Below are 61,785 nucleotides of genomic sequence, written 5' to 3'. Positions count from 1 at the left end.
AAGATACACCCATTGATAACAGTGAGATATACCCATAGATATTATTCAGATACATCCATATAAATATTAGTCAGATATCACTCAACCATGCTTCAATATCAAGTCACATTACAAGGTTAAGCAGTATACACCCCCCAATCTACGGAATAAACCCCCCAATAATCAACAACAATAGCAGGAGAAGTTAGAACAACAACGTAGAACGACGTAGAACTTAGACGAACGACGTAGAACTTAGAACAGTGTAACAAAGAAGCAAGAATAATAGTAAACCCTAGAAGAACGATGTAGAAGAAAAGTAAAATATACAGGAATCTTAATGAACTTACGTTGAGTATTGTTGCTTTGTTTTCTCTTCAGATTCTTCACGGAGAGTTTGATGGAGGTTTCGAACAACGATTTGTATATTTTGAACTTTGATTTTCGCTCGAAAATGGGAGGGTTTCCTTGTTTTCGTGCTTTGAGAAGTGGAAGAAGTGGAAGAAGTGGAAGAGTCTGCCATACGTAACCGTTTGAGTGTTGAGCGCGTGATTTTGACGCGCCATGTTATCTCTCTTCATGCGCGTGAGTTCTATTTGGGCTGGGCCAACTTGTAAGCTTGTAAACTTGTATGTGTAGCAGGCCCGATTGTTAAATTAGACATTCATAATTGTAGGCTATGGAGAAACCAAAAATAAATCTTGACCCAAAATTTTAATAAAAAACAATGAACAATTTGAAGATGATGATGAAAAATAATAAAACAAGGGAGAAATACTTGATAAGAAAGAAAAAAAAGTTGTTTTAGAATAGAAAATGAAAAAGGTGTGGGTTTTAGAGAATTTAGTTTCAATCAAGTTTATTCTATAATTTTCTCAAAAGAATAGAGGGAGATGATGAAACACAAGGTGACAACAAAGAATGACGATAGCGTCTGATGATTAGAGAGAGGCGACGATGAGTCACGAGGCGAGGCTACCAATGAAGTGGAGGTCCTTTTGTAGAATCGACCATGTCAACAATAGATAAAGTGAAAGTCCTTTTGTAGTGGTTGTGGTTGGCTGTAGGAGAGAGAGAAAAAGGTCATGGCAGCTGCGATGGAAGAAACAAGTGTCAATATTAGGTTGTTGATAGAAACTGTTACAATAGTAATATGATGGGATAGTAATAAACTGAAAAGTGGAGAGAGAGAATAGTAAAAATTTTATAATAAATTAACTATTAACCAAACGTTTAGGTTATTTTATCAAATGAAATATATTTTTTGAAAAATGAATCTTCTCAATTGTTTTTTAACAATTGAAAAAGTGAAGTATAATCTTTTACTATTAATTATTATATGTGGAATTAAAAAAAATATAAGAGAGAATATATTAAAAAATTATAGATCATATTTTACTTTCTCAATCTTTTTCAACAATTGAGAGATCCATTCCCTATTTACTGGGAGTTATTCTATCATAAACAAATGTTAAAGTCTATTTTTTCAAAACTGAATTCAAATTGGCTATTTACTCTATAATTAAAAAAAAAAAGTTGTTGACGTCCGAAACAGCTAGGAAGCTGCTTCAGTCTTCAATCGGATGAGTACTTCTTGTTTTAGTCTTCACCCACTACCATCTTGCTTTCTGGAAACATTATAAGGTGGAACAATCATCAATTTCCTTCTTCCATAGTTTCCAGTATCCAACCACACAAAAAATGGCATCCCAAACACATAAGCAGCAGCTTCACTTTGTGGTGTTCCCACTCATGTCCCCAGGCCATATGCTCCCAATGATAGACATCGCCACAGTATTATCACACCAAGACAACGTTGTTGTAACCGTCGTAACAACCCCTCACAACGCTTCTCGCGTCTCGCAAACATTCTCTCGGGCTTCGGATTCTGGCCTCAATCTCCGCTTGGAACAGATCGAGTTCCCATCGGAAAAAGCTGGATTTCCACAAGGCTGTGAGAATTTCGACATGCTTCCTTCAATGGCCATGGCCTATAGCTTCTTCAGTGCTGCAAGTGACCTACTTCAAGAACCAGCAGAGAAGCTGTTCGGGGAATTGACACCAAAACCAAACTGCATAATCTCTGATGTAGGTTTGCCATATACTTCACACATAGCCGCCAAATTCAACGTCCCAAGAATCTCTTTCTACGGGGTTAGTTGCTTCTGTTTATCGTGGAACATAAATGTTCTAACCTCCAACATTCTAGATAGCGTAGCCAAGGATTCAGAGTACTTTCCCATACCTGGAATCCCTCACAAAATTATGGTCACCAAAGCTCAGCTTCCGGGAGCTACGACGAATTGGAAGTGGCAAGAGTTTGTTGATAAAATGGGAGTGGCTGAAATGGCGGCCTATGGAACGGTGGTAAATTCTTTCGAGGAGTTGGAGCCACCTTATGCAAGGGACTTCAAGAAGGCGAAAAACGGAAAAGTGTGGTGCATCGGACCGGTTTCGCTTAGGAACAAGGATCACTCGGACAAGGCTTGGAGAGGAAACAGGGCCTCTATCGACGAGGAACGTTTCATGAAGTGGCTTGATTCGCAAGAAACAAATTCTGTTATTTATGTCTGCCTTGGAAGCATGTGCAATTTAACTCCCTTGCAGTTCATAGAGCTTGCTATGGCCTTGGAAGAATCTAATAGGCCATTCATTTGGGCCATCAGGGAAAGGAACCAATCAGAAGAACTGAATGAATGGATTAAGCAATCGGGTTTTGACCATAGAATTAATGGTCGTGGCCTCTTGATCAGAGGTTGGGCTCCACAGGTACTAATACTGTCCCACCCTTCTGTGGGAGGGTTTTTAACACACTGTGGTTGGAATTCGACCTTAGAAGCAATATGTGACGGGGTGCCAATGCTAACATGGCCATTGTTCGGCGATCAATTCTTCAATCAGATATTTGTTGTGGAAATATTGAGAGTTGGTGTCAGTGTTGGAGTGGAGAGTCCTGTGAATTGGGGTGAAGAGGAAACAGGGGTTTTGGTGAAGAAGGAAGAAGTGAAGAATGCCATAAAAGAGTTAATGGAAGAGAACACGGAGACTGAAGAGAGAAGAAGAAGGGCAAAAGAGCTTGCGGAGATGGCTAAGAGTGCTGTGGAAGGAGGAGGTTCTTCACACCAAAACGTGAATCTTCTGATCCAAGATATCATGGAAATGGAACTGTCCAAGAAAGACTGAAGATTTATCTTCATTTATCAAATGCAGAGTGAAGTTTTTTCCCCTCATCTAATTTTCTTCCGTTATTACTACATAGATCAATTGCAAAGTACTATAATAAATGGTTGGAAGAAATTAATGCTTCATGGAGGCAGTGCTTTTTTTATTAGGTGAATGTTTTTATAATTTGATGAACATTATTTTAAAATCTTGTAGAAAATACTGTCTTTTGAATTATTCGCATTGGTGTTCCGGTGATGAAGAGAAAGCTGAAGTGATGATGAAAAGAGAGAGACTGGTTGAAGCTGTAGAGAAGTACATGATGAGTAGTGAATAGGGGAAGGAGGAAGAGGAAAAGACCAATGGAACTAGGGAACATGGCAAGCAGTGCTTGCTCAGGAGAAGGAAGGTGCTTCGCATTTCAAGGGAATGGCTACGGTTACTTTGAGCCGTCACCGCTCATTATCATTGTAGCGGTTAAAGGGTTACTGTAACTGTCGCCACTTATTAGTGGCTGGTTTTCTGTTCCCTCCATTATTATAAAAATTCAATCTTCATTGCTTGTTCTATTATAGGAAATCTCTAGAAGTGCTACATAGTGTTTAATTATTTTCCTTTTTATCATTTTTTTTGGAACTTTGATTGCTTGGTTTGTGATATGCATGAAACCAACCATTATTATGTTTCTTTGATGACTATAACTTTTGTTCTTCAAATGCTCTATATAATTGATTGAAATGTAGTTTTTCTTGTGAATGCACTACAAGATAACCAGGCTTTTGGCAAAAAGTTGAAAAAAGCGTAACAATAATTTTCACTACGCTTTTTGAGTTACAACACACTCTACTGCTACGTTTTTCTTAATCTATTAGCACGCTTTTTTGTTGACATACTTTTAGGAACGTGTGCATTGATTTTGGCTACGTTCGAAAGCGTACCAATAGGAGACATACAACCACCCTTCAAAACTGTGGCTTGTCAGCTAGAACCTTTTGCCACGCTTTCAAAGTGTTGCCTATTTCTTTGTCAAATTAAAAAAAAAGGAGAAAATTAGAAAATTTAAAAAGAATCGATTTTTTATTGATTTATATGAATTATTTACATGTTATAATTATAATTAAAAATTACAATTCTATAACAAAACTAATAATTTAATTCCTAGGGACTCTCATTGTACATAAAAACTTAATAGGGTTGCAATTGAAAGGATTGGCAAGCGCAGCATGTGCCAAAAATGGAAGTTTTCTCAAGGACCTCCCACTCATTCCCTGTGGACAAACCAAGCTAATTAGTTAAAAGTAAAGATCAACCAGAAAAGATTTTAACTTCAAGAAAACCTTGAACCGCTTCCTTATTGTTTCAATATTGTCATCTTCTCTACCCTTTAATATCAAAAGATAGTATTTGCTATTTAGTACTGAACCATAACCAATATATATATATATATATAAAGGAAAGGGAAAAAGAGCCCAAACCTGGTTCGTACTTAAAAGTCACCTCTTCATTTCCTCCTCTGGATAATAAAAAAATAGGACAATGATGGTTCCATTCCTGTTTGCAGACCACAGTTTATTCTCAAAGTTACAAGTTTTCACAACCATACTGGAAACAATCACAAATGAAAAGATATTTAATAGAATTAATAATTACCACTTTCTCAAATGCTGCTTGGTTTTCCTCATTACGAGGAAAACTTCCGATGGAACAATTTTTTCTTCTTTAATCGTATTTTGAATCATTGTACTATCAATTTTCAAATGTCAGAAAATAAATATGAAAACGATAAGAGATGTAGGCAACACAAACTCAACAAAAAGAGATGGCACTAGCATCAGAATTGACAAAAAGTCACAACTTTTAGTTGAATTATAAGATACCATTTCACTATAATTTCTCATTGCAAAAGTATAGGGTACCAACATATTATCTGCCAACTTATTACCAACAATGATTAATTATTATATTTTAAGCACATATACAAAGAGACACATTCAAAAAATATATCTATAAAGACACTTCTATTAAACACAGCTATAAAAAAGATATTTTTATTAGACACATCTACAAAGACACTTCCATTAAATACTCTTATAAATAAAAGTTGGCAGATGTTGGCAGAAATGTTGTTGGTAACGTAGCGGATTGGTTTCTCATTCTACACATTCTGTTCCAATTCTACCAAGATTTATTCAAATGCACAAAATTATAAAATAACAAGTGTATCCCAGGACTAGTAGCGCAATGAACTCATTTCCCGACACGATGAGGTCTTGGTTGTGTAGATATACAACCTTAACCCCAAAAGGAGACAAACTATCATTATGCCAAGGCTCAACCTACAGATCTAATCTCTTATTCTTGTAAAGAGACAAGAAGATTAAGTTCAAAACAATGTAACTATTAACCTAACGCTAATTCACTATCATATCAAACGGAGCAAAGGAACTATATCCATTTTCAGAACCAGATTTTATTTCTGCTTGTAGAAGATCACCAGCACTTAGGTGAGTATACCCATAGTGTTGCACAATGTTAGCACATTGGGTGCCCTTTCCACTTCCTGGCCCACCTGTATCAGGTCAAAAATCAACTTAGAAGTCAGAAAATGTCAATCATAAATGAGCACGAGATCATAAACTGGTGATAAGTAATTCTCTATATATGGTTATCGATAAATAGACACAGTTGGGACTTCGTAACTTGTAGAAAATAATACTTATTATAACTTGCTCAATCACATGGGAAGCAATGTCAAACTAAGATCGAAGGCTGTAATTTTTTTTTCTTCTTAAATTCTATTATTTTGGATACAAAGCCGCTTTTCATAAACAAAACAAAGCAACAATAAAAGCAGTTTTTCAAAGGATCAAAAGACCTACTCTAGTTGAAGTTCATAACAACCACAGAGTAATAAATGTGTGAATTTGAAGTAACCAAAAAAGGCCATTGAAAGGTTTGGCAACAACAAACATGAAAGACAGGTATTGAAAAGACAATCCAAATCCCACAGTACAACATGTTATGTAGGTTATAATAATTCGAATAAAGAATGGATAATCTTATTATCCATTAGAATCTTACTGATGTTAAGTTAAACATAGAGAAGATCTGACACACATGGTTACAAAGAGCCAGCATCATAATGATGTTGGTATGTTGGAAGTGACAAATAAATTAATAGGGTAGTACCTGTTTCACAAATACAAATTCTGTGGACATTATCGGCGAGAAAGGGTTCGTCCATGGGGAGAGGAATGGGGCCATCACAATAGCTCAAACTCCTCTTCTCAAGCATCCTGAAATTGAAAAAAAAGTTGCGAACAGCATGAATGAATACGTGAATAAACAAGAAGGTTTATGTCGCAATATAGAATAATTGTTATTACGTTGTATGAGCATTAATTAGAACAGTACATAATGATTTAAAAGAAAAAAAAAACAACACAAGGAAGGGGAAAAAGTAGGGCTACACACGGATCGGATCAAATATAGCCTATAATTCTATCTGATCCGCATTGCATTCATCGGATAGGATCGGATATGATATTCACATTATTTCAAGTTGGATCTGATCCGATCCGATCGGATATTAGGTATATCCGCATAATTCAAAAACATTGTTTTAAGGCCCTTTTTGGCTTTAGAAAATCTATTTTTTCACATGTTTAAGCCTATTTACTCCTAAAATATTATCAATAAAAGTTCTCTTAAATTACAAAAGAAAAATAATAACACAAGATCTAAGTTTAATTATTCTAAATTAAAGTATAACATAAAAATTAAAAACAAGATATTATAAAATTCATAAAACAACACACTTAAAATTCATATCACATTAGGGTTTACTTTCTTAAACTATGAGAGTATGATATTTATATGAGACGTGCGGATATGCGGATTGGATCTGCGGATATCACTGCCAAATTCGCAATTCGATCCAACCATAGTACAGATCAGATACGATCCGATCCGATGGCTCTGCGAATCGGATAATATCCTTAAATTTTGGATCGGATACAGATAATTACCATGGATATGCGGGTATTATTCGATCCATGTGCAGCCCTAGGAAAAGGTAGAAAAGAATCGGATGCTGGCTTTAACGAAAGTCAATAATAGTGCAATCAACTAATTAATACCTCCATTATTTGGGACAGCTGAAGATCGGTACATTTTCATATTACTGGTTTAATACTTTTCAGTTGCTCATTTGTTGCTCATAGCATTCTAGATGCAGAGATTCAGAGAACCAACTGAGAACAAAGAAGGAGTCAAGCAGTGATGTACCGAAAAAAATTTAGGAATAAAGACAAAAATATGTATATTAAAATAAAGGAAAAAGGATAAATTAGTTCCTGAGCTTTTATTTCGTGGACAGATTCGTCCCTGAAGATCTAAAAATATAAAATCGCCCCTTACTATTCAAAAGGCATGACGGATCGATCTTTCCGTGCAAAATGCTCCCCCAAACGTAACGGAGACAGGTGATGTGTCGCTTAGTTGGCGCTGATAGGTGACCTCCACCGTAATGGTATATAGGTGTAAAGGTGGATTGATGTTAGGGACAAATGCATCCCTGGAGGGAAAGACGACGTCATTTTGCTTATGTGCCCTATGTCTTCAAATGGAACCTAGTCGCCATTGCTGTTGTCATTTCTGTGAGAGGTTGAGAGTGGTGGTATTGTGCAGTGTTCAATGGTCAGCGATGGAGCTTCATCTAGCACACGACCCATTCCACTGCCGTCAAATGTTAAATGCGTGGAAGCTGCAGAGGAGAAAGACGAGATTGCTCCGACATGTAAATGTGGAGTGTACACCATATTGTACAAATCGAGGATGACGACGAACCCTAATAGATTGTTCTTTGGATGTTCATTCTTTAAGGTAAGTTGATGATTTTGTTTTAGTGAGTTTGATTATACGGGCTTTGTTTATATGATTTTTGTTTTGGAATGATGAACATGCAGTTGAAAAATTCCAGTCATTGCAAGTTCTTCTTATGGCTGGATGACCATGTTTCAACAATAAGAATCCTTGACAAGTTTATAACTGAGAAATAGGTTGATGATCTGAAAGTGTATTTGGGGAAGAAGGTAGTAGAACAGAGACTAATGGATTTGGAGAAGAAGCTATTGCATCTAGAGAGGAAGAAAAATGTTAATGTGTATTTAGTTATTCTTGTAGTGGTTAGTATAATTTTTGCTTCCGTTATTGCCAAAATTGGCTGACAAGTAGAAAAGTCAGAAAAAATGCTGTAATGAGGTATGGGATGAGTTCCCAAGAGTTGTATGCTTTTCGAACAAAAGTATTGTATTAAACGATGCTATATCCAATAAAGTGAAGAAAAAATGTGTATGAAGCTATTGCCCTAAGAAAGTTAATGGCATAATCTATAGAGATATGATTAGATAAGTAAAGCATATATTAATCTCATGAAAGAGATGTTAATGTCTGAAGAACTGAAGATTGATGTTTTAGAAGTTATAGTAAACTCTCGTTGTAAGTATAGTTACTAAACCAAGCAATCAACCTTTCTTACAAATATTTTGGTTGTCACAAGTAACAAACCCCTAAATAAATTGATAACCGAAGTATTTAAACCTCGGGTCGTCTTCTCAAGGAATTACAGGGAGGTGTTCTTATTATTGGTTATGAGTTTGTAATTTGGGGGTTTTGAGAATGAGGAACAAATAAAATAAATGACAAGTAAAATAAATAAATGACTGTAAAATAAACTCTTGGCAAGGTATGAGAAATTGGAAGGCCTATCCTAGTTATCCTTATCAATGATGACGAAAATTGAATCTTGACTCCACTTAGTTAACCTCTGCTGTTGCAAAGGAAGGTCAAGTGGCTAATTAGTTTGATCTTCAAATCCTAGTTAATTCCTAGGAAAAGATTGGGATTATAGAAGTTCAAGCTAATTAGTAAAGATAGCGGTTATCGATCACGTTGAGTTTAATAACTCAAGAGTTACTGATTTCCTAACCAAAGCCAAGAATGTGGAAAGCTAAATTGAAATCATAAATATCTGGAATACCTCAAGTAATATTAATTAAGAAAATCATAACATGAATGTCATTAAGCCAAATTGGCAACATATATAATTAAAAATAAGAGAAGTCAAAATAAAGGAATATTAAACCTGGAGCTCAGAAGAATTGTAAGTTGAAATAATAATAAATCCTAAATCCTTTAAGAGAAATCCTAATCCTAAATCCTAAAAGAGAGGAGAGAACATCTCTCTCTAAAAACTACATCTAAAACTTAAAATTGTGAATTATGAAAGCCTCTTGAGTCTCTGCAAGTTCCCTGACTTTAATCTGTGTTTCTGGGCCGAAAACTGGGTTGAAATGCGGCCCAGAATCTTTGCCAGTGACTTTTGTAATTCTGCAGATCGCGCACGTCACGCGTCCGCGTCGTCTACGCGATCGCGTCACTCAGCGTTTTTCGTATCACGCGTGCGCGTCATCCACGCATTCGCGTCATTCGTGCAGCTTCCAATCCCCACGGTCGTGTCAGGCACGCGATCGCGTCACTCTGATTTCTTCCATTTCACGCGGTCGTGTGAGCCATGCGACCGCGTGACTTCTCGCTGGTCATCTCCTCAATTCCTTATGTTCCTTCCATTTTTGCACGCTTCCTCTTTATTCTCTAAGCCATTCCTGCCCTATGAAGCCTGAAACACTTAACACACAGATCAAGGCATCGAACGGTAATAGGAGAGGATTAAGATTAGCTAAATTAAGACCAAAGAAGCATGTTTTCAATCATAGAACTAAACTAGGAAGGAATTGTAAAATCATGCAAATCTTATGAATAAGTGGATGAAAAGCTTGATAAAACCACTCAATTAAATACAATATAAACCATGAAATAGTGGTTTATCAATGTCATCAAAGAAGTCTAAACATGTCTATTGCCAAAATAAGGCATAACTTAAGCCTGCAAGCTATACAATCACATTGTTTCCAAAAAGAGTGTTGTAAATCACAGTATTTCCAAAAAGGATGTTGATGTACTTAAACATGTAGTGTTAACTACTAGGCTTGCTTAGTCCTAGAGTAGGGATGAACTTAAAAAGCCGTTGAGTTGCTTTACTTACAGTTGCCAAAGTCTGTGGAGAGGCTCCTGATGTAGTTGGTTGTTGTGGAGAAGGCAGCAGTTGTTCAGGCTAGGGAGGTGGTACAAGTTGAGAGGGTTTGTTTGCCACAGGCTTTCTCTTTATGGTTTGCTTAGGTCTAAATGGCCTAGGAGCAGGGCATGATGAAGACTAGGTTAGAGGCCTAAATGGTGCTTGGAGAGGCCTTGATGGTGTCGTAACCACTGCTACTGAGGGTCCAGATTCTTGTTCAGACATCGGGGCAGCATTTGTATTCGAATTACCCTACAAAAAGGTCGAAAGAATTATGAATGCATCAAAAACAATAAGCAAAAGTCACCAAAGTCCATGAGAGGATACCTCATCAGCAAATGAACGGTTAGTAGAATTCTGTTCAACATGAGGAGGGTTAGTTGCAGCAGGGTCACTCTGCTCCACAGTCTGGAATGGCATTTAGTATTAACAGTCTCAATGAAGCATATTATAAAATAAGACGTTTAAAACCCTAATGAATTAATGTAAAGTCAGATAAAACCCTAAGTAATTTTGAAATAGACAACTAAACCCCTGAATTTATTATCGCGGGGACAGTTACATCCCTGAGTAACTAAGTACTACCTCTTTCTGAGGGGCTGACTGTGACAATGGAAGCACCACAAGTGAGAGGCATTCATTGGGCTTTTTCCTTGGCTTTTTCATTTTTGGCTTCCAGTTTGGGTTGGATGGTGCCCCTTTGCACATCTTGTAGTTATGTCCCCTCTTACCACACTTGCTACACGTGACATAGAAAGTCATCTTTAACTTGTCATCATCAATAACAGTCTCAGCTGGGTCTTTCTGTCTATTATACACCTTGGGACGTCCAATTAGTCTTTTTAACACGGATGGAGCAGGTTTAGTATACTCAGACCTTGTCCAGTATTCCTTACTAGTTACTGGCTGGATGAAGCGTTCGTATGTCTTTTTAATAGACTCCATACATAGCCATGGATTCATATAATCATCAGGGTTATCATGTCTTTTTCTTACTGCAGCTATAGCATGAATGCACGGCATCCCTTTATAGCAAGACAACAGTATCACAACAATAAAATGGCATAATCATTATTAAAATTCACAGCATGTTTAAAATTGAAATTCACAACATCATTAAAATTGAAATTTACAGTATGATTAAAATTGAAATTCACAGCATGATTAAAACTTCAGGCTTTGACTGACCAGTGAGTTGCCATTTGTTACACCAGCAGCTATGCTTAATCAAATCCATATCAACTTTAGAGCCCATGTACGTGACTTCAAAACGTTTGCGATCGTTATCACCAATCCACTCCACTGTCCATTTGTTGCTTGGTTTGATAAGCCTCTTCAGCCTTTTCTCTTGTACTGGCGCGAGTTTCCCTTCATGAGTCCCCAGCAGTTTCTGGTGTTGAACCGTTCGCCGCATCATATAGCACCGTAATACCTCTCACATTGTAAGTATCAGCTTGCATCTATACTTCAACACCTTTGCGTTAAATGACTCGCATATGTTGTTTGTTAGGTTGTCGACCTTGGGACCATGGCTAAAGTATGCTCTAATCCAGGTAGCAGGATAAAATTTCATGTGGTAGGCCCAAGTATCCTTGTTCACTTATTTCAGTCTTTCCATGGTTGACTTGAATTCAGAGATGGTTGTGCATCTTGCACAGTCCCACACTATTTCTCTTATATACAAATCCTTGAATCGGTTTATAAAATTCATCCACATATTGGTGCACGAAATTGTGATACACAATGGCACCAACAACTTGGTCGCACAATTGTAATCTCACTTCTTTGTCACAACTTCGCACAACTAACCAGCAAGTGCACTGGGTCGTCCAAGTAATACCTTACGTGAGTAAGGGTCGATCCCACGGAGATTGTCGGTTTGAAGCAAGCTATGGTCACCTTATAAATCTTAGTCAGGCGGATAAAAATAGTTATGGAGTTTTAATAAGTGAAAAGATAAATAACACATAAAATAAAGATAGATATACTTGTGTAATTCATTGGTGAGAATTTCAGATAAGTGTATGGAGATGCTTTGCTCCTTTTGAATCTCTACTTTCCTACTGCCTTCATCCAATCCTTCATACTCCTTTCTATGGCAAGCTGTATGTTCGGGTTTCACCAGCGTCAATGGCTACCTCCCGTCCTCTCAGTGAAAATGGTCCAAATGCGCTGTCATTGCACGACTAATCATCTGTCGGTTCTCGATCGTGTTGGAATAGAATCCAGTGATTCTTTTGCGTCTGTCACTACGCCCAACACTCGCGAGTTTGAAGCTCTTTAGAGTCATCCCTTCCCAGATCCTACTCAAAATACCACAGACAAGGTTTAGACTTTCCGGATCTCAGGAATGACCACCAATAATTCTAGCTTATACCACGAAGACTCCGATCTTTCAGAATGGAGGCTAAGAGATACACGCTCAATCTTAAGTAGAACGGAAGTAGTTGTCAGTCACGCGTTCATAGGTGAGAATGATGATGAGTGTCACGGATCATCACATTCATCAGGTTGAAGTGCAAGTGAATATCTTAGAACAAGAATAAGCATGAATTTGAATAGAAGAACAATGGTACTTTGCATTAATACTCGAGGAACAGCAGAGCTCCACACCTTAATCTATGGTGTGTAGAAACTCCACCGTTAAAAATACATAAGTGATAATGGTCCAGGCATGGCCTTGAGGCCAGCCCCCAAAATGTGATCAAGAGATCAAAAGATGATCCAAAGATGAAAATACAATAGTAAAAGGTCCTATTTATAATGAAACTAGCTACTAGGGTTTACAGAAATAGGTAAATGATGCAGAAATCCACTTCCGGGCCCACTTGGTATGTTCTTGGGCTGAGCATTGAGCTTTACATGTGTAGAGACCTCTCTTGGAGTTAAATGCCAGTTTTGGTGCCAGTTTGGGCGTTTAACTCCAACTTTTATGCCAGTTCTGGTGTTTTGACTTCAGAATAGGGCAGAGAAGGGGCGTTTAAACGCTAGTTTGCGTCGTCAAAACTCGAGCAAAGTATAGACTATTATATATTGCTGGAAATCTCTGGATGTCTACTTTCCAACGCAATCAAGTACGCACCATTTGAAGTTCTGTAGCTCCATAAAATCCACTTTGAGTGCAGGGAGGTCAGAATCCAACATCATCAGCAGTCCTTTGTCATCCTCTGAATCCGATTTTTGTTCAGGTCCCTCAATTTCAGCCAGAAAATATCTGAAATCATAGAAAAACACAAAAAACTCATAGTAAGGTCCAGAAATATAAATTTTGCATAAAAACTAATAAAAACATCTCAAAAAGTAGCTAGATCCTACTAAGAATTACCTAAAAATAATGCCAAAAAGCGTATAAATTATCCGCTCATCACATATGCATGACACAATTTCTGACATGTGCATTAGGCATTACCTCTTTCAGTGCAGGTAGCAGGCCCTAATAACAATGAATGAATTAATCCAAGTTTACAAACAAATTTAATCTACTAAATCACTAACACAACAAATAAGGATTGACAAAAAGGGAACTAACCTTATGTTGGTCCGACATAAAATTCCAACCGTGGTTGTTCACATCACCAATATCCTCTTGCAATAGTGTTAGGAACCACCTCCATGATTCTTTGTTTTCATATCTTGCAACTACATATGCAACTACGTAGAACTGGTTGTTAGCATCTTGTGCAATGGCCGAAAGTAGTTGCCCCCCATGGTAGGTTTTAAGAAATGCTCCATCTAGGTAGATCAATGTTTTGCAGCCACTTTTAAATTCCAGCTTGCAGGCCTCGAAACAAACATACAACTTGTCAAATGTAGGGGGTGCTTGAGGTTGAGGAGTTAGGTCTAGCAATGAAGAAGACACATGATTACTTCTTTGTATCTCCAATAAGTAGTCTTGCAATTTTTCGTACTGTTCCCTTTCATTATCCATCATCCTCTCTCTTGCCTCCTTCACAGCTCTATACACCATCTTTGAATGTGCAGTAAGGTCAAAGTCTTCTCTCAGAAAATCAATAGTTTCATGAGTGGTCATATGCGGGTGTGTTAGCATCCTTTTCTCCACCTTCATGTTGATCCAGTGTTGATCAGCTATATTACTTTCAAGGTCCCTGGCACAAGTGTGCTCATTTCTATAAGTCTTGACTTGGAAGCATTGTAATTGCCTATTGTAAGATAAGTGGAAAATCCAAGGACACTCTTCATCCTTGCACCCAACCCTAACTTTTTCTCTCTCATTCTTGATCCAAATCAACTCCCTGCCTTCAACAATAAAGGTATCCTCACAACCTCTTTGAACCTCTCAACTGTAGAAAATCTTGTTCCAAGCTTCAATCTTCCTTCTCCGAAACTATATTGGTCATTGAACTCAGGCCAACGATGTTTGCTTCCCTCATCCTCAGAAGAAATGGGTGTATGCAGCTCCTCAGACTCATACTCCCATACAATATCATCATCATCTGTGTCTATATCACGGATATAGTCCACTAGTACTGGCCTTGCCCCTCTAGTTCTATTGGGCTCCCTTGCAGGATTAGACCTATTGGACTGTCTTGCAGGCCTACCTGTCTCGGGCTCAGACGCAAGCCCACTCTTTCTTGCATTAGACCTTATTCTCTAAGACACACGTCTTGCTTGTTTTTTGGGTTGCTTCTTGGGCTGATTGGTTCTCTTAGAGGAACCAGGCACTTGTTTCCTCTTTCCTTTGCCAGATATAGTCCTACTGACACCATATTCCCCACTATCACTGTTTCTTTCATAATCGGGAGGTGGAGATGCATACAATTCATCCTCTGCACTCTCGTAACTATCATGCTCAGTCAACGACGGATCCAATTCCTCCATTTCAACACGAACGACATCTTTCACTACCTCATCATTTTCCTTACCAGCACCATCTGCAAGCTTTGGGTCATCAATAGGGTGATAAAAAATACATAGAATTCATCAGTGTATTTGTTTTTCATCTTAGCTTGACGCATATGGATGATTCCTGCATCTCCCCTCAATACATGCGGCCATGACTCTATATCCTTACTCTTTGGATCATACCAGTATGCCTCCTTGTAAGTTTGATATCTTAGTCCTCTGAACAATGTTATCAAATCACCGAAATTTACAAAATCCAAGTCCATCAGTGGGAACCTCTCAACTTTACCATGTAGGTAAACTAACTCACTAGTAGGGACCCTTGAAAAATAGCCCCCCGTGATAAAAAAATAGGAACCACAAAAATATCGTCCATCTGCAACATTGTTCGGCAGAAAATACTCAGATATGGACCACTTTACCAAACTTGTCTACCATGATCAGCACTAAGCATTAGCAAATCAGAGAAATACCTAAGCCCTAAAACCCAAACAACCCATCTTCCATGTCCCTCACTAACTACATTACACAGAAACCATAACCCACGACATGCATAGCAAATAAAGTTTGAAAGCACAAACCCAATGACTTTCATTATAAAGGTACTTACCGGTATAGACGACACAGTTAACTCCACCAACGAAGCTTCACTGATGCAACCTTAACAAAAAATGAAGAACCGGAGAAGATCAAATATTGTTTTTCTTTTTTGAGGGAAAAGATCATACATATGTGTGCTAGGGTATCAAGTAATTGTGTGAGATTTATATGGGCTTCTTTGGAATTACGTTTAAACGCAATGTTCTCAAACGTTGCCGTTTTAAGCCACAGGGACCTATTTGTCCAAGACTTTTTTCCCAATGGACACATAAACCTTCTTCAACCATCCCGCCTCGCCACATAGACAAATACAACGCCAACTAATTACCACATCACCTGTCTCCGAAGGATCGATCCGTCATGCGCTTTGAATAGTAGGGCATTTTTGTATTTTAAGATCTGTAGGGACGAATTTGTCCATGAAATAAAAGCTCAGGGACTAATTTGTCTTTTTTCCTAAAATAAATTTTGTTGAACATTATTAATTATACTAAAAATATAATTAAAATATGAAAATTAAAAAGAGTTATAAACACTTTTATTCTTAAAATACTATTTATCATATATAATTTATAAAAAATATTTTTTATTTCTAAAAGTTAAACTTAAAATATTTTAATTAAATTATAGATAACGTATTGATAATAAAAGACTAAATTAATTAGCGCGTTAGTACATATTGATACACTAGTATTTATAATTTGAAACTAGAATTATATAAAAATATAAAAAAAAACTAAACTTGTATACGAAAAGTATATTTATATAAAATAACATAAACTTAATTTACAATAATTTTTCTTTCTTTCTTTTTAAAATAATTAAAATTTTTTATCTGTTTTTTAATTTAATTTTGATATATTGTCAGATTAAAGATTTTATGCATCTATTTAATTATGTATTGTAATTAAAAAACCTACCTTTTACCTTCATTATGTAAATAATTATCTAAAAGAATAAATGTAATTAAATGACTATGCAAAAAAATATACATATTTTAATATATCAAAACTAACTTCTATGCTTTTAAACAATTGTTCTACTACTAATTATAATTTTCAAATATTAATTATCTCTCATTTAATTAGAAAATTTATTTGTTATGATTTTTATGGCATAAAATATTTTTTAATCCAAAATAGTTGTTACAAGCAAGATTATTTAAGAGATAAAATTAAAAAGTATTATATAATTTTAAAATGAAGAATATTAATTAATAGATAAATACTATTATTTCTTATCTCAACTAATCATATCTTTAAGCCACACTTTTGAAGCACATGTCGACAGAATTTTAAAAACATCATCGTAACGTAATTCTATTGGCACTCGATTTTCTTACAGAGGTAAGATAAGGATGTAAAATTTCTACTCATATTGGTTAATTAAGAAACGAATAATGTTTTACATCCAAGTATTTTTGTTAACCAAGTTCAATCAAGTTAGTCTAAAATCAACAACTTAGAATTTGGCCACACTTTTTCTTATCACGCTTCAAAAGCATGGCCTAAAAAGGTCAACGGCCACGCTTTTATGAGGGCAGTGATATATTAGAGATTTGGCCATGCTTTTTGATGTCACACTTATTAAATGTGGTCATAGAGAGCAACAGGCACGCTTTTAAAACATGCCAATAGAGTTACATTACGGTGATGTTGTTAAAGCGTGCCAATAGAGTTATGTTAAAATATTGAGAAAAACACTTTACTATTATTCACTCTTCTCTATTCATTAAACTAGCTACTGACGAAACCCTAACACAGGGCTTTATTTTCCAAACCCTCTTCGTCACACTTCCAAACTTCTTCACTGCGCATCCAATGCCTCTAACCCTCTTCATCGCTAAACACAGAGTTCATCGCGCAACCCTTTCTCACAACCCCTCCTTCGGCGCTCCCTCCATCGACGCTCCATCCATCTCAGCGCTCACTCTCTCTCTCTTGCAAACCCTCCGCCGTGTTCACTGTCTCTCGCAAGCCCTCAATCGTTGCTCCTCCCTCAAATGTCGCTGCCTCTCCAATAATTACCCTCACTTGTAATCCTCTGTTTCTCCTTTTGCATTCCTTTTGCGCTGCCTGTCTCCATTATCCTTCCTCCACGCTATGTTTCTGGTTGCCGGTCTCTGCCTCCTTCGGGTGTCTCGTCATCCTCTGCGTGAGGCTATGCTGAAACTCTAGTTACTACTTGCAAGTGGGTTATACCTTGCCGCACACCATAACCTATTCTGTTATTTTTTGAATATCTTTCATTGAACCTTAACTTTATTTTCTTATTTACTTTCAGGGTTCCACCCCAGATTAGGTTCATTCATCCTCTGTAGAACCATGGCCTCAGCTTAATTTTTACATTTTTATGGTCACTCTAGCCTTAAATATGTAAGTTTGACCGAGGGTTCTAGTGCACTTTAACTCTATCGTACCTTGTTTCCTTCAAAGGTAGCTATACGCACAAAATACTAGTGTAACAACTCTACTCATTAATGGGGGTGTTATAGGAACTCTAAGGGTTAGTTTAGTTTTGGTTTTGGATGTTCATATTAACAAAAACTTTGACGGTGAACCTAATTAAATTTGAATTCTCACCTTCATTTTTGAATCTTCCCCCTATCTCCTCTCTTCTCTCTTCTCTTTCTTTTCTCACCATCACCAGCTTTCATTGTCGCTGTCAGTGACATCTGTCGTGGCCACCATCACTGCACCCATTTGTCCGCGAGTTCTCTCTCTCTCTCTCTCTCTATATATATATATATATATTTCTCTCTGTCTCTCTTCAAGCTATGAAAAGTGTCGAGGAAGCTTCTAACCCAAATGCGACTAGATTTTATCATATGTTAGAGTCCGTCGCGTAATCAATGTTTGACGGTTGTGTTCATTCTAAATTGCCTGCCTATGCCCAAATGATGAGTATTACGTTCGAGTCAAACCACACTCAGGAGTCATTTAATAAATGGACTACCCTTTGTAACAAACTAATACCAGTCGGAACTATTGGGATCCCCCCGTAACCATTATGAGGCAAAGAAACCAACGTCAAAGCTAGGACTAAAATAAGGTGAAAATTTATTGCTGCATAAAAGGTTGCATGCTTTATTACGAGTGGATACAGAACTCATGACTTCCAAAGTTTGCGAGTCAACCTAGGTATCTAGTAGAAACGGAGACGATTGGTAAATCTACTAAAAAAATGCACTACTTATCCCTAATCCCTTGGCTAAAAAGATTGTATGCGTCCATGAGTTTGGCACCTCATATGATAAGTTATTATAACAATAAGAGAGATGATGATTTTTATGATGTATCCAGCACACGGAGAAGTTTGGACACACTTTGATCGAGTTCACCCTCTCTTTGCCAGCGAGCCTCAAAATGTAAGATTAGCATTGTGTTCTGATGGATTCGTACTGAACTCTAACTTTGGTAACCCGTATTCCTGTTGGCCTATTGTAGTGACTCCTTATGATCTACCTCGCAAAATATGCATGAAAGATCCATACATATTCCTATTTTGTATCATTCTTGGTCTAAGCAACCCTAAAGCCAAAATATATGTTTTCCTACAACCCTTAGCTTGGTTGATGAGCTGAATGAATTGTTGAATGTTGGAGTAGAAACGTACAATATTTCAACTAAAATAAACTTTCGAACACATGCTGCATTGATGACCATCAATGACTTTCCTACATATAGGATATTTTCAGGTTAGTCTACTCAAGGCAGAATGTCGTGTCCCAAGAACCATTGATAATGGAAGGGGTTTTCAAACTCAAGGCCACGAGAAAGAGCATAACTGGACGAAGCAAAGTATTTTTTAGGAACTTCATTACTGGAAGGATAACTTAGTTTGCCATTTCCTAGATGTGATACATATTGAAAAAAATGTTTGATAACATCATGCACACGATCATGAATGATGATCGAAACAAGGATAATGATAATGTTAGGTTAGACTTGGGAGAAATTTGCAAGCAACCTTATTTAAACTTAAAGAGACTTGATAACGAATGGTGATTTAAGCCAAAGCATGTGTATGCTTTAACAAAGGAACAAAGACAGAATATTTGTATGTGGATTAAGGTATTAGATTTCTGGATTATTTTGTCGTTAACTTGGGGAGATGTGCAAATGTCTTTCAAGGCAAGCTTGCTGGGTTGAAGAGTCATGACTGCCATATTTTTTTGGAGTCGTTGCTTCTTGTTGCCTTTAGAGAACTTCCTAGTAATATCTAAAAATCTCTCACAAAGATAAGTGAGTTTTTTAGGGAGTTGTGTGCTATGAAACTAAGAGTTGACGATCTTTTATTGATGGAAAAGAACATCCCTCTGATATTGTGTAAGCTAAAGGGAATATTTTTCCCTAGTTTTTTCAATGTTATGGAACACTTACTAATTTACCTGCCTTATGAAGCAAAAATGTGCAGGCTAGTCCAATTTAGATGGATATATCCCTTTGAAAAATTGATAAGGTCACTCAAGTGAACTGTGAAAAATAGAACATTTCTTTCTGAAGAGACTTTAGCATTTTATTCTTTCTATTTTTAGCCACATGTTAAAATCCGGATGACTAGAATTGGTAGGAATGATGATAGAGGAGAATCCTCATTCAGTGGACCAAAATACTCGATCTTTGATTAAGAAGGAAATGCACTGGGCGCAGGAAGTGAACACTAGTTAAATTAGAAGGAAGTCGAGGTTGCACATCTGCATGTATTGCTAAAATATGATCAAATTTCACTATATGTAAGGTAAGTATGCTAACTTATTAACATAAATTGTTATATGTTTCAAGGATTAGTGTAATTTATTTAGGTAATTAATCATTGTGTAATACTCCTTTAACATAGGTTATTTTAAAAAACAAATCCTGATTCTTCACTCGATAAGTTTCCACCTTAGTTCAAGGAATACATTTAGTCGAATCTGTATGACACAACAGATGCTAAACTTGTCACACTTAGTTGGGGCCAGGGGATGAGCTATCCAATTTACAACGTCAATGGTTATCGATTTCATTCTTTTAAATGGTTAGTGGGTAAGAAAATAGATAACACTGGGGTTTGGGTCCGCGAAGACATAAGTAGTGGTCATTCAGATTGATTTGGTATGTTTCACAATATAATTCAACCACAATATTTTTGTTTCACTATATACGCAATATTTGTGTTTAAATGTGAGTGATTTGATCTAAGTTTGCAATACAGAACATGGAAGGATAAAGATTACAATATCGCTGAAGTGAATATGTCCAAGAAATATAGACATTATGACCCTTTCATTTTACCCCCCAAAATGCACGACAAGTATACTATTTGTCTTACCCAGAAAGTGTAAGTCTAGTTGGGCGGTAATAATTAAGACTAAACTAAGAGGTCGTACCGAGTTTGGACGGAAGACCAACAACCTTACCAAGTTGATGACCTGATTCCTTCTAGGTTAGTGGTTGACATCAACAATCCTATCACCATAATGTCACCTTTTATGGTTGATGAAATCATTAATCTTAGGGTTGATAATGACATTCATCTACCAGAAGAAGAGGACGTCAAAGAAGAAGAAGGGCATGATGAGGACGACGAAGAAGAATAATTCGATGATCAAAAAGTAAAATTCAAAGAGGATAATGAAACAAGGGGTTATTGGGGATGAAGAAGAAGAAAAAGAGGAATCTGAATGAGGGTAAACTTATGTTCAATTGTGTTATGTTATATGTTCGATTTAGATCAAATATTATATTGCATGTCATATGCTAGATTTATATGCGTGGTAATCATTCTCTATATTATATATTGAATTTGGATTATGATGTTTTTAACTATTTTAATTATTTGTTTTAAGTAGACGTGACCAGGAAACATAATGCTAAGAGTTGCCCTAATGGTCGGGGTAGAGGGCAGGTGACTCATCCCCCGACGACTACTCAGTCACCCTCTACATCCACTGTGCATTCGACTTTAGGACCCAGTAGTGGGACCATCAGAAGGAGGAGGACCACAATGATTATGGGACCTGCAAGGTCTAGTGTTTTATTTTGTATAGTTACACATCATTATTTGTTATTTCAGTGACGAGATTACATTATTATATTGTTTTTTATTAATTTTTAACTAGTTTTAATCAGGTTATAATTATGATAATCATAGTTAAAAAAACTAAATAAAATTTTTTATTAAAAAATATTACCGTTGGATTTTGCATGGAATCAATTCGATGGCTTATTTTAATTTTTTTAAATATTTTTATTAAATAATATTACTATCAGAATTTCCAATTGAAATTTCCGATGGTAGTTAAGGCGGGAAAACATTAAAAAGGGCGCCAACATTACAGAAAATATTTGACAGTAACGTCACCGCAAGTTGGTTGTCTTGCAAACACTTACCATCAAAAAATTTTGACAGTAATTAGTGTCGGTAACCAAAGATTCGTTGATAAGTCATTACCAATGACGTTTATACCATCGGATTTTTTTTTGAGAATTTGTCGGTAATTTCGACAATTTTTGACCTTTTTTGTAACGAATATGCATAAGTTCCTTCTCTGAAGCTAAAGCTATACCTGTCACTTTCTCACAGGATCAAGGTTCGTCTACTTTAAAAATATCATATTCCTCACTCGCCAAATTCACCAAATCCCCAAAAAGAATCTAAATGGGTGTTCTTTACTATGCTTAAAGAACCAATCAATCAAATTCAAGGGGTGTTGAGTAATCTTTAAATTCTACCAAACTAATTGAGCTTTTGGATAATCCTAAATGCAAAGTAATACTGATTCTTGGGAGGCAAGGTACCTTAGGCACCTATCTAAATTTGGCATACTTTTCTTGAATCTAAAAACTGTAATGGGCAGAGCATCTCTAAGACATAGCCAAGCCAAGAATTTATAATTTTCCAGAATAAGTTGACACCAAACTCAAAGCCAATTTTTCCTCTCCTTTCAGGCCCTAGCCGAACTTTTTCTCGCTCAACCACAAATAGCCATTACTCGTATTACAAATCTTCAAAGTTGACCCAAACCAATACCAACTTGATTCCAAACCCGCTTGAGCATTCGAATTGGAAGAAAGCATGTTGACTTTCAAATTATGAGTTAAAGGGTAAATATATGTTCTCAAAGTGCCACTTACCATGTGACCAAATGTTCGAAATATAGAGGTTAGAATTAAAAATGTGAATATAGTCCATCGTATTAGATAGCGGCCCTTATTTCCTCCACTTAGCAAACCAGAAATTCTGATTAAGATCACCTATACACCAAGCAAAACCCTTCCTCAAAACACCTAAAGCTTTTCACAAGCTATTCCAAACATGAAAGCCCTTACCCATTGAGAAATCAAAACTATCATCATGAGAAGATTGGTATTTGGCAACCATCAATTGTACTCATAACTTATCCGATTGATGAAAAAATTGCCACATTAATTTCCCAAGTAAAGTAATATTAGTAGAATAAGGATCTCTAATCTCCAAATCTCCATACTTCTTTAGAGTGATCAAAACTTTTCAACAAATCGGATTTAACCCTGTACCATTTAACTACTCTTTCCAAAGAAAATTCCTCATCATAGCTTCTAATTTGTCTGTTATTCCTTTTGGGAAGAGAAAAACTTACATGTGGTATGTAGGAATAGTAGTTATTACTAAGTTAACCAAGCAAAGTCATCCAGCCCTGTTAAGTATCCAGCTGGTCAGCCTTTCCCTAATCTTATTCAAAACTTCATTGAAAGAGGCACGAGTTGTGACGACCTAGTTTTAAGCAAAACAGAATTTTTTTGGAAGTTCAGCAATACTGCATCATCGAGCACCTAGTCATCAGTGATACTTAGGCTTTTGACCCAATACTTTAGAATGTTTGCTTTGACTTTTGACTCAGGCCTTAAAATTGGGCTTCTATAACAATTTGAAGTTATCCTTATGGTTTATTTGCTGCCATCCTTCCTCATCTCCTTTGCATGGCAAGTCTACATGAATTTCATGCAAACGATCGGCCGCTGATTTTGCACTAGAATCGGTTCCATGATTTGTTCTTGAAATTTTGCCTAAATCACAAGTTTTCATTTCAACTTGTTTTTGAATTTTAGGACTTGAGTTCCCCGGCGGCTGTATGCTTAGATGACCTTACCGTCACCTATATCACCACCAAGCATCATAACTCCTTGCACATTAATTTATCATGACCATATCATGCATAAGAATCACAAATAAGATTAAGACTTTTATATTCCACATCATGAGTAACGCTTTTCACAATAATCTTTTTATGACTGGTTAGGTTAATTTCAACACAAACGTGGGGTATTTACCTCTCTGTGCCAATTTAGTAGCTAAATCCACTTTGATCGGGTTCCCTATTACAGCTGCAATACGAAGCATTGCCTGCTCCTAGTAGCACTAAATTAGAAGTCTTGAAACCCTAATCCACATCAGTGTTGATCCAAAAAATTGTCCACACAGTTTGAACTCCTCATCCCATGATTTCATTGCCACATAATGTTCCTCGATCAACCAAGGAACTCCAAGCATGACCTTATATCGATCCTCAGCAACATCAAATTTCACCAGAAAGTATCCAAATCCCACGTCCAACAGATCAAAACCGCCTTTAATGTGCAAATTATTCTAAGTTTATGAGAGAGAGAGAGTAGCATAACTATAATGCTTATCCAAGATTTTGATCTGTATGGTTCTGCAAGAAAATTTTTTGCCTCTTTCGTGAATGTTACACTAAGTGGCTGAGAATCACCTTTCTTGCCTTTCAATACTGTAATACCATCTCTAGACAATGTTCTTGCTAGGGCAAAAGTCTTAGCCTTCGTTGCACCTACAATCTTGTCTTTGAAAAAGACTTTCGATGGTTTCTTTAAATCACTTCTTGAGAAGTATCTTCCTTGTCACTTGATATATATCCTTCCATACTTTTTTCCTTATCTCTTCCGACGTCATTATTATCTTTTTCATCGTGTTTCACCCTCAAATGGTTGTAAATAAATTATAGAAAAGTATAAGTAGACAATAAAAATACTAAACAATGTGAATAATGGATATATTGAATGTTCAATTCAATAAATATACAGATGATTATGTTGATTTTTAGTTGTTTGGTGATTATTAATTTTGATTTGGTTTACTCATACACAGTTAATAATAACTAGATGTTCAATTCACTAAGTGTGTAAATAATTATTCTAATGTTAAAATTTAAAAATAATTTAAAAATAAAATATATTTTTATTTTATTTGATCAATTTTAAAACCCCATTATTAACATTATTTACAAAAATTATTTTCTACTTAACATGTATCCCAAGTTCCGGACACCCTAACTTTTCATCCCATTCCAAAATCCATTACCCGCGTAAAAGGGAAAAATAAAAAATAAAAATCGTTGCCTTAAACAAACGCGACGCGGTGCAAATCAAATCCCCAAAAAATAGAAATATAAATAAGCCACTGCCACAGTAGCGCAACCAGACTATTATTACTACCACTCCTTCAGTCCTTCCTTTGTCTTTAATCAAAATTCAAGCTTTTCAATTTTCAAGGCACAAAAAGAGCGCGGGTCTAATTCTCCTTTGCTTTTGCCATCATGGGGTGGTTCTCCACGGCGGCCGCCACCGTAACAACCACCCTCCTCTTCCTGTTGCTCTTCATTTCCTCACTTGCCGACCCAGATCACCATAATCCATCTACACTCTCAGGTCCCTTCTTCTTCTTCTTCTACCTCTTCTTCCTATATGTTTTTTTATTTATTACTCTGTTCCCATTCTTCGATTTTCTGTTTACTTGGTGTACTCGCTTTTCAGTTGTTCCTACTTTGGTTTTCGCTGGGAACCCCACACATACTTCACTGGTCACCAATGCAATGGGTTCAAACTTCTAAGCATATTTAATTGAAGCTTTCTCTTTTTTTATTTTTTTTAATGAGTATCTGAGTTTAGGGTTTTTCTTAATTTGAAACATAACTTATTTTTGGGCGGTTTTCTACTTGCCCGAGGGGAAAATGAATTTTGGGTTAGGTGTTATTGACGTGTCTTGGTCTGTGTCTTTGATTGGATATAGTGGAGTTTGGGTTAGTCAAGTGTTGAGTCTCATTGATCATCGTAGCTATGTTGGGGAAATTTGATTGCAACTGAACTTCTATTGTTTCACAGGGTAGAGTCCTCTTTTTTGGTTTTGGGAAAAGAGAAAATGCCATTACTATACTACGTACTCAAGATATCGCAATATATAGTTGTTTTAGTCCAAAGGTGCTTTTGTTGATGGGTTTCCAGAAAAATCTTAGGGAGCTGTGTTCTTGTTTCCTGAGACAATAACTAGAATCACTCCCCTTTTTTTATATTGTGATTGTGTTATAGTGAAATGGTCACTTTATTTTATAGTATCATTAGTCTTCTAATTGTTCTGTTCTGTTTTTCTATTTTTAATCCATCATTGTTGTATTTGATAATAATCTGAATGCTTTACAACTGCAGGTATTGATATTGAAAAGCCGATTCTGGATATCACCCCTGCCCCACTTTTGGGGCATTCGGCTGCTCATGGGGCTAAAGACACTTTTCGATGCGAACGTGTTCAAGTTTCTGGTATCTCAAGGTTTAAACTTGGTAGCTATGCCAGTTCATTCCATGTTTCTGTGGCCCCCTCTGCTGCAATCCCGGAGAGGTTACATAGCAAAATTCAGGTTTGTTTTCACAGGTATGTGCATAACTTTGATTATTCATCAATCATCGTAGTACTTTTCTTATTAATTTAGTGTTACAAACATCTCACTTCTTAGGTGCACACACCCACGCAAACATGCATCTCGTTTCAACTTCTTGCAAAACGCTATATGAAGAGTGTTTTTACTAATTTGCAAACTATGTTCAGGAATAATTCTCTTGGATTGTGCCAGTGTCAAAAGGATGAGTGGAAGAGGATCCAAAAGGGGATATGGAATTCTGTTATGTCACCTTATGACACCAAGTACATTGATGTGGGGATTAATGGTCAAGTTTCAGGTTCTGTTACAGTTGCTCTTGAAGAAGGTATGGTTCTTCCATCTCATAAGAAAAGAATAAGATTATATTATTGTGTTTTGTCAAGTTTTGTAAAAACTGGTGCTTATATGTGTGTTATTAAAAATTTTGCAGATTTTCAGCAGTGGCGCCTCATTTTTCTTGTGCTGGGGTTGGCACTGCTGTGGTTGGCTCCAATTATTAGTAGCTGGGTTCCATTTTATTATAGCACTTCAATGGCTATAGGGATCTTTCTTGTTGTTATAATCATTCTTTTCCAGGTAAACCAAGTATTTTCATTATATATATGGATTGCATTTTGTTTTATTTATTCTATTTTTGCCTTGGTTTGTTTAACATGTCGACTGACCTTTTTCTCTCCTAATTGTGATCTAGGGCATGAAATTATTGCCAACTGGAAGAAAAAATATCTTCTACCTTACCATATATGGATCTGTGGTGAGTTTGATTTAATTTTGGCCTTTGTTAACTTGAGTCTTAGTCTCTTCATGTTTCATGTAATTATTATATTATTCTTCTAATTGATTGCAATGTGCTGTTTCAGCTTGGAGCTGGATCATTCCTTTTGCACCAGTTCTCTCTATTTGTAAATTCAATACTTCAGAGTTTTGGGTTGAGTGAAGATATGCACAATCCAGTAAGTATTTCATCCATCTAATTCTTTTTTGGACATGCTTGGCGCCTATCTATATTTTTATGTTGTGCGATACTTATGTTGTGTCATGGAATGCATATTTAATGGCCAACATCTATATGGACCAAGATTCTTAATCATATTCGGAGGCTTCTTAAAACCCATATATGTTATTTGTTTATTTTTTTTTACTTTTTACATAAGACGAGAAATATATTTTTGTAGGCTTCTTTAAACCCATATATTTTTAGTTGGTTATTGTCTAATTATTATCATCCCCCATCGCTAGTTTTCCCCTGTATTTCATGCTGGATAACTCTTGCTGAAATTTTTGACCATCTGTGTGTGTCTGTCCTTATGGGACTTGGCTAGTCTATCGCATCTTAAATTCTCATGTAACATATTTTGCCAATGCTTCTACAGGTTGCTGTTTTTGTACTACTGGGTATCATCTTGGCTGGAGCTGCTTTGGGCTACTGGATTGTTCGGAGATTTGTTATTTCAAAAGAAGATGGCACTGTGGATGCTGGGGTTGCACAATTTGTGAAAATTGCAATGTACATCATGGGAGTCACCTCCATTTTTCAGGTTTGCATTTATTCAATAGATAATGGGAAGAACAATATTGCTGTTATCTAACACTTTCCCATACAAGTAGTGCTAGGTCACCGTGGGATCACCTTGTGTAAATTATCATTGTTGTTTCCTGAAAATCAGTTACATAATGCTAGATGCATAATGGGATAAAATACAAATTGAACTGTTGTCTGAGAATTTTGGACTCTTGCATACAATTAATTTGAGAATGTTCATTTCACATGTTTATTCTGAATTTATGTTTTTCATTTTTGTCAGAGCACTATTGATTTTCCTCTAGCAATAGGAGCATTGGTCTCTTGCGGTGCTGTTTGCAAGCTTTCTTCCTTGATAATGTGGGTTTATGACTGGTAAGTATAGCTTTTTCTGCGAGTTATTTTGTTCTTGTAAAGTCTCCTCTACTGGACACTGTTAACATATTTGCTTTTTATTCTGGTTGCTTGAATGTCCAAAGATTTTTTTTCCTTTTTTGTTGTGGGCCACTTCTTTGGATGTCAAAACATTGCCATCAAGTTATCGACATGAAACATGACATTATGATTTCATGCAGGTATGAAACGTCAAGGAATGATAGCTATTCAAAGCAGTGGGCGAGAGAAAGACATGGTCGTGCTGAATTCCTTAGCAAGACGCCCCCTAAAGGGAAAGCTTGGAGAAACCCTAAGAGATCTCCATTGTTCGACTCTCCCGTGAGAGGTATGTTTTATGTTCAAACTTTTCTGATGTAAGTTTACTGCATATGCTTTAATCAAATCCCCTCACCTAATCTTTTCCTTTTGCTTTTGTTTGCAAGTCTTTGCCGAATCAAGCAATATCTCCTGGGAAATAGTTAAAAGAAATCAAACTAAATTGACTGATTAAGTAAATATTTAGTGGTAATAAGAACAGAGGAGATCAAGATGGCTCAACTTGCCGGTTAAATGTGCCATAAGATCCAATGCTTACAATAAATACTTGTTTTTTCTGATAAACTTTTCCTGTAAGTCAAAACCTGTGAAGTTTCTGGAACATTATGTTATAGGATCCGCTTATCTGTTTCAGGTGTGGTATCATTATCACCGACGCCTAGTATCACTCCACATTCTTCTGGGTCGCGAGCTGGGCAGGATTACTATTCCACCTTTCACAAGACCCGCAACAGAAAGAAGTTCACAAAGAATGAGTGGGATGAGTTCACGCAAGATTCCACTAGGCAAGCTATATCGGAGTTGGTAGCATCGCCAGAATTCACCGACTGGATAATTGACCATGCAGACAGAATCAAACTCCTTCCGACCGCAAGCTCAGATGAAGAAATGGGAAGCGAGTCAGATTCCACAGAAGTAGGAAGTGAAACTAGATGTAGAATCTTCAATTGGTGGTGACTATGAGTATGAAGAAGAATGTACTAATCAGCATGCACCTTTTTTTTTTCTTTTTTGTTAGAGCTAGTGAGCAGTGACAGTAGTGTAAGTAGTTGGGTACTATGTTTATTGTAACGAGCATGTAGATATAATTTTGATAGTTGCCTTAATTTTCCAAATTGTAACCCTGGGTAATTTTACTGAATCCATTAGTTATTGCATGATTACCAATCATTTGTTGCTTCTCGTGTGTTATTTTATTTTTAATCTCGAGTTTTGGACTTGATAGAAATGGTGACAGGATTTGTGCATGATCAATTATACTATTTTTTCCCCTACCATGAAAATTTAATTATAGCAGTGACAATGAAATATTTTTATGATCAAGTTTTAGACAAGTCTTACGCCCACACGCAGAACAAAAAGCCTAATCTTATACAAATCTATACAAAATGGAGAAATTTGACCTGATATTTGAGATCCAATTCAAATTGATCCCTAAAATAGTATATTGATTTTGCATGTTAACTTGCTAAAATTTGGACTTCTCGTCTAGATTTCATGTGACTAAGATTTACTAGATCTCCTAGAAATTTGATTGGCTCTCCAACATCCTCATAAATACATAACAAGTTCAATTTGAAAATTTTGCGGCTTTAGTAGCAACAATAAAGCTTCTAGAGCTCTAATAAATTTTGATCACATGGAACTTAGGTGAGGAATTTACATCAAAAGTTAATATGCCAAATTAACACATTGTTAATGGAGATTAGTTTAAGGGTTAATGTGAGTTACGATTATACATTTTGGGGTCCAATTTGAGTCCATTGAAATTTTAAGGTTCAAATTAAATCTGACTTCAAATTTTAGGGGGTCAATTTGAGTATTAAGTCTTATAGATTCGATCTCTAACCGCGAGAATAGAACACTTTTATATTGAGATAATACTCAATTTGGTCTCTCAACTTGCACGTGAATCTCAATTTAGTCCCTAAAGTTTCAATTGTCTCTATTTAGTCTCCAAACTTTGCGAATATGACTCATGTTAGTCCCTGAGATAATTTTCGACGAACAAACATTAAGGCTGCGTTTGTTTACAGGGACAGGACACTGAAACATAAAATCATATTTGAGAGATGAGACATGGACAGAGACATTGTGTCAAGAGACATTGAATTAGTGTATTTTATGTCCATCCTAACAGGAAGGACACAAAAACACTAACAAAGAACACAACTATTTTTAATTTTTTCTTTTATTATTCTTGTTAATTTTTAATAATTATATTTTTTATTATTATATTTTCTTCTCAAATTTTTTTAATAAAAAATAAGAATAAATTAGATTTTCATAATTTGTTCTATTTTATCACCAAATAGAATATAAAAACACTAAATTTTGTGTCTCTATCCTTTATCTTGTTTTCAGTGTCTTGTCTTATCTTGTTCTCATAAACAAACGCAGCTTAACAAAATGCTAATGTGGACTGTTGAATGGTACGTTAGATTCTGTAAAACGCGTCATTTTTGTTTTGTCCCTCAAATAGCCCAAAAAAATCGTAAGTGGTATTTATAGCAAGTGATTTGGTGTCATTTTTTAGTCATTTGAGCGCTAAAACCAAAATGACGTCGTTTTACAAGTTCTAATGTGGCAATTGGTTGTCCATGTCAGCGCTTCCTTAACGTTTTTATGTCGAAAATTATCCAGGGACCAATGTGAGTTATGTTTGTAAAATTTGGAGATTAAAGAGAGGCCATTGAAATTGTAGGGACTAAATTGAAACTCGTATACAATTTCAAGGATCAAATTGATTATTAAGTATTAACTCATATTTCGTAAAAGACACTTACTTTAAGGATGAACTCTATTTTATTGATAGAAAATATTTTGGCTTTTGATAGAAAAAAACATGAACTTTTACTTTATCTAGGATTTTTTAAATAAATAAAATAAATATTTTAATTATGAAAATAAATCATTTGTAGAGTTTTTACCAATTTTTGTAATCTTACTTATCTCGTTTACAATGAGAATAAAATAAGTACAGTCGTATCTCTTTTACACTATAAATGAGATAAGACACAAACCCACATCAACGTATCACATGTGCACACGTGTTACGTGAAAAAGAACAGAGTTCACGTATCTCGCGTAAACAAGATACGACTATATTTATTTTGTTTACACTGTAAACGAGATAAGTTGTAACTTAAAATGTTGACATTGTAAATGAGATATAGTATGACAAAAATCAATTAGCTATAAAAAAATCTTCAAACTATTGGTATTCTTCCACAAAACTCTCAATCATTTTTCTCTTCCGTTTTGCTTCAAAAAACTTAGTAAAAATATCTAGTGGTAGTGATTTCTTTGTTGTGATGGTGTATCCCAATTGTCAGATGAAAAGTAGTGACAACCACTATCATACATTGGATTTGGATGCGATGCATGGGATAAATCCATTTTCCAATATGGGGGTGGATGATTTCAACACCGATTGTGGTGTGGAGTTTAGGGATGGTCACAGATTCAGAAGCAGAAAAGTAGTACTGCAAGGCGTGAAGAACTATAGCATTCGGAGAAGTGTTGAGTATCGAATTTTAGAATCGAATCGGTTAAAGTACCACGTGCATTGCCAGAAATTTACTGATAGTTATCCTTGGAGTCTTTGTGTCATCTTCTGATAGAATCTCGGATATTGGTAAGTGTTATAGTATTTTAGTACATTATCTTCTTCGTCATTATTTTTTTGGTTAAATTGTAATTTGATTATATTTCAAATTGTTAGGGATTGCGTAAATTCGGAGAACCGCATACGTATTTAGTCCCACTATGTTTCAGGATCATTGGCAGTTGAAGAACAACCTCATATGTAGAATCATCATGTCCCTCGTACAGTCTAATCCATCAGTTACCATCTCTGCTCTACAGAGTACAATGAGACATATCTGTCACTTCAAACCGTCGTACAGAAAAGTTTGGATGGCAAAACAAAAGGTAATTGCGTAGATATATGATGATTGGAAGAAATCATATAACAAGGTACTGTGATTGCTTCAAGCATGAGGGGATCTGGCACCCAGGAGCTCCTAATGTACTACCATATTAGACGTTGGTACCAAGTCTGGAAGTCACACAGACACCCACCCATTAGCTCCCCATTTGTGCGTAACCCGAGGTGATATGCAACATCCTGCAGGGTGATACTGCACTCCCCCCATGGCAGGTGGAAAGTGTGGGTCTCCAGATGCTAGTACTCCACGAATGCAATGTTAAGAGAGTTATCAAACACAAAGTCCCTGAGCTGCATCATGTCACTGAACCCAGCCTCCGTTAGGTAAGGGACGATAGCTTCCGGTGGTGCAAGTGTGAGACTCACCTGCCTAGGTAGTAGCAGGAGCGAGGCCTCTGTTAAAAGAAAAACTTATAAAAAATCTGGATTTCAAACTAAGTTATTCTAACATACTCAAATTCAATATAAAAAAATATGAAATTCAACTCACATAAACAACAACATAATAAACAGGATAAAACACTAATTAATAAATTTCTTTTATTTATTTAAAAAAACTAATAAATGTTTAATCAATAAATCAAATCAAATTAATTAGTAAATTAACTTTATTACAAGTAAATTTTACACCTAACAAATATTAATAACTTGCCAACTAACCTATACTATGTTACCTAAATATGGTCCATCCTACTCATGTGTTAAAACACTATAAAAGTACTCTAATTATAATCACATACACTTATTAATTTAAAAGATAAAAATAACACTAACCTCAAAGTCGATAGCTCTCGTAATGTGCCAATTATCGTTCAGACGGTTGATGTCAGGATCTCGTGCGTCTGCACATGCCATAACGTCTGGACAATTAAGAAATATCAAGAAAACGTGCAAAAAAGAGAGAAATGAGGGTTAGGGGGAATGGGGGGAGTGGATGAGGCCCTGTGAACGAGTTTCATTTATAGACACGTCCTAGCCTTTTCACCGTAAACGAGATAAATATAGTCATATCTCGTTTATACTGTGAATGAAATAAGGTCCTTGTCGAAACATGTGTACAAACGTGACATGTAAATGTGTTCGTGCCTTATCTCATTTACAGTGTAAACAAGATATGACTATACTCATTTTGTTTACACTATAAATAAGATAAATAAGGTTACAGAAATCGGTAAAAACTCTACAAATTACCTATTTCCATAATTAAAATATTTATTTTATTTATTTAAAGAAAATTCCTTTATTTAAGCATGTGATTAGATGATTATAGATTTTTGTCGAGGTGAATCATCTCGATAAACAATAATTTGTTTAAGGTTACAAAAAAAAATTAATTCTAATATATAAAATAGTTTTACACATACATCTAATTAATTACTTTTTATTTTGATTGTGTAAATAATTATCCAAAATAACGGATGTGAAGACGACTGTGTAAAATATTTTATATAAATGGTACATTAAAATTAAACTCTAAAAAATATCAAATTTTATAAAATAGAGTTAATATTCAAAATCGTCCCTGAAAGATACCTTGATCTCCATATGAGTCCCTGAAAGATAAAGTTAATCAAAATCGTCCCCGAAAGATGACGGATATGACTATGTTAGTCCTTCCGTCATCTCGTCCGGTGAGCTGGCTAATGTTGGGTGACGTGTTCTGTTAACTGTCTGGGTGGATGACGCCTACGTGTACACTGGAGTTGCTGACAAGGTAAGTACGTTAAAAAAAAATCAAATTAGTCCCTTAGATGATGAATCCTAATCCCAAATGCGATGATAAATAAGTCGCGGTTTAGAATCATATGACCATATAGTTGGGTAGATGTTGGAATTGTTGGGTCGCTCGGAGCATGGAGATGAAAAATGGAGGTCGTAGTGGTGGTGTATCTCTTCGGTCGCACGACAGTAACGGTTCCAGTGCTTCAATGTGAATGAGGTGGAAGACTCATGAGAAAGCATGTTTCTGCGGGTTGAAGGCTGTGATAAAAAAATCTGGGACAGCAGAGAACCCAGATAGATTATTCTATGTATGTCCAAGGTACCAGGTAAGTTGTGTTGAAAAAGTTGAAGGTTTTCCATGTTGTTCTGTGTTATTGGGTGTCATTCATTGTTTTCTTCTCTGATTTATCAATTTGCAGAAGAATAGTCACTGTAATTACTTTAAGTGGGTTGACGATGATGACTATCAAGTAGCGGTTGAAGGTGGTGCAAAGGAAGATTTTAGAACTGAATTGCAGGTTGAAAGTGACTATGATGAATGGAGAGTGAAGATGGCATGGAGATTGGGTAGCTTGGAAGCTGAAGTTAGATCTTTGAAACTGCTAATAGTTTTCATGTTTGTGATAGTTGTAATTAATGTGATCCTTTGTTGTTTGATATGTAACACGATTGAAGAAAACTTATCTAAGCGTGGAAATTGTTACCTGTAAGTTGCCAAAACCTACAAGTGAATGTGCGCTTTCCCAGGTCAACAACCATATTGGTTAGCCAGCCATGCACTTCGTACAATTCTTCTTTTTCATCACCACACTACTGAGGAGCCCAATGGTTAGACAAGATTGTCATTGCCACTACAAAAAAAAAGTTTTACCAACAAATTTTTAATGGCCATAACACAATGGTTACTATTAATTTTGTTTAAATTATGTTTTAGTGGCAATTATATATTTACCATTATTATTATATTTTATAACGGCAATTATTGTTATTGCCACTAAATTAATACTTTCGTTTTATTTTTAATTCTACTTTTTCTCCATCAATAACTGTAATTACTGTTATTGCCGCTGAATTTTTATTTTTTTTATTTCTATCTTCTTCTCTGATTACTTGCCAAGTAGAGATCACGGAGTAAAATACTCTCCCACCCTAAGTATTGACCAAAAGAGAGAAATTCCAAAACTACACAACCTTAAGCACTTCCCTCCATCGCTGACAACTGTCTATCACTTAACTGCATGGTTATTCCTGTTTTCATCCTCCGCCTCAGATCCATGCTGCTATCTTCATTTTTTTTGTTCGTCTCAGATCGATGTCGTGATTTATGTTCCTATTACCAAGGTCATTCGCCAAGGACGAAAGGAGAATATGGCGGAACCGGCAGCACTTTCATCTTCAAAAGCATCGTCAATGGCGGCAAGGAAGTTCGACGCGAAGGTTGAGGAGCTTCTTGACCAGATGCTTGCTTGTTTGGCTCTCTGCGAAATTCCAAGCTTGAGCTTTTGCTCTCCAAGCTCCTCCCTCTCTGTATCTCCTCCAATTCCGGTGATGTTTGCGAAAAGGTTCGGCAATTCTCGTCTCTCTCTCTCTCTCTCTCTCACTCTTTCAATTTTATTTATCAGCAATTTTGAGTGTTTTACCTTTCAAATTTGAAATGCTAATGCTGATCTTTGTGAATACTTGTGTTAATTGTGCAAATATCATAGGATTTCAAATTTGCGGTTGCAAAGGACTTAGAGAAATTGGAATTAGAATATAATAGTAACAAATTGTATAGTTTTGAGTTCTACCAATTTTTCTTCTATGATATGTGATTCACTCTTTGGTCTTTATTACAGGTTTCACAGTAGTTCCACTTTCACACTGATATTTTTCTCTTTGATATGGATAGGAAAGAATAATGAAAAAACGATTAGTTTGTGGAAATTTTTGAAATTTTTCTACCTGTTGGAGATATCAACTTTCCTGATGTTAAAGGAATGTAAGTATGTTGAAACTTTAATATGACACTAAAGTATAATAGAAACTCTGAGAATTGTGCTTATTTGAAAAGTATTCCTCTTAATTTTTAGAGTAAAAAAGACAATCTTAGGATATTCTAAAAATATTTATGAGAAGCTTTTTGAAGAATCGGATATTTGTATTAATCTTATTCACTTTCTTGTGTTGAATTTTAGATCTATACTTGCTCTTGATTTGCAGTGAATTGTCCTTTATCACAAGGAAGGAAAATTTTAAAAAGTTAAAAGGTCTAATTCAAAGCTCCCAATCAATATTAATGGCTAAGAAATTGTGATTCTTGATATAGTAGGAAGCAGTGACTTGGACTTAACGGTATCATATCAACTTAAACTTATTAATCATCCACTTATTGGATGAGAAATTTAGCTATGTCTGATAAGTGCAGCCTTGTTACTATTTTTAGAATTGCTGAGAGTTGATAGAGGCTAAACATAATCCAGTTAGATTAGCTCTCAATTTTTGTCAAGTATCCTTCTTCTTCTTCTTCTTCTTCTTCTTCTTCTTCTTCTTCTTCTTCTTCTTCTTCTTCTTCTTCTTCTTCTTCTTCTTCTTGGTTTTCGCTGTGTGATTTGCAAGCATCTTTTTTAGAATGTTTCTTATCATATACCCTTATGCTCAATTTGATCGGAAGTGGCATCTTTGATTCATTTCTGAGATAAAAAATTGTACTTTTAGAATGCATTTTTGTTCTGTATTTTTTAATTGTTATGGTTTAGCTTGGGCACTATTGCTCTGTGGAATTTTGGCGTAGATTAGTGATTTCATCATATTTGATCTTGTACTTGTTATGATGATCTGAATTGTTAATACAGTAGTAGTATTACTAGTGCTACATCATTTTTCCCCCCGATTCATTGGAAGTTATGCAAAAATTTCTACTGGTGTACTTGGTGGTTTTAACTATGTTTTTCATTTTCAACCAAATGTCTTTGGTTGTAATAGTTCATGTTGAATTGGCTATGACATCCTTTTATAGATTTGAGATAGCATTGCATTAGCATCTTGACATAGTTGTAAGACACACTAAAGGACTTATTCTTGGTGCGGAAATAGTTGCCATTGGCTAAAGTGGTACAATTTTCTTGCAATTATTATGATATAACTTATTCCTTGACTTCTGAATAAATTAATAATTCAAAGCTTGATTTAGAAGTTGTTGCAGCATGAGTAATATAGAAGAAGCTTCTTTTAAGAGGAGTTGAGTGTTACTAGTAGGTGAAAGGCATTACTATTGGCAATGGACTAAAGTGTCCTTATTTAGGAATCTTCAAGAAATGAATGTTTCTATAATAATTACTGAGTTCATCCATGTGCTTTTATTAAACCTTCAATAGAAGAAGAGCTGACCAATTTGTAAACTTTTAGTCTTTTAATTAAAATTAAGTTATAGCAACTCAATGGTGTTGTTTTAGTTAAATATGAGATTTTTATTTTATTGTAAGGACTCTTTTGTTTGCTTGTTTCTCATTCACAATATGGTTTAGCTTTGATTTGACAGAAAGCATGCCGAGAATGATCCTTTTGTTTCTGATGCTGCGACTAAAGCTAAAAAATTTGCTCAAAGGTGATCTATTTGTGCTATTTTGTCGTAACTAAAGAAATTTTTAAGGCTTGTGTTCGATTTCCGCAGTTTAGGCAATATATAGAGATGTGTGATATGATGTGGCTTTTAATCCTATAACTTGTTTAGCTGCCTTGATCATATATTAGATTTTCATCCTTAAGGAAAATGAAATGTGTTAATATTGTGTATTCTAAATGCAATTCATACATTTGATTTAGTTTGTAGTGATCTCTGGAGCTAGAAATAATGAAAGGGACTGCTCTGCTACAAATTTGATTTCATCCTTTTAATAGTTAAAACTGTCTTTAGTTTTCTGTTGCGCCAAACATGTCAGGTATGCTATCCTGTCTCTGCTGCTGTCTAATTTTTTATGATTGTAAAGTGTAAAGTCATGATATCTAAAATAGTAGTGATGCTGCGTTTTTAAATATATTATTATCTATTGTCATGTGAAGAGAAACTCCGCCTATGTTATACTTGCGGTATATAGCCGGTCCCAAGTCTGGATAAATAAGGAGGGTTGTGTTAGGTCTTCGACAACCAACATAAAAATATAGTCGAATCTCCATGACATGAATCAAAGACATTATTGCGCTAAAGCTAGGTCGTTGCCCGAAAGTAACGCGTCGTGTGGCTCAAGTATGGTGTCAATGAGCAAGAGCCGTTGCATCGGTGCCCGGATATAATGTTAAATGAGCAAGTGTTCTCGCATTTTTGTGAATGGACGAGGGTAAATAAGCTAGTTCACAGAGTAAACGGTAAAGGTCAGAGCGACAGAAGGTTGAAATTTGGGACATGAAACATATGCACTCTAACAGGAAAGTCCATGGAGGTGGTGGACACCATGACAAGGAGGAAGATTAACATTATGTGCCTACAAGAAACAAAATGGGTTGGTGCGAAGGCTAGAGAGTTGGATACTTCTGGTTTCAAACTTTGGTATACAGGAAAGGTGAAAAACAGGAATGGGGTTGGAATAATTGTGGATAAGCAGTGGAAGAAGGACGTGGTGGATGTCAAGAGGGTGGGAGATCGGATCATCTCTATCAAACTTATGGTGGAGGGAGGTGCTTTCCATGTGATTAGTGCCTATGCACCGCAAGTGGGTTTGGACGAACAAGACAAGTTAATATTTTGGGAGGTTCTAGAGAGTTTGGTTCAAGACATACCTTTGGGAGATAAGATTTTCTTAGGAGGGGATTTAAATGGCCATGTTGGGAGAGAAGTAATTGGATATTGGAGTATTCCCGGAGGCCGTGGTTTCGGGGTGATCAATGCCGAGGGTATAACTATTTTGGACTTTTTCTCAACCTTTGATCTTCTCATCGCAAATACATATTTTAAAAAGAGAGCCGAACATCTTATAACCTATAAGAGTGGCATGACAAGCTCTCAAGTCAACTTCTTCTTGTTGAGGAGAGTCGACCGAAAATTTTGCATTAATTGTAAAATTATTCCGGGAGAGAGTTTGACAACACAACATAGGGTTCTCATCATGAATTTTCATGTTGAGCAAAAGTAGAGGAAAAGACATCATACGAAGAACCCAAGAACGAGGTGGTGGCAGATGAAAGGTGAGGAACAAAGAAGCTTCCTAAGATGGGTAGGAGAAGAGGCAAAATGGAATGGGAATGGAAGCGCAGAAGAGATGTGGAGGGAGATGGCAGAAGTTATTAAAAGAACAGCAAAAAAAGCTTTGGTGAATCTAAAGGATTAGGACCAAGAGACAAGGAGTCTTGATGGTGGAATGCGAGTGTACAAGAAAAGATAAAGATAAAAAGGGAGTGCTTTAAAGAGTGGTCTTTATGCCGCAACACAGATAACTGGAAAAAATATAAGGCAGCTAAGAAAGAGACAAAAGTGGCTGTAAGTGAAGCAAGAACAAGAGCATATGAAGGTCTCTACCAGTCATTGGACACGAAAGAAGGAGAAAAAGGTATATATAGAATCACAAAGAGCCGTGAAAGAAGAACGAGAGATTTGGATCAGGTTAAGTGCATAAAGGATAAGGATGGAGATGTGTTGGCTCAAGAGGAGAAGATTAATGAAAGGTGGAAGAGCTACTTCTACGAGTTATTTAATGAGGGACAGAAGACTCTTTCGAGCCTTGGTCGGTTATGCACAAGGGAAGAAGATCAAAACTTTGACTACTATCGAAGGATTCGAGACTTTGAGGTAAAAGAGTTTCTAAAGCAAATGAAAAATGGCAGGGCAGTAGGAACTGATAATATCCCGATTGAGATTTGGAAGGGTCTTGGAGAAAAAGGCATCAACTGGTTAACTAAGATTTTTAATGAGACTTTAATGTCAAAGAAGATGTCTGATGAGTCGAGAAAGAGCACCTTGGTACCTATCTACAAGAATAAGGGGGATATACAAAGTTGCGGAAACTATAGAGGAATCAAGCTTATGAGTCATACCATGAAGTTATGGGAAAGGGTGATAGAACGGAGGTTGAGAAAAGAGACACAAGTAACTGAGAACCAATTTGGATTTATGCCAGGCAGATCTACCACTGAAGCGATATACCTATTAAGAAGGATGATGGAGAGGTATCGTAGTAATAAAAGGGATCTACATATGGTGTTTATTGATTTGAAAAATGCGTATGATAGGGTACCAAGGGAGGTCTTATGGAAGGTTTTAGAAAAGAGGAGAGTAAGGATCGCATATATTCGTGCAACTAAAGACATGTATGATGGGGCCACAACTAGTATGAAGACTCAAGGTGGTGTGACAGAGGAATTTCCTATTGGTATAGGATTACACCAGGGATCATCCTTAAGTCCATACCTTTTCACATTAGTTTTGGAAGTACTCACAGAGCACATCCAAGAGCCTGTGCCATGGCGCATGCTTTTTGCTGATGATATCGTCCTTATGGGAGAGTCAAGGAAATACCTAAATAAGAAGTTAGAGTTATGGAGAGAAGCTCTAAAAGTGTATGGTCTGCGCATAAGCCGTAGCAAGACGGAATATATGGAATGTAAGTTCAATCTGAGAAAGGAAAACCCTAATATAGAGGTAAAGATTGGAAAAAACATCCTACGAAAAGTTAAAAGTTTTAAGTATCTTGGGTGCATCATACAAGATAATGGAGAGATTGAACAGGATGTAAATCATAGGATCCAAGCAGGCATGTCAAAATGGTAGAGTACATCTGGTTTTATATGCCACAAAAAAGTGCCTTTGAAACTTAAAGGTAAATTCTATCGCACCGCTATAAGACCGGGTATGCTTTATGGTACGGAGTGTTGGGCGGCTAAAGGGGAGCACGAACATAAGCTGAGTGACAGAGATGAAGATGTTGAGATGGATGAGTGGTCATACGCGATTGGATAAAATAAGGAACGAAGATATAAGGGAGAGAGTTAGAGTAGTACCCATTGTGGAAAAGATGGTTGAATCACATCTCAGGTGATTTGGATATGTGAGAAGAAGACCGATAGAACATCCAGTAAAAAGGGTGGATGAGATGGAAGATGGACAAGGGAAAAAAGGCAGAGGAAGGCCTAAGAAGACCATCTATGAGGTGGTCAAATGAGATCTACATGTAAACGGTCTCTCTGTAGACATGATACATGACAGAGCACAATGGCGTCGTTTGACTTCTTCTTGAGCTTGGTGTTCCATTAGTTCTTGATATCATTGTCAGTCCTTCCTGGCAATTGTGCTGCTATAATTGACCATTTGCAAATTAAAAAAACTATCTAATTGTGGAGGGAGATAGAGCTATAGCTAGATCTAATAAGTAATAACAACTTTATTTTGCCATGATAGATACATGCATGTGAAACTCAAAAAAGCCAAAGATCTATTTTCATTTTACCTCTTTTAGGTACATGGATATGATGGACATGAGGGTATGTATATAACTATATACTTGCTTCCAATATCAGACTTGGGCATGAAGAGATTATTATATCTCACGGAACCAGCACTTTTAATTTCTTTCTCCCTTGTCTGATCTTTAAGCTTCTATTTAATATTATAATATAATATAGTAATATGTCACATGGAACTACCTCTTCTGCCAGTGGTATTAGTCCATAGTGAATTTGTGTAATATTTATATATGAATGACTATAGCTTTGGTATTTTCTTTCTTGTATCTCTGATCTGCTATGGACCCAAACACAAACTAATGTTTGCTTCCTTATATATCTTGATATGAATTCTCATTCAAGACTCATCAAATTCACCTGCAAGCTAAGCTAAGTAGTATCTAGACACACACAGACATCACATATATATAGCTATAACTTTAGAAGAATTCAAATCAATAACACATACATGTCTTAATTTTATGCATCTATCTTAATTATTAGAAGAATTATAATAGATGATATGCATGATTGAAGATTGTTCCGAGGGTTACCTGAAACTGTAGGTCGATCTCAGACGAGATCTTCTATACCAGTCGGCGCTGTAGAGTCCGACTTGATGATGGTGGCTGGTGCCGCCGTGTCCGACTTTGTTGGACTTGATGGTGGTACTGATCCTTTGTCACCGAAAGGTAATGGTACCTGCAAGGGACTCCGATGCTTAAGTTAGCAAGGGTATTAAGCAGATTTTTAGTAGAATCAGAGTATGAGTTATACCTGGGTGCTTCAATGTATTTATAATGGTGTAGAGCGACCTTCTTAGATAAGATAAGTTAGTTATCTTTATCTTATCTTATCTTATCTTTGAGTGAGGTCATCTTGTCTTCAAAGGGAACCGCCCTTATCTCTATAGGCTTGGGTTGCCTTTGGATTTGGGTCGTGTTCCTCCATTTGGGCCCTTTTTAGGCTTTTCCTGGTGATTTGGCCGAGCTCTTTGAGGAGAGGTCGGATTGTCTTGACCTGAAGAGGTCGGTCGTCTTATCAGTAGAACATCCCTGATCGGACTGCTCGACACAGGGTATGAACAGTGCCCCTATTCGAGCTTGGTCTTTCTTTTGAGGTCGAGTCTTAGTGTTTAGGACTTCGATCCTTCTATGGTGAAGCCGAACTCGAGCATTTTGTCAACTTCTTCTTTGTAGAGTTTGTCCTTTGAATGCGGAACGTTTCCCTTTGAATTTTTATTCTTTCGTAAACGCGTGTTTCCTTGCTTTGGGAGTGCGCGAACGTTTAATAACCTCATTAATTCTTTTAATGCTCCGTTTCTTTGTCATTTTAAACTTTTTGCAAAAACGGTTTCTCCTCTCTGTTACTGTAACTTCTCCTTTTTCTTTCTCACTTTCTGTTTTGCCTGAAATTTACATTTTCGCGTTTCTCCCTGCGACACCGTTTGGTGTCTTGTTGGTGTTTTCTTTTGCTCTAAAAGGTGATTTTGGATTCCTTCTTTCCGTCTTCAATTTCTTTGAAGCTTCCTCTTTTTTCCAGGTTGGTTCTTCTTTTTGCTTCTTTATTTATTTCGCCGCTTTGCATTCGATTCTTGGTGAAGTTTTGATTTTGCTTGAATGCATGTTGGGAAGCTTGAACCTTTTTGCGTCGTTATGCTCGATGGTTGCTGTGATGCATGTTTTTCTGGCTTTTTGGCCTTGTGTATGCTCCTGAGTGGGTTCTCTGAATATTTTGCGTGTTTGTTTGTTAGTGTTCCTCTTAATGTTGTTACTGAGGCCTTCATGGACCTGTTTGCTTTCTCCAAAAGATTGCTCATTTTGATGACCTTTGCCATGCTGATAATGTTACTGATGGATTTTGTAGAAAGTAACAGATTTTTCTGGTGGCTCGTTTTGATTTTGAAAAGAAAGGTTTTGCGTCTTTGATGATTTCCACTTGGCATGTTTTGTTTGCTTGGTAGTTCTTTTGCTGAAAGTTTTGGGGTGTAGTTTCATAGCCCTTTCTGGAGTCTTCCTTACCATGTCTTTGCCTCCAAAGGATGCCCCTAGACCTTGGTGTGTGTCTTGGGGTTTTCCTTTTGCTGTTTGCATTTGCTCTGTGTCGTGTGTGTCCGAGTAGTTCTGATTTCACCCGAGCTATTTTTGGTTAGTAATTCGTTTTCTTTTCTTGTTTGTAGGACTAGTTGGCCATGTCTCTTCGCAAAAATATTGTTGGGACGTCTTCTAAGGTTCCTGAGGGTATGTCCGACTGGATGGACTCCCTCGTGTTGATGTGTCTCTCTGTGGTAGATGCTGAGTTCTGTGCAGAGATGAGAAAACGTCATAAGATTTGTAGTAACCGTGCCCAGAAGAAAGATCATGAGTTTGTAGCACCTGATTCTGATGAGAGGGTTTGTTTCCCGACCTTGGTTTAGGGGGAGCGTCCCTTCTTTTATGCCTATGACTATTTTTTCAACCGGCTGAACATTACTTTCCCTTTTACTTCTTTCGAGACTGATTTGTTGTGGTCGTGTAACGTTGCTCCATCCCAGCTCCATCCGAACTCTTGGGGTTTTATTAAGATCTTTCGGTTGCTCTGCCAAGAATTAGATGTCACACCTTCTCAAACTCTCTTTCTATATCTCTTTGTTCTGACCAAGCCTGGGACTACCAAAAAGAAAGCTTCTTGGGTTTCTTTCAGGTCTGCCCAAGGGCACAAAGTTTTTTCCATGTATGATGAGTCCTTTAGGGACTTTAAGAACTTCTTTTTCAAGGTTCGAGCTGTTGAGGGAGCTCGACCTTTTTTCTTAGAGGCGAATGGTGAACCTGTCTTCCCTTTGTGTTGGCAAAGAAATGTTGTAGTGTGTCGATACTCATGGGAGATGCTTGATGAGGTCGAGCAGGCCTTTGTAACTGTGTTGGAGGATATTTGGGAGGAACCTCCTCATCTTGATACAAAGAGATTTCTAGGGGACCATTTTCTTGTCCGAGCTGAGTTGGGTAGTGACCCTACTTCCTCTTACTTTGTTTTACTTTGTTTATTGCCTTTTACCACCAGCTTGTAACTTGTTTTTATGGTTGATTTTGTTTTTCAGAGATGGCCAAGAATAATGACTCCATGAGAGCTTTTAAAAAGGCGAGGAAAGCTACCGCAGCCCAAAACATCTCGGCCAGTGTGGCTGGGGAAGGGTCTTCTCATGTTCCTCTTAAACAGCCTGAAACAAGCTCTCCTGGCCCGAGGAGGATGATTCCTACCTCTCGGGTTCATGTTCTCGATCCTCCCCAGGCTTCTGCTGTCGCCTCTTCTCCTACTGCCGTTCCTCCTCCAAAGAGACCTCGGACTATCGAGCCCTTCAATCTAGATGCTCCTGATTTTGATGCTGTTGGGTTTGTCGATCAGCAGATTGCTTCTTATGGTGGCATGCCTACTGATGATGTATCCATTCTTCATCATTTGGATTTTATCACTCAGAGTGGCGTTAAGTTGGCACACATGGGAGCAGCGTTATACCGAACTGCTCAAGATCTTCCTATCCATGCAACGAGGGCCTTTATGGAGGAGGCCAAGTCAGAATTTGATCCGATTAAGGGCTTGAAGGAGGAGCTCAAGGTAAAAGTGGCCCGACTGGAGAAAGAGTTGGAGGGTGAAAGGACTAGATCTATTGCTTTGGCGGCTTCTGCACAGTTGGCTGAGGATACGGCGTTGAAGCATAAGGATAGCTACGTCGCCACTTATAGGGAGATGATAGGTCTTAGAGGGGAGTCAGAGTCTGCCCGAGCTGATTACGCCGAGCTCCAGGGTCATCTTGTAGGCAGTGTAACTGCTGCTTATGAGAATCTGAAGGACCAAGTTCGAGTTCTTGCACCCGAGCTTGACCTCACTCTTTTCAGCTTGGACAACATTGTAAAAGATGGTAAGCTTGTCCCAGATGACCCTGATGATGATGAAGTCGACCCTCCTCCTGTTCCTTCGACTAAAGCCTCCGTCGTGCCACCTTCTTCAACTCCGGCAGCTGAAGTCATTCAACCTGAATCTGATCCTGATGTCCAGATCTTGAACCGGGATGATGGGATGCTAGATGCGGTGCCTCTTTAGACTCGCACTCCTTCACCCTGGGATGCTGCTACTGGGAAATCTTTGGATTCTCTATAATTATTTTTGATGTATTGTATATAGCCCGACCTGTGGGCTTTAAACTCTTTTGTTTTGTGGTTGGTGGTCTTGACTTCTGGTATTTTAGTTGCTTTTTTAGCAACCTTATTTTGAAAAAACAAAGGTAGTTTTTCAAGCCTCTTGGGGTCAACTTCGGGTGATCTCTTGAGTTTTAACATTGTTTCTTTTTGTGATATGCTTGTCTACATCTTTCTGAAAACTTAGGGAATCTTGAGAGTATTGGAGCCTTGTTGTTCGATCTCTTTTGATTTCCTTTGCGTTTTGTTTTCTGTCTAGCTTTGTGCAACTAGTCTTTTTTGCATTCTCTGATGTGGTGCTTGTAGTTTGATTTCCTTGAGGTCATGGCTTTTTGGGTCCGGTTTGGGTCCTTTATAGCGCCTGCCTTCCGTTGTCCGACTTCTTTTTGAAGCTATTTCTAGTAATCCATTTTTCTTGGACCTTGGTCAGGTTTCTTTTATGGATTATTTTTTATAACTTTTTAGCTTGGCTTTGGGCCGACTTCTTTATGTCGGTCCCTTCTAAGTTATTTCTAGTAATCCATTTTCTTGGACCTTGGTCAGGTCTCTTCTATGAATTACTTTTTATAACTTTTTAGTGGCTTGGGCCGACTTCTTCATGTCGATCCCTTCTAAGTTATTTCTAGTAATCCATTTTCTTGGACCTTGGTCAGGTCTCTTTTATGAATTACTTTTTATAACTTTTTAGTTGCTTAGGCCGACTTCTTCATGTCGGTCCCTTCTAAGTTATTTCTAGTAATCCGCTTTTCAGGGCTGGCCAGACCTTTTTTTAGGGATTGACTTTTTATAACTTTGGTTATTGTGTTGACTGGTCCGACTTCTTTACGTCGGTCCGTCTTTAAGTTATTTTTAGCAACCTATTTTTATTAAGACCTCGTCATGTCCTTTCTATGGATCACTTTCTATAACTTCTTGCATTATTCTATTTTTGTCGCTTTTCATCTTGCCAATTTTGTAGAAATTGAATTTGATCCTCGCTTAGTCGACCTTTGATGAATTCGATTTTTCATCTTCATTGGTCCCTATCGTGATCGAACAATGAGTTTGGTTTCACTTTGGCCGATCTGTAGCTTTATAATCGGGCGATGAATTTTTGCGTTTTAAATTAATGCGTCTTGATAAAGGATTAGTAGAAAATCTGAAAAAGCTTCATTCAAGATAGAAAATATGCAAATATATACATGTGGACGTTTGTCCTCCTAAGTCGAGCAGTTTGTAGATATTGGCTTGGTGCCTCATTAAAAAACCTTTTTAGGAAAAAGAGTGCACCTTGTCCTAAGATCTTTATTATTTTTAACTATAATACATTCTTAGGTTGTAGGCGTGCCATGACCTTGGTAGCTCTTGCCCTTCGAGTTCGAACAACCTGTAGTAGCCCTTTCCAAGTACTTCTATGACTCGGTAAGGTCCTTTCCAGTTTGCTGCCAGCTTTCCTTCTCCAGGTCGAGTTGTTCCGATGTCATTTCGGATTAGAATGAGGTCGTTCTCGGTGAAACTTCGCGGCACTACCTTTTGGTTGTATCTTGAAGCCATTCGTCATTTTAGTGCCTCTTCCCTGATCCGAGCTCTTTCTCGGATTTCTGGGAGTAGGCTGAGTTCCTCCCTTTGAAGTTGGAAGTTGGCCTCTTCGCTGTAATGAATCACTCTGGGCGATCCTTCTTCAACTTCTACTAGGATCATTGCCTCCATTCCGTAAGCTAATCGGAAGGGTGATTCCCCTGTGGCGTAGTGCGGAGTTGTTCGATACGCCCATAGGAGTTGTCGGAGTTCTTCAGCCCAAGCTCCTTTTGCGTTCTATAGTCTTCGTTTTAGCCTGGCTAGTATGACTTTATTGGCAGCTTCTGCTTGTCCATTAGCCTGGGGTGTTCTACGGATGTAAATTGGTGCTTTATTTGCAAGTTGGCTACCAACTTTCTAAAGCCCGCGTCGGTGAATTGAGTGCCATTGTCTGTGGTGATGGAGTGAGGAATCCCAAACCTTGTGACAATGTTCCTGTATAGAAATTTCCGACTTCTTTGGGCAGTGGCATTGGCTAAAGGCTCTGCTTCAATCCATTTTGTGAAATAGTCTACCCCTACAATGAGGAACTTGACATGTCCTAATCCTTGAGGAAAAGGTCCTAGGAGGTCGAGCCCCCATTTTGCGAATGGCCAGGGTGAGGTCACGCTGATGAGTTCCTCTAGCGGGGCGATATGAAAGTTAGCATGTTTCTGACATGGTGGACATTTCTTCACGAATTCCATTGCTTCTTTTTGTAAAGTTGGCCAATAGAATCCGGTCCGGAGTACTTTTTTGGTAAGAGCCTGTGCTCCGAGGTGGTTACCACAGATGCCACTGTGTACTTCTTCTAAAACTTCTTTTGTGTTGGAAGTCGGCACACATTTTAACAGTAGCATTGAAATTCCTCTTTTGTATAGAGTATTGTTTATGATGGTGTAGTATTGTGCCTCCCATTTTAACCTCTTTGCTTTCTTCTTATCTGTAGGGAGTGTTTTTGTTTTGTGGTAGTTAATTATGGAAGTCATCCATCCTTGATCCAGACCTGTTATAGCTAGGACCTTTTCTTCTTCCGAGATTGACGGGTTCTGCAACATTTCCTGGATGAGGCTTCTATTGTTGCCCCCTGGTTTGGTGCTGGCTAGTTTTGAGAGTGCATTAGCTCGAGCATTCTATTCCCGAGGTATGTGGCGGACCTCATATTCTCCGATTTGTCTGAGCTGTTCCTTGGTTTTGTCCAAGTACTTTTTCATGGTGGGATCCTTGGCTTGGTAGTTCCCTATTATTTGTGAGATGACTACCTATGAATCGCTAAAGATGATAACCTTTTGAGCTCCAATCTCCTTAGCCAGCTTCAAATCAGCTAGTAGTGCCTCATATTCAGCTTGGTTGTTTGAAGCAGGGAACCCGAATTTGAGTAAAAGTTCGATTTGTGTTCTCTGATCACTTTCTATTATCACGCCTGCGCCACTTCTAGTTTTGTTTGAGGAGCCGTCTACGTAGAGATTCTATTCTGTAGGGATTTCTGGGGTGTCTGTAAATTCTGCAATGAAGTCGACTAGATATTGTCATTTGATGGCTGTCCGAGATTCATATTGAAGGTCGAATTCGGACAACTCGACTGCCCATTACAAAATTCTGCCTGCTAATCCGTTTTCTGCAAAATCCCTTTTATGGGTTGGTTGGTCCGAACCCTAATGATGTGAGCTTGGAAATATGGACGGAGTCGTCGACATGTTAGTATGAGAGCATAGGCGAATTTTTCTATTTTTTGGTAGTTCAGCTCGGATCCTTGTAATGCTTTGCTAATGAAGTATACAGGTTGTTGCCTGATGAGCGGATAATTTATACGCTTTTTGACATTGTTTTTGGGTAATTTTTAGTAGGATCTAGCTACTTTTAGGGATGTTTTCATTAGTTTTTATGCTAAATTCACATTTCTGGACTTTACTATGAGTTTGTGTGTTTTTCTATAATTTCAGGTATTTTCTGGCTGAAATTGAGGGACCTGAGCAAAACTCTGATAAAAAGGCTGACAAAGGACTGCCGATGCTGTTGGATTCTAACCTTCCTACATTCGAAATGGATTTTCTGGAGCTACAAAACTGCAAATGGCGCGATCTCAACGGCGTTGGAAAGTAGATATCCAGAGCTTTCCAGCAATATATAATAGTCCATACTTTATTTGAGATTAGATGACGTAAACTGGCGCTCAACGCCAGTTCCATGCTGCATTCTAGAGTCAAACGCCAGAAACACGTCACAAACCAGAGTTGAACGCCAAAAACACGTTACAACTTGGCGTTCAACTCCAAAAGAAGCCTCTGCACGTGTAAAGCTCAAGTTCAGCCCAAGCACACACTAAGTTGGCCCCGGAAGTAGATTTCTGCATCAATTACTTACTTCTGTAAATCCTAGTAGCTAGTCTAGTATAAATAAGACATTTTATTATCATATTAGACAACCTGGATTGTATTTTTGATCCTGTGATCACGTTTTGGGGCTGGGCATTCGGCCATGCCTGAACCTTCATCACTTATGTATTTTCAACGGTGGAGTTTCTACACACCATAGATTAAGGGTGTGGAGCTCTGCTGTACCTCAAGTTTTAATGCAATTACTACTATTTTCTATTCAATTCAGTTTATTCCTGTTCTAAGATATTCGTTGCACTTCACCATGATGAATGTGATGATCCGTGTCACTCATCATCATTCTCACCTATGAACGCGTGACTGACAACCACTTCCGTTCTACCTTAGACCGGGCCCATATCTCTTGGATTCCTCAATCAGAATCTTCGTGGTATAAGCTAGAATTGATGGCGGCATTCATGTAAATCCGGAAAGTCTAAATCTTGTCTGTGGTATTCCGAGTAGGATTCAGGGATTGAATGACTGTGACGAGCTTCAAACTCGTGATTGTTGGGCGTGATGACAAACGCAAAAGAATCAACGGATTCTATTCCGACATGATCGAGAACCGACATATGATTAGCCGTGCCGTGACAGAGCATTTGGACCTTTTTCACTTAGAGGATGGGATGTAGCCATTGACAACGGTGATGCCCTACATACATCTTGCCATGGAAAGGAGTAAAAAGGATTGGATGAAGGCAGTAGGAAAGCAGAGATTCAAAAGGAGCACAACATCTTCATACGCCTATCTAAAATTTTCACTAATGATTTACATAAGTATTTCTATCTTTATTTTCTGTTTATTTATTATTATTATTCGAAAACTCCATAATCATTTATTATCCGCCTAACTGAGATTTACAAGATGACCATAGCTTGCTTCATACTAACAATCTCCGTGGGATCGACCCTTACTCACGTAAGGTTTATTACTTGGATGACCCAGTGCACTTGCTGGTTAGTTGTGCAAAGTTGTGAAGTTATGTTTGGACCATGGTATCATGCACCAAGTTTTTGGTGTCATTACCAGGGAGAAAACGAACATGAATGCCATTATCAGAAATCACAATTTTGCCTACCATTGCCCACTGTCGTCTTCTCAGACAGTGCTGAGGCTACTGCCCGACTTCCTACTGCAAGGTATAATATTAGTGGTTCTCCTTCCCGTGGCCAAGTTAGGATAGGTGGCTGTCCCAGGAATCTTTTGAAATCTTGGAAGGTCTGCTTGCACTCTGTTGTCCATTCAAACCTTTTTCCCTTCCTTAGAATGGCATAGAAGGGGAGAGATCTTATTGCTGATCCAGCTAGAAATCTGGACAAGGCTGCTAACCTTCCATCGAGTTATTGTACTTCTTTGACACAAGTCGGCCTCTTCATGTCGAGTATGGCCCGGCATTTATTCGGATTTGCCTCGATTCCTCTTTGTGTGAGCATAAAACCTAAGAATTTTCTAGCTTCTACTGTGAAGGTGCATTTTGCAGGATTAAGTTGCATGCCATGCCTTCTTATAGTGTCGAATACTTGGGTGAGGTCAGACAGCAACGTCTTTTCACTTTGTGTCTTTATTAACATGTCATCCACATATACTTCCATGATTTTTTTGGTGTGATCCGTAAAGACCTTATTCATTAATCTCTGATAAGTAGCTCCCGCGTTTTTAAGTCCAAAAGGCATGACGATGTAGCAGTAGTTTGCTTTTGGGTTTAAGAATGAGGTTTTTTCTTGGTCGGGTGGATACATCGAGATTTGATTGTATCCCAAATATACGTCCATAAACGAAAGGTATTTATATCCGGAGGAGGCATCCACCAGAGCGTCGATACTTGGGAGTGGATAAGGATCTTTTGGGCAGGCTTTATTGAGATTAGTGTAGTCGGTGCACATCTGCCACTTCCCATTTGATTTTTTTCACTAAGACAATGTTAGCTAGCCATAGTGGGTACTTGACTTCTCTTATGAATCCTGCCTCCAGTAGAGCTTGTACCTGCTCTTCCACAGCTTGGAATCGTTTTGGTCTGAGCTTTTCTACGTTTCTGTTGGACTGGCCGAGATCCTGGGTAGACTGATAGCTTGTGGCATATTAACTTAGGGTCTATGCCTGGCATGTCTGCAGCCTTCCATGCAAAGAGGTCGACATTATCTTGTAAGAACTGTACGAGTGATTCTTTTATGTCTCCTTTTAGGATTGTACCGATATTGGTTGTTTTGTCCAGGATATCTCCGATCTGGACTTTTTCTACTTCACCTTCATGTTGTGGGGCGGAGTTCTTCCCGCCTCTGAGCTCCACCGAGTTTGATTGTGTGGAATTCTTCTCCATTGTCTCTGAGGTTTAAACTTTCGTTGTAGCAGCGGCGCGCCGTCTTCTAGTCTGCTTTTATCGTAGCTATTCCTTCTGTAGTTGAGAACTTCATGCATAGATGTGGAGTCGAGACTACTGCACCGAGCTGATTCATTGTTGTCCGACCTATTAAGGCATTGTAGGCTGAAGTCGACCACGATGTAGTCTATCTTGAGTGTTCTTGACTGGTTTCCTTTTCCAAAGGTCGTGTGTAGTGAGATGTATCCAAGTGGTTGAACTGGGGTGTCTCCCAGTCCGAATAGGCTGTTCGGATATGCTCTGAGTTCTTTTTCTTCTAGACCGAGTTTGTCGAAGATAGTTTTGAATAAGATGACGGCGGAGCTTCCTTGGTCTATCAGTATGCGGTAGAGATTTGCATTTGCCAATACGATAGTGATGACCATAGGATCGTCGTGTCCTGAGATGATTTCGGATGCGTCCTTTTTGGTAAAAGTAATTGTGGGGATGTCGGGTGTTTCCTCTCTTCCCTCGACATGATATACTTCTTTAAGATATCTTTTGCGAGATGATTTGTAGATCCCGCCTCCCGCAAATCCTCCGTGTATCATGTGGACGTGTCTCTCGGGTGTACGAGGTGGTCGTTCTGCCTGTCCGACATCTTCATCCCTTCTTCTTTTTATGGGATCGTCTGCTTGGCTCGCCAAATACCGATCTAATTTTCCTTACAAGTTTTTCTATAATATTTTTTAGGTCTAAACATTCGTTGGTGGAATGTCCAAAGATTCAATGATATTCATAATATTCTGCCCGGTTTCCTCCTCCTTTTTTGCTTTTGAGTGGTCGAACTGGAGGTATCTTTTCAGTATGGCATACTTCTCTGTAGACATCCACAAGGTATACCCGAAGAGGGGTATAATTGTGGTATTTTTTTATCTTTTCCCCATATCGATCTTCTTTTTTCTTGGATTCTTTGTCCTTATCTCAGGAGGAGTAGGAGAATCCGGATTTTGAGATCTCTCCTACTCGAGAGTTTTCCTCCATGTTGATATACTTCGCTGCTTGTTCTTGTACCTCATTTAGAGATGCGGGATGTTTTTTCGATATGGATTGGTTAAAAGGCCTTTCTCGTAGGCCATTGATGAGGCCCATGATGGCCGCTTCTGTGGGCAGACTTTGTATGTCTAGACATGCCTTGTTCAATCTTTCCATGTAGCTGCGGAGACTTTCCCGATCTCCTTATTTGATTCCTAATAGACTTGGGGCGTGCTTGATTTTGTCTTTCTGGATAGAGAATCTAGCTAGAAACTTTTTGGCTAGGTCGTCGAAACTTGAGATGGACCTAGGGGGTAGATTGTCGAACCACGTTCGTCATTTTTGTTAAGGTAGTCGGGAAGGCTTTGCACTGAGTTGCATCTGATGTGTCGGTGAGATACATTCTGCTTCGAAAGTTACTGAGATGATGGCTGGGATCTGATGTGCCATCATATAGAGTCATGTCGGGAGGTTTGTAGTTTTTTGGGATTTTGGTCTTCATGATTTCTTTGGTGAATGGGTCTTGGTCCTTGCAGGAGTTATCTTCATGACTAGATTGCGCAGCTTTGGTTTTTAGGTTGGCTTCCAGTTTTAGGAGTTTGTCCTCCAATTCCCGGCGTCGCCTTATCTCCCTTTGTAGGTCCTTCCCCGCTTCTTGCTGATGTTGGACTTCTTCCTCAAATTGTTTTAAACGATCTTGAAGCGTCTCAAGGGCTCATGGGTTTGGTGAATTCTTGTCTCTGTTAGGTTGCGGGATATCTTTCGGTGTAGTGTCTGCATTTTTGTGCGGCGTTCTGTCTTCGAGATCCGAATCGTGGTCGTTGTCATGGTCGTCCGCCATGGTGGTGGGATGACTTTCAGGTTCCCCGGCAACGGCGCCAATGTTCCGAGGGTTACCTGAAACTGTAGGTCAATCTCGGAGAGATCTTCTGTACCAGTCGGCGCTGTAGAGTCTGACTTGATGATGGTGGCTGGTGCCGCCATGTCCAACTTTGTTGCACTTGGTGGTGGTGCTGATCCTTTGTCACCGAAGGGTGGTGGTACCTGCAAGGGACTCCGATGCTTAAGTTAGCAAGGGTATTAAGTAGGTTTTTAGTAGAATCAGAGTATGAGTTATACATGGGTGCTCCAATGTATTTATAATGGTGTAGAGCGACCTTCTTAGATAAGATAAGTTAGTTATCTTTATCTTATCTTATCTTATCTTATCTTTGAGTGAGGTCATCTTGTCTTCAAGGGAACCGCCCTTATCTCTATATGCTTGGGCTGCCTTTGGATTTAGATCGTGTTCCTCCATTTGAGCCCTTTTTGGGGCTTTTCCTGGTGATTTGGCCGAGCTCTTTGAGGAGAGGTCGGATTGTCCTGACCTGAAGAGGTCAGTCGTCTTATCAGTAGAACATTCCAGATCGGACTGCTCGACCCAGAGTATGAATAAAGATTCATCAAAGTAAACAATAATGTGTACTACAAATTCACTTGGATTGCTTTAGTAGTATTGAAGGATTTGCATTATATGTGTGAGGTAGTATATATAATTTTTAAATACATAAATAAATTTTCAAATGAAGAGATTATATTTTTATAATTATGTTATTAGCTTTAAATATTTTATGGTGTTTATATGTATATAACTACATATCTTTAATTAATTTAGTTGAAATTCATGATACGATAATTGATGGTATGATCAAAGATGGCCTTTGGAATGTTTATAATGACTTTGGCATGGGAGTTTGTGCAGATCAGCATGTCATAACAAGAGATGAGCAGGTTTTGTAATATATTTCATGATATGTTTATATATTTCTTTATTATATCGATTTGAGAAGGTTTACCTTGCCAAATGACATTACACTATCCCTTGGAATATATTATTTCAACTCATTGAAAACCTTAGTTGAATCAAGTATTCATCTTGCTATTCTTTTTTTCTATGTATATTTGTTAGGACTCGTATGCCATTCAAAGCTTCGAGAGAGGAATAGCTGTTCAAAATGCTGGACATTTTTCTTGGGAGATAATTCTGGTGTGATTTCTAACTGCACTGAACGGTTGATAAATTTAACTGATATAACTGACTAGTGTTTCAGCATGTCTTAATGTTCTAAAATCTCACTAATTTTGTTTTGTTATCAGATACTTGGTTTAGCATGTCTTAATGTTCTGACTAGTGATCCCTTGATGATTTTACATACTTGTGTTAATGATATATGGTTATTATTGCAGCAGAGACAACTTTTCTGTTGAACCAAGATCTTGTCTTTGGTACCACACCAATAAAAGACTTGGTCAGACAAATAGAGTACACACTTTGACATTTTGGTCTAAACATATTGGGACAAAGTCCACTTTGTTTTCTAAATATATAATGTAGATTTACTTTTAATTTTTTGTAATATTTGTGTTGTTTAAATTTGTATTATGCTTTATTACTTTTCAAAAGAAATTTGTGTATAAATATTTTGAATTTAATGAAATATTTCATTTTGTATTAATTAATTTTAGTAAATTTATATTACGTACAATAATAATAATTGTTGGTAAAAATAATTTAAAATTTTAGAAAAATGATAGGTTGTCATTTCTAAAAGAGTGAACATAATTAAAGTTTTAATATTTTAGCGGCAATAGTAATGGCAACTAAAAGTGAATAACATTATAATTTTAGAATTATTTTTAGTGGCTATATAAATTACCGGTAAAATAGGTTTTGGCGGCAATAGTAATAGCCACTAAAATTGAATAACATTGCAATCTTAGAATACTTTTTGTGGCCATATAAATTGGCAAAAAAATAACCATTAAAAGTTATATACTTTTTGCGGCCATTAAAAAGGTCTTTACCGGCAAATGTTATAATTGTCGCTAAAACCTTTTAGCGACAAAGTATAAGATGGCTAATATCTAATTGCTGGTAAATGTATCAGCGGCTATTTTTATTGCCGCTAAAAACAAAATAAGTTGCCGTTAAAAGTGATTATTTTTGTAGTGTGCTTCAAGTCTACTCTGTTGGGCTTGTGGGCTGGTTTAATGGGCTGAGAGTTGGGCCTCATGGATGGTTTATTGGACTGAGATTTGGGCTTCATAGTGGGTTTGTTGGGCTGAAAATTGAGCTGTGGAATTGTCTTAGTGGGCTGAGGGGTTTGTTTGCTGGACTCAAAGTGACTAGTAGTGGGCATCTTGGCAGGTTGAGAATGGCACTTCTTAGCTTGGGAAGAGTTCTTTTGCTTGCTATTTTCTACTTCCACATTGACAACATCCTCAACCATGTTGTCTACTATACATGACTGTGAAATACAGTGCTCATTGTAAATATTGATCACATGTTGGTTTCTCCTACAATGCTTACATAGTGCAACCAAATATGCATCTGTGACTAAGCTTCTCAACCCAGATGAGAGGGGTACTCCAGGAGATTTCCACTAACAGTTTCCAGCTTCAATGTATCCCAACTCCTTATAGTAGACCTTTACAAAGAACACATCAAGTGTGTCTCCATCAACACCCATCAAGACTTCCGTGTTGTCGGGTTCATATATCATGTCTCCATCAATAGAGTTTTTAAACATTCCACCATGGTGAAACACAAAAGTCATGGGAGGACCCTCCATCTATAATAACAGAGACGATAATCCCATTAACAAACACAGAAAAACATACCAAAACAAACCCTGAATCCAAAACAAACATGCAACAACCGAATAGAACCATCACTAAAATGACACACCCCTACCTAACAAATCAACACAAAGCCAGTAACAGCAAAGCATTCCAACCCACTCATATCATACAAGAACATTCATACAAACCCTTAGTCACCCCAAACCTACCCAGAATTAGATGAATCCATGAATCACGCCACTAGAAAGACATCACGCCACAAAATAACTCAATAAACAAGAAAAAAGGTTCATCCTTACTTATAGCCGTGGCGATGGCTTCCTCCACTATCAATGTTGCTCCAGGAGACGATCACCTCTGTATTCAGTACCGATACCTCTTCTGTTTTATTGGTCTTCCAACGCTGACGAAGGTTGATGGCGTCGTTCAAATGTTGGGTCAAATGCTTAGGGCATAGCTTGAAGGAGACTATACGTTTTGGAGCGAAACAGATTGAGATGCTTGTTAACAGAGGGGGTGATGGGTTGCAACGTTTTGAATCTCTCCTGGACATCAAACGACGTCGTATCAACACCTGGAGGCCATTGATTCAAAACGGCGTTGTTTTGTTACTGTGCCACGCGGGTAGTTAACGGAACACGTCACCCAATGTTAGCCAACTCAGCGGATGAGATGACGGAAGGACTAATGCGGTCATGTCCGTCATCTTTTGGGGACGATTTTGATTTACTTTATCTTTCAGGAATTTATATGGAGATCGATATATCTTTCAGGGATGATTTTGACTATTAACTCTTATAAAATAATATTGTGTTGAGAGTATTTTAGTAACTTCAGTTTTTTTTTAAGTTACAAAAAAATGTATTTTTAACACATTTATGAAACGAAAAAGAAAATGTGAAACGGTGTCGTTCGGTTCGATACTGAAGAAAATTAGAGAAGTCATTTGAAGTCGAACCCTGGAGCAGCAGGAAGCTCCAAAGCCTAAACCTCAGAAAAATCTCCACTCTACTATCTTCCCCCATCATCCCCCGCCGTCGTCCCGTCGCCGTGACGGCCTTCTCCGCGTCGCATCTAGCCGTCGCATCCCGACATTCTCCCAAAGCGCCGACTAACGTATTCATTTCTGTTCTCTGTATTCCTTTACGAAGAATCAATTAGTACATTGTAAATTCTAACTTCTCGATTCCATTGCAGCTAAAACCCCAAACCAAACCATGCTCCGCCACGTCATACTCTCCAGATTCTCCTTCCACCTCCGGCGCTTCTCCCAGTCATCCGCCGCCGCGGTACTCCACCATGAGCCACCGGAGGTGCAGCCGCTGACATACCTAGAAGGCTTTCCGAGACCGGACTCGAAATACGACGAGACGATACTCGCAATTCCTCGCGCGAATTCGGGGAAGAACATATCGGCGAAGGAACGGAAGGTTGGGCGCGTGCCTAGCATTGTGTTCGAGCAGGAGGACGGTCAGCATGGCGGCAACAAGCGCCTCATTTCCGTACGGACTAACCAGATCAGGAAGCTCGTCAACCAGCTTGGCCGCTCATTCTTTCTCTCCCGCCTCTTCGACCTCGAAGTCCGGTCGGAGTTCGAAAGCGGGGACGTTGTTGAGAAGGTTCGGGTTTTGCCCCGCAAGGTAAATTGATTTTAATTTGGATTTTCTTTCTTTTGTATGTGTATGAATATTAGTTGTTTGTTTTGGGTTGACGATGTATTTATGAGAAATCTTGTTACTGTTTTATATGATTAATGAAAAGGTATCCAGAATATTGTGATTTTGCAAATGTTTAAGTGTCAGATTTGTTTGATCATTGTTTTGGATTGTCGAAAGAGTGGAGATTATTGTTATATGTATGGAGTCCATGGACACAAATATACACATTTGAACTCCTCTCAACCAAAAAAACTATATATTATATGCCTGTGACCATCTTCAAAAATATAGGCTCCCTCGTAGTATAATCCTAACCTCAATTTTGATTTTTGTCCTCCAAGTATCGTTAGCTTTGCAAATCTTTGGTTTTTTTTTTTTACCCATTATAGCAAGTTGTTTGTTTCCACATGTCAATATCATTTTGCTTCTGCTTGCTTTTGTTGATAATATCATTGACATATTATTGGTGAGTGTTCCACTTATGGATGTAGGAGTTGTAATTACTATATTTGCTTTAGGATATGTTCTTGATTAATTAAACTTTTTGAAATTGATATCTGAAATGTATTTCTTTGTGTAGTGTAGGAAATGTGTTTTCTCTTTCATCTTTCTTCGATGGTATATGAAAATAGCTATCATTTTTCATGCTCTGATTGGTTTTAGTAAAATATATCCTTCTTTTAAGTTATTGTGATTGTAAAAGCTTATTATTTTGTTGAGATGTGATATGTAAGGCAGTTGAGCATTTGATAGTTGTGAGTTATCTCATCATGTTCTGTTTTACAGATACAGTTAAGTTTAAATTTGTTGCTATGTGCTGAACTTTTGTCTTTTGAAATTATCCCAGATTCATTTGCAGGCAGGCACAGATGCACCATTAAATGTCACTTTTCTAAGGGCTCCATCAAATGCTCTGTTGAAAGTTGAGGTCCCTCTTGTATTTCGAGGAGAAGATATATCCCCTGGACTGAAGAAAGGTTAGCACACAAGGAATTCTTCTTGAAATCATATTTTAATTTTCTTCAGAGTACATTTCAATATTAGCCCTTTAGCTCATCACATGACCACTTTGTTTACTACGTATTTGTGAAATTTTTAGGCTACTGAATGTTTGTTTAAATATTCTGTTGATTTTATTTTGTTTTTCTTTTTGCTTAAAGTGTAATATATTTATAAACTCAATTGTCTTTAACAAATTCTGTTGATGTTGTCTAAAGAGTTACACATGTTAGGTGGTACATACAATGGATCTTATGTAATACTTTCATGTTCTGATTTCTATCTCATGACTGAACATTGCTTTATCTACATCACTTGTCATCGGCATATCTAAAGTTAACATGAGATTGCTGGTTTTAATATCTTGTTTGGGAAATGGTTTGGTTAGCATCTGTTTCAATAGGCCAATATATGACATAACAGAATTTAGTGTTATATTTACTTTCCAAAATGAGTTTTCTTTTCCAAACTGAATCTGCCTGCACATCCATGCAATAGTCTATTAGGCTTACCATCTGGGATTTTAAATTATAGAGGTTTTTATAATTCCCCTTTATTTCTTTTTTGTGAATGATTCGTTATACATCTTTTTGACAATGTCAATTACTTGGTTTCTTGCTCTAGGCCTGTTAATTATGCAGCGCTTAGTCAAAGTTAATCTTCAATAATCCCAACTAGTACTTAAAAGATAACTGCACACTTGGTTGAAAAGCTATTTTTATCCTCTGGATAATTCCAATTTCTCCTTAGTTTGATTTGAGATTATTATTTGGTTAAAATTGTAGGAGGCAGTTGTTCTGTAATGAGAAGACCTGTTGAGATCATGATCTGGTTTCTGTAACACGTGCAACTTTTAGATTAAAAGCAACAAATTAGTGTGCCATTGTTTAAGTCCCTGAAGTCTTTAAGACTTTTGTTTACAGAAGGGTATTTCTGTCAAGCAACTGAAGTTGTTAACAATAACATATTTAAACCCAGTATTCAATTTTACTGTTATGGAGTTAACTTTTTGGGAGTATATATGTTCTGCTTTGATAGTGCAAATCTAAAATGAATGGTCATTATTGTACATTTGTACACTCTGATGTGCATCGCAACTAGTCAACTTACTTCTTTAACAGAGAACATTTATGTGCCTATATGCACCATTCATGGATATTATGTCATAAAATTATTAAAATAAATTTCTTATAGAAGAACAAAGGTGAGCATTATAAGCACTTCTCTAGCCTGAAAAGCAGCAACTGTAGAAGCTAGGGCATTGTGCACCTTTTGCATTTTATTTACTCTCTATTTTTCATAATGTTTTATTTTGCAGAGTATGATTAACCATTTTTAAAAATTTTTGGCAGGTGCTGCTTTGAATACCATCAAAAGGACTGTTAAGTTCCTATGTCCTGCTGACATTATCCCCCCATATATTGATGTGGATTTAAGCGAGTTGGATGTTGGCCAGAAGTTGGTTATGGGAGATCTTATTGTTCACCCTGCGCTAAAACTTATTCAGTCAAAAGATGAACCTGTTTGTAAAATTATGGGCCAAAGGGTTTCTGAACTACAAAAGAAAAAGTAAAGCGCATTTTGTCACCTTTTGGCAGGTATTACTGCTGCGTTGAAGCATTTTATAGCTAACATGTATCATTTGCAGTTATCTTATTAGTGATTCTTGGCAGCATCATAGGAGATTGTTTGTTATAGTATTAAGATGTTAGGTTCTCTTCTGCCTCGATTCTTTTGGCCCTACTGAGTTTTCATATTTCAATTCTCTGTTGTTTCTGCCGTTTCTTTTGGCAATAATGAAGATACGGGCAATGAGAATATGAAGTTGATCCATTGAGCTTTGAGTGTGCAATATAGATTTTTCTGCTTTTGGTTGTTCACAACCAAAGGGTTACCATTGACGTTTTCGTGTCCTCAATAAAGATGTCTGTCTATGCAAGATGTCTCTTTTCCAATTTTTACCCACCATGATTTTCGCTTTGGTACCTATTTTATTTCTTCGTCGTTTCGTGCAAAATTCCTTCGAGCCATTTAGCACGGCTAAGTAGCAATTGAATCTTTTCTCAATAGGTGGGGAAATTTTATGTAAACTTCTCAATTGAATCTGTATGTATCGATTAAATTTGTTTAATACATTACTTGACAGTATGGAAACTAAAAATGACTAATTCACTAAATAACGTAAAAATTGAAAGCAAATGATAGAGAAAGAAAAGGTAATTATAACACAAGTTTTTCTATTGTTTTTTCGGTATTCTTCTGAAATTTGAGGTTAAGTTATTCTTTCTCATGTATTATTGTATAATAGTTCTGTTTTACACATTCATAATTTTGAGGCAGAATTGCACTTGGATGTAGAGAAAATCATAAGTCGTCTTTGGGAGCCTGTCAAAATTTTTGTTCACTCTAAAACTAGGACACATAATTTTCAGAAATAGAAAATAATTCCTTTTTCTCTAAAACTGTTCTCATTAAACGTATAAATATCAAGGCTCTTCTAAAATGAGATGAGTAAAGTGATAAAATAAATAATTAGTCATTTTAAAATAAGATAGTCATATTCACATATTATAAAAAATAAATTTAATGGTAATCCATCACTTTATTACTTTACTCATCTCT

At 37.3% G+C, this 61,785-nt stretch overlaps 3 protein-coding genes and 1 pseudogene across 3 annotated transcripts; 3 read left to right on the top strand and 1 right to left on the bottom strand.

Moving 5' to 3' along the window:
- The first annotated feature begins 1,526 nt into the window (after window positions 1-1,526).
- LOC107494351 (UDP-glycosyltransferase 73C1) lies at window positions 1,527-3,720 on the top strand. The gene is made up of 2 exons (XM_052251271.1): window positions 1,527-3,190; window positions 3,358-3,720. The coding sequence occupies exon 1, from the start codon at window positions 1,681-1,683 to the stop codon at window positions 3,160-3,162; it is 1,482 nt and encodes a 493-aa protein (XP_052107231.1). The 5' UTR covers window positions 1,527-1,680; the 3' UTR covers window positions 3,163-3,190; window positions 3,358-3,720.
- Window positions 3,721-4,433: 713 nt separating this feature from the next.
- Window positions 4,434-7,783, bottom strand: LOC110273029 (UMP-CMP kinase 3-like; annotated as a pseudogene).
- Window positions 7,784-25,212: 17,429 nt separating this feature from the next.
- LOC107494352 (uncharacterized) lies at window positions 25,213-29,565 on the top strand. The gene is made up of 10 exons (XM_016115407.3): window positions 25,213-25,428; window positions 26,203-26,425; window positions 26,600-26,757; window positions 26,863-27,008; window positions 27,124-27,186; window positions 27,293-27,385; window positions 27,806-27,970; window positions 28,238-28,329; window positions 28,530-28,675; window positions 29,021-29,565. Exons 1-10 carry the CDS (start codon window positions 25,317-25,319, stop codon window positions 29,341-29,343), a joined length of 1,521 nt encoding a protein of 506 aa, XP_015970893.1. The 5' UTR covers window positions 25,213-25,316; the 3' UTR covers window positions 29,344-29,565.
- A 27,868-nt stretch (window positions 29,566-57,433) lies between these two features.
- On the top strand, window positions 57,434-61,120 carry LOC107494354 (uncharacterized). The gene is made up of 4 exons (XM_016115408.3): window positions 57,434-57,622; window positions 57,704-58,146; window positions 59,012-59,141; window positions 60,516-61,120. Exons 2-4 carry the CDS (start codon window positions 57,724-57,726, stop codon window positions 60,734-60,736), a joined length of 774 nt encoding a protein of 257 aa, XP_015970894.1. The 5' UTR covers window positions 57,434-57,622; window positions 57,704-57,723; the 3' UTR covers window positions 60,737-61,120.
- Window positions 61,121-61,785: the final 665 nt, after the last annotated feature.

The sequence above is a fragment of the Arachis duranensis genome, chromosome 6 (assembly GCF_000817695.3).
Source record: "Arachis duranensis cultivar V14167 chromosome 6, aradu.V14167.gnm2.J7QH, whole genome shotgun sequence".
Taxonomy (NCBI): domain Eukaryota; kingdom Viridiplantae; phylum Streptophyta; class Magnoliopsida; order Fabales; family Fabaceae; genus Arachis; species Arachis duranensis.
This window is presented reverse-complemented; position numbering and strand designations above follow the sequence as displayed.

Bases quoted from the DNA above. Each gene is read 5' to 3' on its own strand.
- LOC107494352 (XM_016115407.3), top strand. From the start codon at position 25,317: ATGGGGTGGTTCTCCACGGCGGCCGCCACCGTAACAACCACCCTCCTC. The intron at 27,386-27,805 runs GTAAGTATTTCA...ATGCTTCTACAG, and splicing joins GTGAAGATATGCACAATCCA to GTTGCTGTTTTTGTACTACT. The intron at 28,676-29,020 runs GTATGTTTTATG...TATCTGTTTCAG, and splicing joins GTTCGACTCTCCCGTGAGAG to GTGTGGTATCATTATCACCG.
- LOC107494354 (XM_016115408.3), top strand. From the start codon at position 57,724: ATGCTCCGCCACGTCATACTCTCCAGATTCTCCTTCCACCTCCGGCGC. The intron at 58,147-59,011 runs GTAAATTGATTT...AAATTATCCCAG, and splicing joins TTCGGGTTTTGCCCCGCAAG to ATTCATTTGCAGGCAGGCAC. The intron at 59,142-60,515 runs GTTAGCACACAA...AATTTTTGGCAG, and splicing joins ATCCCCTGGACTGAAGAAAG to GTGCTGCTTTGAATACCATC.
- LOC107494351 (XM_052251271.1), top strand. From the start codon at position 1,681: ATGGCATCCCAAACACATAAGCAGCAGCTTCACTTTGTGGTGTTCCCA.